General features: G+C 31.2%; 3 protein-coding genes, 2 long non-coding RNA genes and 2 pseudogenes across 6 annotated transcripts in view; 3 read left to right on the top strand and 4 right to left on the bottom strand.

Annotated features, from left to right (window-relative positions):
- LOC126554696 (uncharacterized) overlaps nucleotides 1-3,412 on the top strand; it is a 3,988-nt gene extending 576 nt beyond the window's left edge. Inside the window, exons 2-5 of one of the 2 annotated variants that reach the window (XR_007606713.1) lie at nucleotides 398-560; nucleotides 614-806; nucleotides 859-944; nucleotides 2,658-3,412. This is a non-coding gene — a long non-coding RNA (uncharacterized LOC126554696). The remainder of the gene's footprint in view (nucleotides 1-397; nucleotides 561-613; nucleotides 807-858; nucleotides 945-2,657) is intronic. The other variant, XR_007606712.1, reaches the window with a different exon arrangement.
- Nucleotides 3,413-3,420: 8 nt separating this feature from the next.
- On the top strand, nucleotides 3,421-4,567 carry LOC126554701 (uncharacterized; annotated as a pseudogene).
- A 10,827-nt stretch (nucleotides 4,568-15,394) lies between these two features.
- LOC126554695 (uncharacterized) lies at nucleotides 15,395-15,800 on the bottom strand. Its single transcript, XR_007606711.1, has 3 exons — nucleotides 15,712-15,800; nucleotides 15,555-15,635; nucleotides 15,395-15,478 (listed from the first exon to the last, which is right to left on the bottom strand). It is a non-coding gene; the product is annotated as an uncharacterized LOC126554695 (long non-coding RNA).
- A 17,151-nt stretch (nucleotides 15,801-32,951) lies between these two features.
- On the bottom strand, nucleotides 32,952-36,491 carry LOC126554700 (uncharacterized). The gene has a single exon (XM_050209747.1). The coding sequence runs from the start codon at nucleotides 36,489-36,491 to the stop codon at nucleotides 32,952-32,954; it is 3,540 nt and encodes a 1,179-aa protein (XP_050065704.1).
- A 2,416-nt stretch (nucleotides 36,492-38,907) lies between these two features.
- LOC126554699 (uncharacterized) lies at nucleotides 38,908-42,118 on the bottom strand. The gene is made up of 2 exons (XM_050209746.1): nucleotides 40,257-42,118; nucleotides 38,908-40,132 (listed from the first exon to the last, which is right to left on the bottom strand). Exons 1-2 carry the CDS (start codon nucleotides 42,116-42,118, stop codon nucleotides 38,908-38,910), a joined length of 3,087 nt encoding a protein of 1,028 aa, XP_050065703.1.
- Nucleotides 42,119-57,228: 15,110 nt separating this feature from the next.
- Nucleotides 57,229-62,562, top strand: LOC126554698 (uncharacterized; annotated as a pseudogene).
- A 4,152-nt stretch (nucleotides 62,563-66,714) lies between these two features.
- On the bottom strand, nucleotides 66,715-69,012 carry LOC126554697 (uncharacterized). The gene is made up of 7 exons (XM_050209744.1): nucleotides 68,498-69,012; nucleotides 68,328-68,438; nucleotides 67,960-68,270; nucleotides 67,594-67,903; nucleotides 67,431-67,535; nucleotides 66,889-67,363; nucleotides 66,715-66,826 (listed from the first exon to the last, which is right to left on the bottom strand). Exons 1-7 carry the CDS (start codon nucleotides 68,982-68,984, stop codon nucleotides 66,715-66,717), a joined length of 1,911 nt encoding a protein of 636 aa, XP_050065701.1. The 5' UTR covers nucleotides 68,985-69,012.
- Nucleotides 69,013-72,089: the final 3,077 nt, after the last annotated feature.

Raw genomic sequence — 72,089 nt, 5'->3', positions numbered from 1 at the left:
TGTATGTATCAAAATACTTAGAAAAAAATCTGCTTTGGAATATGAAATTAAAATTCTATGTTATCATTCAAAAAAGTAAAAAACTTAAAAAAATATTTTTCAAGACAAAATGTCTAACTTTGAAACTGAGGCTCTTGAGATGTTATTATAAAAATTTTTAAACATTTCTGTAAATTTTAAAGCATTTGTCAATGACCAACACTCTAATTTTTTGTTAGTTTTAGTAAAAATGTTTAGGACATAATATGTCTATGATACTTACAATTTTTTGAAAAAATAAAAGTTATTTCTTAGGTATTAGTTGGTTCCGATGTGACTATCAGGATGAATTTCATAAACCTTCATTATCCACCTGCTATGTAGATTTTATTTTACATTACTGTTTAAATATTTCTAGGTGCAATATTGACAATAATGAATCAAGGGAGACGAAAAACATTGAAAAAACAAAGTGTTACTGAACCTCAAGTTATTACTACCTACAACAATCACTCTTAAAGACTTACAATTTAAAATACGGAAGTTGTGTAGTGTTGCAATATTACAATAACGTATTATTGGTAGGTTATGATAAACAACAGTATCTAAACTTTCTACTATATTTTTATAAAAGTCATTTTATATTTTAGTCTACATCCTGGGCCTGAACAACACATGAATAAATATACAAAGTAAATATACATAACAACTGCTATTTGTTACCAACAACTTGAGGTCATTCTTATCAAACTTCTGATTGGTATTCATCAACACGAATCAGGCATTAAATAAACCTATTGTGTCTGAATCATATACAGTTTAAATTAGTAAGTATAGATATTATAATAGTTAATGTGTATTAATTTTATTTCATTTCAGTTATAAGCATTTATATTATTGTTTCCACACATCATAATGGCCTTCTGAAAATGTATATCAGCTAACAGTACATCATTGATTTAGCAGTAGGTATCCTCTACAGAAAAAGCATGACTGGTGTGGTAAAAAAAAATTAAAGGGTCCAGTGCAACAACTTGGTATATCCACTTTTGGAAATTTTTCAGGAGAAGAAATAAACGTTTAAATTCTTTAATATTTATCATATACTTTATGTTTATATAGAAAACATGTAACAGTCTATATTTTTATTGATATTATGTATTCAAATTACAATTATAATAACACAAACAATGTTAGGATCTATAAATACGATAAATGTATGGACTTACCAGGTTTCTTGCTCATAAATTTGATTTTTATAATTTTTAGTCAAATTAGTTTCGGTGCTAAAACCTTGTATGTCCGGATAATAAGGACATACCAGGTTCTTGCACTGAATATAATAACCTGGTAAGTTCATTTTTGCTTATATCTCTGTATCTAATAATCGGACATACCAGTTTGTTACACCGAAATGTGTAGCTTTATATCCTCATTAGAAAACCGCAATAAAAATTTTTTGAGAAAGTGGACATACCAGGTTGTTGCACTGAACCCTTCATTATACTATGTGTTTTAAAATTATGTCTAGTGATTTGCCTACCTATGTAAATGAGTGGTTGGGATTAACTTATTTTACAAGTTACTGTAACAAGACTAGTTTGAAAAAGCTAATAAAATTAATTAAATCTGGTACCTTTTTGTGGTTATTTCTTAATTTACTCTGTATATATATTTTTTCATTAATTCCTAGAAACAATCTTAATAGCATTTTGAAAAAAACCGTGTAATTTTCTTTTTACATATTATAATACTACACTTGGTACCTATGTGTTGTGCAGAACATTTTCTTAGGTTGCAAGCATTATCTTATAAAGTTATCTAAAATCTGTGATAATAATCTTATTAGATAGGTGCGTTACCTATTGTTTTAAATACATTATTACATACAGATAACTTCTTTTATATATATTGTTTGAATATTTCATAATTTTTTAAGTGTTTTTATTTTACACCCACACACATCAGACATTTTTTATAATCGATTACTCATTAAGTAAAACACAAAATGCCGTCCCACTTTAAATCAGACTGCGGACTGTCAGTTATGCATGAATTAAAGTAAAAGCATAACTGGTGTGGTTACAAGTTGTGTTTTTGTATAATGTCTGGTATTTTACATACCTATGTGAAAAAATGTTTGGATTAACTTACTGTAACAAGACTAGCTTGATTAAGCTAATGAATTAATTCAATTCTGTACCTTTTAATGAAAAGTATTTTAAACATTGTTTAAGTTATTTTTTTGTGGTTGTTTTTTAACTTACTATGTATGTTTTTTTTTTTTTTACTAACTTAGAAATAATCAACTATCATTAATTATAGCATTTTGATAAGATTGCTATTTTGTTTTACAGGTACCTACTGTTGTGTAGAATATTTTCTTAGCATCCGAGAGATATCTCATAAAGTAGTCTAAAACCTGTGATATTATTATTATTAGATAGGTAGATTATTGTTTCAAATAACATCTTCTTATAGTTACTGTTTAAATATTTCATAATTTCTTAAGTGTTCTTATTCCACACATAGGTACCAGACATTTGTTAACAATAAAACTTGTTCACCTACCTAAACTCTATATTTAGTATTTCTGTATATTGTTTAATTTCATCATTTTTGACAAAATAAACAGAAGAAATCAATATTATTATAATTAATAAGTCTGTATTCTTTAGGGATGCAATTGATGGCTATCCAGCGACAACACCGAGAACACGACACCCATTCTACATATTCATCATCCAGTGGACAACGGTGCCTATCTGAGTGCCAGTTACAGTATAAGCATATGTTTGTCATGTCTTCAGAATTCTCTAATAGATAGGTCTTTAAATATTCTCTATAAGTGTTAGGATCGAACTCTAAACTGAACTTGGAATTGTCCATAAATTTAAATGCGTAATATATAATATAAACTCCACAATTAAATGCATCATTTTGTTTTGGAACATTTTCAAACGGGCATGGAATCTGTGTTAACGATGGACATTCATGTGTGCCGTCACCGTAGATGACATCTGATTTCAAAATTTTAAATACTTTATTGAAACGATCTTTTGATGCTCGACTCTCTGTATCATATGGACTAATCGGGTCCATGATATAACACTCTTTGGTGTTGAAATTTATAAAGACTATAATCCAATGTCTACCAATTAACCATGGCAGGATAACCATACTGTTCTGATTGAAAGTAATTTTGTTATGCACTTCCCCAACTACTCTTTTTCCCAATAGCCATGCAACATCATTGCATGATAAAATGTGTGTGTTTTCTAAGCGCAGATTAAAAGCGTATGACAACAAACAAATATCTATAACAAAGTTACACAACCAATTTTCTTCAGACAATGTATCAAAATCTGGGAAATACAGGTCGTCCAAGATGTTACAATTTTTATAAATAGATAATAAGTAACTATATTTTACAACTAGATAATGTTATTTTTTGGCAACTTAATTGGTTTATAGTACGTCAAATCTTTAGGGAGCATATTGTCGTATAAATCTATAGATTTCACTGGTAGTCGAAACGGAGATTTATGACTGCCAGGTGTCGAAACGGATTTCATTAAACAATCATCCGACAATGGCTTACTTAAATCACAGACAACTACGTCATTAATAGGCTCATCAACAGTGAACCTAGTCTCATTGTCACATTCTATGACCACAATGTTATTTTTATCTGCTGTAATGGTCGAAGACTTTGGGATTTTTAACGACAGTGCTTTGAAAGGACGGTACTTGATGGGTTGGAGGTGTTTATGTGTTTTTTTTTTTTTTTCCCCAACTCTCTGTTTCATTTAAATGATTAAGGCTAGACAATTCTGAAATTTTTCTTTTTCCATTTTCTTTAGTAGTACTCTGTTTAGACTTAGTGTCAAAATCAAGCGCACGAGTGCACTTCCCTTTTCTAATATTGTACTTCATTTGTTTGTGTACATTCGTCACACGCTGTCTCATAAGTTTTAAAAACCGGCCGCACTTAAACCTGCGGTCGCCTTCTAGTATGTCTTGTTTGACTGTTTTAAACCAAGATTCAACGGTAGCATTACTCTGGCGGATTTCAATGCCATTGCTGAGTTTATTATTCATAATAGGTGTCCACAGTGCTAAGAAAGGTACACACTTAACTATAAACTGGTGTAAATATGATTCATCATAATATTCATTAATGCTTAAATTTTCAAAATTTTCAGCACAATTTGAGACTTCAGATTTAACTTGTTCTTTGATTGACTGAAATCTACACAACATCATGGAATCACTCGTGTTGGATTCGCATAGAAATTTATTTATTTCCTTCGAGTGATCCTCACCTTCGTTGTTCGATTCAGTTGGCAATTGGTATATTTTATCATAACACTTGGCTCTCATTGTACTAATGGCATTTTTCGTGTGTCCTGTACCATAAGGTGACAACAGTATTACTGAAAATATTTTGAACCATTGTTCGACATCTGTCAAACTGGTTGTGTTAAAAAGTATGCATATCCAATCAATGACATCATTTCTTTTCGTTTTTTCTACAGTTATACGATGGTTTTTCTCAGATTGAAAATATGTGTAGACATGGTTTACTATAATTTTTGTGTGTGATTTGCACATATATTTATGATGGTGACATTAGATTCGTCGTGGTTTTCAACCAATACTCTGTAACACCAGTTAAGGTAGTCGAATATGGAAGTAAAACCATTCCATCCTATACACAAGGCATTCATTTGGGCATAACTGAAATCTGTCACGATATTTGTGAATACTGGCCAAGTCAGTTTGTGTTTCAAAACGAATGCTTTAAAAGCGTTCAGCCATTGTGAAATCGCAACAATGTCGTGGGCTGAACTAATCATTTCAACAACAGGGCACGTGACACTTGAGTCTCTAGGTAATGGGACATTAACAACTAGAACATAGTACAGAACTCTTTTGCTGTTCTTGTCAATTTTCCTGACCACTGTACCAGTTGCATCCAAATACCCAGTTACTGGTTTTTGTTTTTTAATCAGATTTTTTAGTATGTCCAACTGCTCGTTACTATAACAGTGAACGGACGGTATGCCGACATGCTTTACAAAGTTGTTTTCTTTGTCATTACACATCAATACTAGGTCATGAAAATCATCTTTATCATAATCATCGGCACTTAAGGCCTCTGATCTGATTTTTCTGACGACGTCATCCGATTTAATGCCTTGCAAATTACCACAATTCAACTGAGTGGGTGATGCCATGTCAACAGCGTCCGACCTGAAGGAAAACGCTTTTGTCTTTTTTAGCGCTTCTTTGTGCAAGTCTCGCTGAATCCCTTTTACGTGGTTCGTGAGACCATTGTCTTCTGGATTGTGATGGTAATTTAAACCAGAACTATATACTTCCGCCAGAAACACTTGGTTTTGAAGCTGGACTTTAATTCTAAAAAGTTTGCACCCCTCGTGGCTACAATACATGTACACATTGCAATGGTTTTCAAAATATCTAACCCTTTTTGCATTAACAACGCATGTATTGTTCACAGTTCTAATGAGCTTTCTGAACATAATAGGATATTTATTCTTATCCAAACGTTTTTCACCGCTAATATGTGTATATAACATATGAGACCACTCTACACGTGAAAATGTGAAAGTTCCTTCAAAAAACTCACATTCACAGCTATTGTATTCTTTTGGAAAACAGTTTATTGTTTTCAAAGGCAGCACAACACCACACTTGACCGGGGTTTTCTTAAAATAGGCATTTTTAGGGGACTTGGCACAAGTCCAGCATTTTTTCTGCATTCCAATTTATTCGGTGTAACAAAATCAGATTCAACCCTTATGCTTTCTGGTAGAATTGGAGTACTACAAGGTATGAGTGGATTTCCTATCATCCAACTGCAATTACTTTGGGGCGATACACTTGTGTATTCAAGAGAAACGTGGTCTTTATGCACTAGTTCAGGCTCTGTGTGATCAGAATATGAAGTGCAATTTTCAATACTAGAATTTTCATTAAAATAAACACTATTTGAATTCATAATGTCTGTGTCATCTGATGGATTACACAAAGACATGTCAAAGTGTTTTTTACATTTCCTATACAATTTAATACGGTTAACATGATTTGCAGCTACTTTAATGTGTTTACATATGGCATTTAGAATTGCGACATTGTAATTTAAGAAATCACTAGACGTATAGTTACAACTTTCAATACATTTTATTATTGTATTATTCATTTCTGACACATTACATAAATCAGTATTGTTCATACTTGTAATACGTTTACGAAGAGATGAAGTGTTTCTATTGATAGCATTTGTAATTGATTTTTTTAAACCATTATCATTTTCTTTATTAAAGATGATATTGCAAATATTAGTTACACAACTGTCAGAAACTGAGACATTTCCAAATTTAAATTGGATATTGATTCTTAATATAGTGAGCTACCTCATCCAATTTTTTGTTTAAACTCATTTTAACCTTATAAATAATTTTTTCTGTGTCTGAATTACAAATTCGTTCACACTTTTATCTGCCTAAGTAAGACCTCTTCGACTTTTTGCTGTCTGAGTTTACCCTCTTCGACTATTTCGTGTCTGAATTAACAACAATTCGTAGGCACTTTTTGTTGTCTGAGTTTACCCTCTTCGACTATTTCGTGTCTGAATTAACAACAATTCGTAGGCACTTTTTGTTGTCTGAGTTTACCCTCTTCGACTATTTCGTGTCGGAATTAACAACAATTCGTCGGCACTTTAAGCTGTCTGAGTTTACCCTCTTCGACAACTAAAATTATAACTAAAACTATACTTAAAACTTTTTTTTTTGTTAACTACAACTACAACTACCACTAAAACTACTTTTTTTGGGTTTTATTTTTCTACTTTTTTTGGGGTTATTTTTTTTTTTTTTAACTACAGCTAAAACTAAACTACTATTTATTTATTTTTTAAACTACAGCTAAAACTAGAACTAACACTAATACTAACTACAACTATTACGAGAGTTGATGTGATGCTGCTGTAAATAAGGCAATATGCTGCTGTGCGAAAATGGTTCGGAAAAAGCAGGATGACAACACCTGAAAAGTTTAAAATAGATAGGTTTTATTTTAAAATTACAAAAATATATTATATTCAAAAATTATACACTCCTATTTTAATTCGCCATTGAACTTGTGAATACTGTGACAATAGTAGACATAGTTATTACAATTAAAATAATTTAAGCATACACATATTAAATAAAGTTATGATTACAATTCGATACAATAATGTCAAATATATTAAGTGTAGATCAATTATGCCACTATGATAATTAATTCATATTTTCAAACAAACCTAAACTAAGTTAATTTCATAATTTATTTATTCTAAAAAAATAACCTTGTCCGTACTGACAAGTAACACTTTTTCAAACATATAAATAAAGTATATAAATGTATTTATTTATTAAACATGTAAACAAGTAACATTTTATTCAACTTAGGTAACAACACATGGAAATGTGTTGCCTTGAACAATAAAAATTTGGTTCATAATTATAATCTTATGTATTAAATCTAAAATGTGAAAAGGATACAACAGTATTGTGTTCAATAACAGATTCAACGATAATTTCTTGTCATAGATCATAATGCTTTAACAGTAAATGTAGACAGCTGGAATGGATAAATGATTTATTCTTGTCATCAAATTAATATTGTACATATGCATTGAAATCCGCTATTCATGCTGAAACTCAATTAAAAAATATACAATTCTATAAGCTATAAAGGAATATACTTACTGATACATACATCATTGTATAATTATAAGGATAATGGTTTATAAAAAAAAAAGACATTTAAACACTTTACAACACTACAATGAATTACATGGGGATAACCTAAAACTATTCAGGATATATGTTGTTTTTGAGGAAAAACGATTTAAGATCTCCCATATTTCCAGTGGTTAGGCCTCTTAAGGGCGCCAAATTTTTTTTTGCAATGGGGTGCAAAATGTCTAATACGTCACTATACATAGTTGAATAGTTCTTAAGCATTACATTTTTATATTTATATTCCAAATAAATGTATTAATATTCATTATAACTTAGACAATACATTAGGTAATATTTCACAATAAATATGGTTCTATATACTGTGATGTAAACATACCATGGAAAAATCATAATACAATAATTAGTGACTACTCAGGTGACTACTCATCACTGTGTGGATAGGGAAACAGAATATGACATAGGTATTACATACTTAAATAATGAGTAAAAGACTTACATCTCTATAACTATTCAGTACAGTAGACAGAAGTTTATACATACCTGTTTCCGTAAAAATTGATGTTTTAAATACTTCAAGAAAAATTACATGTTTAAACGTTAGACGTGAGTTAGATTATAATATTGTATAGTCTTTAAAGGAATTTTGAATTTATAACCTAACTTTCCATTATTATTGATTTACAATATTATGTCAGTATGTCGGTATAATTATTGTGGTAATAACGCCAATAGAAATTATTTATAAATATACTTTTAAAACAATACAATTTACAACAATTACTGTGTAACATAGGGCGACATCTACTTGACGGTTTCGGTGCAATAGTATGACACCCCTGAACTTTTATGAAATGCAACACAACGTACAAGGCTTCTTATCACTAGTCGTCCGAGTAAATAGTCCCCTAGCTATGGTCCCCCAACTTCACACACGTGGTAATTTAGTATAAATAATAATTTTATATGGTAAACATACTTCCTTTTCATGATTAATCACATATCGTTTAAACAATAACACGGCATCTATAATTGAGAAGGTGTAACAGCGGGCTTTCTTCCAGCCAGTTTATAAAAATCAAAAAAAACAAAAGTTAACCAATACATTAAAACTTAAGTATTATGAACAGCAACAATTTTCAGCATTACATTTAAAACGTAATCAAAAAATATTAGAAATAAAAAAAGCATTGATAAAACGATTTGATAATTGACAATTGACATAACCGATAAATAAAAAATATCTTTTTTTTTTTGATTAGATAAGGAAAAATTGATGTGTTATTTTAAACCCGCACGTTAACAAGGCAATGCTATTGTTAGTTTATGATCGTGATAAACATGACATAACCAGTGACCGACGCCGTGCGGTGTTGTTTATAACTTAATAATATTCGTGTTTGTTGGACAATTGAAGAGTGCGATTAGATAATACATATCATCATTAAGAGAACGTCGCACCCGCATGTGTTGTCTCCATCTTACACACGTACAACATAGCACATTTTCGTTCGCAAGTTTCACTAGGGTATGGTCAGTTTTGATATTAGAGTGTATGACCTATTATCAAAACTTTAGGTAACATTATTATCTGTGTTCTCTCGTTGGTTTTTTACGATATTTTAATTTTTAAGTGAGTTATGAGCATTTTCAAATACTAATATTTACATATTCAAAACTCACTTGAAAATTAAAATATCGTAAGAAACCAACAAGAGAACACAGATAATGTTGTTATCTAAAAGTTTGATAATAAGTTAATTCACTCTAATATCAAAACTGACCATACGCTATTGAAAACTTGACAACGAAAATTATTGGGTATGTTGTACGTGTGTAAGACGGAGACACACATGCAGGTGCGAGGTCCTCTTAAGAGGATGTCACCGCACTATTTGTTTTCTTTCGGGCCCACGCGCAACATGGACAAAACACAATTACGCCAGAAATCATTTTTTCTATGTATTTAAGTAATCTTCACCTATTACAAGTAAAATCACCTATTACAAAATAGATAGAGAATAATATTTTTAGGTAATGACATATCAATTTGTCTAAATATTGTCTCTAAATTTAAATTTACAAAATAATTTTTGTTTATTTTGAAAGTGAATACAAAGTCAAAAACAATAAAATATATAATCGATATGTCATTCCCAAAAATATTGTTCTCACTATTTTGTAAGGAAAAACGATTAGGCACAAGTAACATTAACGAATATAAATAACAGGTAAGATGATCATCCGTAACGAAACCACTATAAAATCATTAATTATAAATATTATAATATTAATTATTATACATACCGTATTTATTTTATTTTATTACTCAATTCAAAACATTAGTCTCATCAATAACAGTAGGTACATGAATAAATTAAAATTTTAAATAATTAACCACCTATTAAGTTTTAAAAAACAATGATGAAATTATACTAAAATATGAGATTTAAATAAAATAAATCAAAGAATCGAAGGCAAATTAAAATTATACAATAAGTTATAATTAATATTGATGACGAGATGATTCACTAAAAAGAACATAATTGTAATCCTCTTCTAAATTATTAATTTTTTCCTAAGGGGGCCGGGAAAATGCAAAAAAAAATCAAAAAACCAATTATTGATGTTTCTGAGTATAACGGGTGTCGCACATATTCTGAAAATAGTCGCACAAATTCACACTAATGGCGCACTAATTTTTGTTAAAAAAAAAATCCAGAAAAGTCAAATTTTCGCCCTCGAGGGGGGGCTGGGGAAATGGCCAAAACGGTAAAACGTTATTTTGGGGGTTAAGGGTAGCTCGAAAAATTTCGATTTTTGTCACACAAATTCACACTAATGGCGCACTAATTTTTGGTAAAAAAAAAATCCAGAAAAGTCGATTAATTACACTTAGGGGGGGCCAGCGAACATTTCACCAGCCCCCCCCAAAGTTTTTTTGAATTTGTCCGAAATTTTTAATCGCACAAATTCTGAAAATATTAGCACAAATTCTCACTAATTTCACACTAATTAATGGTGAAGAAAAAACAACGGTTTTGTAACTTGGGGGCGCTGGTGAAATGTACGTGCATTCAAGCTATCAACTGTTACCGACAGGCGACAATTGAGAGCTGTAAACAGTATAAATTTGATTGTCTCATAAGTTGTGACTTTTTTCTGAGTGCTTTTTACGTTTATAGATCCAAATTATTATAAGGTAAAAGTTTTATATTTAGTCATGGGTCCTAGACTAAAACTTAGCGGATCAGGATACCGAAAGAAAGCCGCAGCAAAGGCTATAAAATATGCTTCTTTAATGAAAAAAACATCCAAAATTAATACTTTTTTTTCACAAGCTTCGCAGAAGATGCAGTCCAATGCTATCATAAGTTAGTACTTACAACTTATTACTTAGTAGGTACTTTGTGAAACTAGTAATTAATAACTATAAATATTTTTTAATACCAAACTGGCTGCCAAATATTTTTAATTAATTTGTGATTTTATTTGTCTAATATTCTTGCATACAAGTATGCAACACATTAATCAATTCATTTTCAAAAGTTACTCTTTTATATATTATGTAAATTGCATTTATATTATATATATATATAAATGTTTTTAGGCTATCCAAATTCTAAATAACTAAATGAATTATTAATTATAATTATCTAATATTAGTACAAATTATTATTAAACACATAATAATAAATTATACTTATAACTTATATGTACACTCAATGTATTCATTAAATTATTACTAAATACTTATACATATTTTATATCCACTATACCAATCAGGTAAAGTATTTGAGTAAGTGTATTAAATGTTTTTTAGTATTTTGAATACTTTTTAAATAATTTTTGAATTAAGTATTTTAGTTACAGAATTTGATATATTATGAATTTGTATTTGAAAATCAAATATTTTTATGCAAATTCTTTTCAAAATTCTTTATTTGTTTGTTGTTACACATTTATTTTGAAAGATTAATATTTTATTTATAATATTTTTTCACTCATAACTGGTACAAAAATGTGTTAATAATACCTTTCTTGTTGAATTTAACATTAAAATTTTAAATTAGTAAATATAAATTAATTTATTAGTAAAAATTAATTGAAAAGTATTTAATACAATTAATATTACAAGTTATTCATTATTCACATAATTATTATACTTATAATTTAACCTGTGAGCTGAATATTATGTAAATTAAAATTTTCTAAATATAACTATAATATGTAACTACTAATTATAGCTATAACAATTAACAATATACATATTAAATTAATATACTAATATATATATTAACAATATGAATACTATTTTTCTCAAATGATGAAAAAAATAAAATGGTTGAATCTGTTGATATGAATGAAATAAATACTGAAAATACAATTATTGAATCTAATGATATTGATACTGTTGATTTAAATGAAAAACATTGCTCTGTCGATTATGTTGATTTGAATAAAAGAAATAAAATTATTGAAACTAATGATATGGATACTGTTAGTTTAAATGAGAAACATTGCTCTGTTGGTTCTGTTCATAGATAAAAGATTAAATAGATTGGAAACTCGGGCATATTTCGTGTTTTGCAGTACTAGCGCTCGGTGTCATTCTCAGTAACTAATTTGAAATTGTACCGCGGTCGGCGGCATATCGACCTTACCTGATCGCTGTATTCAATTATTATGTATTTTTTTTTTTTTTTTATAATAATGATAAAACTAAGGAAGCTCATTTTCTATAATTATTGAAATAAAAAATGAAAAATGTGGTTCAATTGATATTTTATTAGTTAAACAATAACAAGTTTTCTATAAACTTAACATACCTAATTAATATATAAAAAAAACAAAATATAATATACCATTGTCCAATACGTTTTACAACTGAATACATGTATATAAAAACATTTTATTTTAAATATAAAAAAGAACATATCACATAATATACATAAATATACAGTAGATTATGATAATACAGTAGTTAATGATAATAATATAAGATAAAATAAAAATGTATACAAAATACAAATAGTGAAAATAAAAACAATATCATAAAATAAATATAGTACCCCTTAATAATATGATATATTACAACAGTTAACAATATTATTCATCAATTTAAAAATTATTTATTATACCCTTGTTTCCTAGTTCTATGTAAAACATAGTAGTCCCTAGCTATTTTTTTTGTGGGATTGTTTTCAACCCGCGTATCAACTCCACTGAGAACTCTATTTATGTTTTTACACCATGTATATATAAAGAAATTAATAATTTTAGTTTTTAAATTTGTTTTTAAATCATGATTTCTACAATTAAAACTAAAATCTACATTGGTATCTATTAAAAAGTCCAATTTCACAAAAACTAAAGGCTTATAACATATATTTGAAATTGTTGTTGTTAAAATATACATTATTTGTTCAACAATTTTATTGAAACTTGAACTTGGCTTAAATAAATTATTATTTGAGTAGCATCGTGCATTTATTAATTGATTATCATTTGCATTATCAACACAGTCATCTTTACACAAAACACAATATTGTACAGACTTCAATATTGTCCGAATAATATATCCAGACACGTATCCAATAGTCATTTCACCAATAGATGTTGTTTCAAATGATGAAAAATCAAAAAAAAAAGAACTGAGACCAAAATCCATAGGTTTGTTTTGAATGCCAGGCTCAGTTACCCCAGTTATAAATTGTTTTAAATTATCTAATGTTCTTTCTGTATCATTTGCTTCACAATTGCCCAAAGATTTAAGAGATGTAAAATTATTAATTAACAGTGTTTTGAAAGAAGTCAAAAAGTGCATCGCATTTGGCATATTATACCTTACGCCATGACTTCTTATAGAACCGAATAAGCATTCTAGAGAATCTTGGTTAATATTTCTTAAAATTAAAAACTTAAGGTTATCTGCTTTTAATTTCAACCACAAATATTCAAACGACTTTAAAGTTATTACCCAATTTTTGATGCATACAGGCTGTTTAGTTTTTTGACCTGTTTTTTTGTTCACAAATACCATTGACTCAAATACTTTTATAGCTTCATGCCAAAAATCTATATGAGGTGAATTTTCTTTTATTGCACATTTTAAAGGTTTGCAATCTTTAGCATTTACTGTTGATCCATTAACAGAATCGAATACCTTATCCATAAATAGGCATAAGTTGCTAGTACCTTTAGCTGTAGAGCGTGTATTTTGAGGTACTGTAAAAAAAAATATGAAATAATTTATTAATAATAAATATAATTTGATACTTTTGCTTAAGTATTTGCATAAGAATTATTATTATTTTATATTTACCATAATCAGACATTAGTTTCATTGTTGCTGCAACCCGTTGGCTAAAAACCTGAGCTGCTATCGATACCCGCATCTTTTTTATCTTTTCCGGTATAACGTGAGCTTCTGTCAATTTAGGTAAAGCCCGTAATTCATGTACTTCGTTAGCTTTATCAAATGTATAAAGAGTTTGAATATCATCCCATGTTGCTTCTTGTTTTTGACCTTTCCAAGTAAATATCAAATTTTTGGTAAGTAAATTGTTACGCACACATTTGAGGAGATGCGGTGGGTCATATATACAAACAATTTCTTCACCGTTAACTAAAAAACCATTGTATATTTTATTTTCAGTGTTATACATTAAGCTATTTCTTTTGGTTTCTTCTTTCAGACTATTGATAGCTGCTTGATTCGTACTTCCCTGATCACATACAACTGCTCTAATTTTTAAGCCTGTAGTCTGTATAGCACTGATCACTTCTTTTATACAAACTGCTAAGTCAGGTGTTTTTGTAGTGCCCTGACAATAATAGTATGCAATCGGTTGTTTGTATTTTTTTCGAATGCCTCTAATCATAAACACTAATACGTGATCAGCTATTTTGGGTGATGCTTGTAGTCCAAAACTATCAAAACCAAATATAAAATCATTTTTCTTGTCATACATTATATTAGTTCCTAAAGCCATTTCATCAAAAAGTAGAGTACAGTTTTTATCCAATTGCTCTAGTTTTTCAGCTTGATATTTTAAATTATTTATTATATGATTGTTAACTCCGGCATGAAATTTAATTTTATGTAATAAGTTGGATAGTGTTTTTTTTGATGGAAGAGCAAATAATGAAGATAAAAATTTGTAACCTTTTGGTGAGATTTTATAAATAGAAAGAGCAGTAATTTTGTCATTTAATGTGTATCTTCTGCCTTCAATTTTTCTTTTTTGTATTTTAATTTGAGTCAAAATAAAATTTAAAGTTGTAGAGTTTACTTTTTCCATTAATTGGTTTCTCAGTGGACTATTATTAAATTGTTTGGCCAATTTCAGTCGACATTTCATGTTTAAATTTTTTTTTGACAGTATATCTTGTTTTCTTTTAAATTTTAAAACTTGACTGTAAAGCTGTTTACAATTTGGGGTAAGATTTTTTCTCTGTTTGTTGGTCATTAATGTAGTTTGTTTATTTTTCAACTTTGTTGGTCTTTTATTCATACAAATTGTGTCTATAACAATAACATTAAAAACACTTAATACAATTATTTGAGTTAAAATAAGGTTAAATACAAAAATAAGTAGTCTTATCAAATGATACAATTTTTATAATAGCAAAATAATTACCTAAATAATTCTGTTCTACGGTGTTTGTATCAGGTGTTTGAACCAACATAGAAATTCCTTGCAAGTCTGTGTCATCTGTACCTATACAACAGTAGTCAATTTTAAAATTAAATTAACTTATCAAACGATACAATTTTTATAATAACAAAATAATTACCTAAATAATTCTGTTCTACGGTGTTTGTATCAGGTGTTTGAACCAACATAGAAATTCCTTGCAAGTCTGTGTCATCTGTATCTATACAACAGTAGTCAATTTTAAAATTAAATTAACTTATCAAACGATACAATTTTAATAATAACAAAATAATTACCTAAATAATTCTGTTCTACGGTGTTTGTATCAGGTGTTTGAACCAACATTAAAATTCCTTGCAAGTCTGTGTCATCTGTATCTATACAACAGTAGTCAATTTTAAAATTAAATTAACTTATCAAACGATACAATTTTGTAATATTCTGTTATGAATAACTTTTTGGGGCTTGTGACATATAAATGCTACAACTAATAGTAAGTTTATTGATGTACTATTATGTAGACAATAGTGGGGCTACTACCGTTACTTCAATTTAAAAAATTGAGAAAAGTGACTAATTTTTGTATGAAAATAAACTTGATTTTTTTCACGAAATATCACTGTCAATTTTAATTGAATATTAATCAATTGAACGATTAAAATGGTATGTTCAACATCCCTATATTATTATTACTTTGATTACAAGTTAGGTACCTATAAGTCTCAGCTTTAATGAATCAAGTTACATCATACTGTCATAAATTAATATTAAATAATTTAAATTTAAATCAGTCTTCCTTGACCTAATTTATAACATAGTTATTTAATTGACTTACAATTAATATTAAAGAAACATTAATTATATTTTAACAAAAAATGTTAATGCTTATACAAACTGAATTATAAAGTTACAACATTCAAATTAAAATAACAATTATTAATCAATCAATTTATTTTGGACTTTTGATGATATTATATTCATAGACCTTTTTGTATTCAATTTCGTTATAATATTATATTATAATACAATTGTTTACCGATATTTGGAATGCAGTTGGTGGAAGACATTAAAAATGAAAAATAAAACTTGTGCGAGTTGTAAATTGTATTTATACCAAGCTCATTTTAATTTTGGTTTTATAGTATTTAATATTTATATATTGTTATGAACCATTGATCTCAAATATAAAACCAATATTCAATAAAATAAAAATATACAAAAACTTACGAGGAAGGTTTAATGTAGGCAATGGAATGCAGCTTTAATTTTTGATTAGTGCCAGGTGAAAAATAGCATCCTTCGAAATGGTTTTTGCATATTTGATAAGTTCTTCTAATAGTTTCTGGCGACATATTTTTAAAGATTGGATTTGCAGTTCTTTTGACCAATATTTTGAGATCATTATAATCTTTTGGAAATATATACTTTCTTTTTGCTGAATCTTTACATCCTACAACCCAACACTTATTCGATAACATGTTTAAATTCAAATGTTCAAAATGTTATATTACGTTTTTAAAAAAGCACAAGTCACTTTGTCACAATTCACAACTTCACAAGACGTCAAGTAATGCGCAAAACACAACATGAAAATGTTACTCGAAAAAAAAATTAACGAAAAATAATTTATGAAATCTGGGGAATCCCCAAAATTCATGGAATAACAATATTGTATATCAGTTGGAAAATCTTTTATCTATGGAATAAAATATTAAAGCGACTACAGCGCGTTTGGTGTCATTCTCAATAACTATTCTTAAGGATTTATTATCATAGGTATAAGTGCGCTGGCCCTGGTTCTGTTGATTTCAATAACAGTCATGTTGACAATATCACTAACAATTTGATACCACCTAGGTAGTTATTTTATATATATTTTTTTTTTTTTTAACTGAATATTTCTATCGTTTTAATTGATTTAAATTATATATATTTTTAAAGTGATGACCCTGCATACTGGTGAGTTTATGATGCAACAAAAAATTATATATCAGTCAATGGAATATCTCAAAATATTGAAACTATTAACTTTATAAAATCAAAAAGAACAAGTAAATATGTTATTCGTGGAGTTCTTAAAGTACATTACCGATATTGTTCATTAAAATTATTTTATATGGTCCTTATTAATGGTGAAAAAGTTAAAAGAAATTACTTGGTGTACTCTGAAAGTACTGGATCAGTATTCTGTGCTCCATGTAAATTATTTGGTTCGACATCTGTGTTTTCAACTATAGGGTTTTCTGATTGGAAGCATGCAGAAAAAAGAATTACTTCACATGAGAATTCTCCAACTCACAAAACTAATGTCTTAACTATGAAAGATAGAGGAAAAGTAGCTCAAAGAATAGATAGTGCTTTAATATTACAAATAGAAGGAGAAAATAACTACTGGAAAAATGTGTTAAGAAGAGTTGTTGCTGTCGTTAAGACACTTTCTTCTAGAGGATTAGCTTTTAGAGGCAAAACTGATAAATTTGGTTGTAATCAAAATGGTAATTTTTTAATGTCCTTGGAGCTAATTGCTTTATTTGACCCATTTCTATCTACACATATAGAGAAATTTGGCAACAAAGGAAAAGGCTTTACATCCTATTTATCATTTAATATATTTGAACAGTTCATAACTGTAATGGCTGATCAGGTTCTTACAGTTATAGTGGAAGAAATTCAAAAAGCAAAATACTTTTTAATAATAGTGGATTCAACACCAGACATATCGCATGTTGATCAACTATCATTTGTGGTGCGGTATGTTAAAAATGACGGAACACCAATTGAACGGTTTATGTGTTTTTTGCCGAATAGTGGACATAAATCAGAAGAACTTACTGATGAAGTTTTAACTACGTTATCTCTTTTTGATCTCGATCCAGCATTTTTACGTGCACAGTCTTATGATAATGCAAGTAATATGGCTGGTGCATATAGTGGCTTACAAGCCAGAATTAAAGAAATAAATCCATTGGTCAATTTTGTTCCCTGTGCTGCTCATTCCTTGAATTTAGTTGGAACGTGTGCAGCCAGTGCCTGTTGTGAAGCTTGCGATTTTTTTGACATTGTTCAAAATATATATAACTTTTTTACAGCTTCCACACATAGATGGTCTGAATTAGAAGGAACCGTGAAAAGTCTTTCAGCAACCCGTTGGTCAGCCCGTGATGATGCTTGTCATTCTTTATCTAAAAATTGGAATAATATAATTGATGCATTACATAAAATTTCAAATAATATAAATGAAAAGCCTTCAACAAAGTCGGAAGCTGTTGGCTTACTTAAAAAAAAATCAATTGATTGAAACAGTATTTATGACAATTTTTTGGACAAACATTTTAGAGCATGTAAATAAAATCAGTAAGAAGCTATAGTCTGTTGACATAGATTTAATTACAGTTGTTGAACTATATAAATTCTTAATTCATTACATTGAATCTTTAAGAAATGAAAATTCTTTTAAAATATTTGAAGACATTGCCATAAAAAAATCTGGAATAAACGATTATGGATCATTATGGACAATGACCATAATAAACGGAAAAGAAAAAGGAAAATACATATTGATGAAAATAATGATAATGAAGTATTATTTTCAATAAGAGACTATTTGATTATAAACACTTATTATGTTATACTTGACAAGCTATCATATGAATTGAAAAGAAGGAAACTTGCTTATGATGAATTAGTGAAAAAATTTCTTTTTTTTTTAAGTTACATGAAATTACTCCAGAAAAAGTAAGGAAGATGCTGAAGTATTGCAGAAAACTTACCCAAATGATTTAGCAACATGTTTTATAAATGAGTGTGTACAATTTCAAGGCCATATAAAAAACACTGAAGTTAAGCTTTCAACAATACAGATGTTACAGTTTATAAGAAAAAATGATATTACTAGTGTTTATCCGTATGTTGAAGTTGCTTTACGTATTTTGTTGTGTACACCATCTACAAATTGTAGTACAGAGCGTTCTTTTTCTACACTAAAAAGAATAAAAAAACTATTTACGGTCTACAATGGCACAAGACCTATGCTCAGCTTTAGCGGTATTAGCAATTGAAGCTGAAATAACAAATTCATTAGATTTTGAAAAAATAATTAATGATTTTGCTACTTCTGAAGCAAGAAAGAAAAAGTTTTGGTTTTTTTTTAAATTTTAATGTATTCTTCAGTTTTAATAGAGGTTTTATTAAACAATAACAACAAAAGTTTTTTAGTTTTTTTTTTTACTGGGGGGGGGGGGCAAAATATGTGTTGCCCTTATCCTAAAATTCCTAAATACGCCACTGGATGTATAGTATAATCATTACATGCAATTTTATTTCTCCATTAGTGTTCCTTTATTTGAGTCTGGATAGGTTTTTCGATAGTCGTATACAACTTGCAGTAAATATTGATTTTGGCTTTCATCTTTGGTAATTTTGTTATTATACTCTTCTATTAGTTTAACCTCTCGCTCAGCAACATCATTGACAACAGGTATATTTTTAATTATAGCTGCAGCCTTTTTGTAGCTCTCATTATTTTGCCAAGATGACGGATCAATATTTATAAAATCTGTATTTATTTTAAAGCGATTAAATAGTTCCATTGATTCCGAACATATAAAATCTTCAATACTTTTGTTTAAAATTGTAGAAACTTGGTTTGGTTTAAGAACATATTTTTTTCTGTATTCGTCTTCAAAGTCCGTACTCAGAGCGGTTATCATTTTTTACTTTGTTTCCACGGGGGCATTCTCGTCAAAAAATGAAAATGCAGCCGCTTCTGGAGATAAATACCATAAATGTCCGCACATTTTTTTTATTGCTATGTCTGAAATACTTTTATCGATCGACTGATATTTTACTAAATCTTTTAAAAATGTTAAATCTTGCAGTGGTGCACTTGAAGTCAGCGGAGCTTTAAACCAAACTTTTACATATAACTTAACAATAAACACGCATATATCAGCAATAGATTTTTCTTCTTGATGTTGTAAATTAAATTGATTTCGAAATATATACATTTTTAAACAGTATATAGCTTTTGCCATCCACCGTGCATGGTGTATGGCTCCAGGTATTTTAAATGAGAGTCCTCGTGGTGGTACTCTTCCAAGAAAAATTATGGTTAGCTCTAACAGTTCCCTATAATCTTCCCTAGGGAGCCTATTGTTTAAATAACTAATAGAAAAGTCTATTATTTCTTCACTAACATTATGCAATAATTTTTCAACATAATTATTTTTGATACCAGGTTCAAAATTTGTAGTATTTACATTTGACCAAAATTGTTGAAATCGTTTAAAAATTAGGACGTCTGGGCCTGACGTAGTTGTACCAAATTTCACATCAAATACACTCCTCAATATAATTTCATAAATATGATGCCGACACGGCACATATAAAATATTACGCTGTAATAACTGCTCTAATAAAATACAGGCACCTTTTATACGACCCGTATTGGAGGCAGTCGTATCACAGCATAATGCTTGAATATTATCTGTAATACACTAATCTTCAAGTGTTTGAAAAATTGCATTAGCCTGGTCAGCTCCTGTCCCGGTATCAAGAGCTGGAACTCCAAGGAACTGTTCTTTACCATTACATGAAGCTACAATTGTAAGTCTATCCATATTATACTTTCCTATTAAACTAGGTAAAAGTTTCCCATCCCAGTGAATAGTTACTGAATCATCGATCGATAATTTATAGTTATTGTGAATATTTTCAGCACGCTTTTTTCGAAAACATAAACGGGACGGCCGAATCGAAGTTCTATTTATAACTAATTCATTTACATCCTTGCTTAATGCTTCTGCAGTAGCAATTAAAATATGAACCGCATCTCTATCGCTAATTTTACACCTATCAAATGCAGCTGCGAGTTTTTCCGTCAGGAAATCTATACTACCTCTTACTTCTTTAATACAGTCTGTTGGTGATTCAAATGGACCAGGTTGATTTATCTCCTCTTCATCTTCACTACTCGTCACATCAGACAATAAACTGGTGTCTATAAATGTATCTAAAATCAATAAATTATAATAAATTAATATTTTCAAAATGTAAATAACTACCCATTTCCATTTCACTATAAGTACGTTTTCTTTTTTCTTCGAATGCTTTTAGTTGTTCTGCAGCCCTTTGTTCCTTTCTGGTAATTTTTAAATCAACTCCAAGCATTGATCCGGGACGGTTTTTTTGTCTTTGAGAAATTAAAAATAATCTATCTTCTTCAATCTTCATAATACGAAGTGCGTCAGCATGTGCAATATCAAATAAACCATTTAATGCCAATATAAACTGTTCATTTTTTTTTAGTTGCGTTTCTGTTTTTCTGTGTTTCAATTTTTGTAAATCTCTCCATTCGTAATAATATTTTTGTAATTTTGTTGCACAGTGTTGTTCTGTTTTTATTGGTATACGTGCTTTTTGTCAGAAAATGCTTACTTCTTTTATAACTAATTTAGAACTTTCATTTATGTTAAGCTTTACCTCACGCATATTATAAAAAAACACAGATAATACTTGTTGAATTGACGGCAATTTACTACTGACAATTTGTGATGATGGATGTCCAATTAAATATATATAGTTAGCATCACGTAAACTACTTTTTGAAACCATGATAACTTTCAAAACACAATTTTCAATACACGTAAAATAATAAAATATTGTTGAAACCAAAGTCTCAACACAACTAAAACGTATTTAAACAAATATACCTACCTAGTATCTACTAGCAGATCAGTTTTCAATATTATATTATCTCAAAAGATAAGATATAAGACAAAAATAAATTTTTATTGAATTTAGTTATTGCATTTTATCTTCTACAATAACCATTATGTACAATATTAATATAATTAATGAAATAAATGATGCATATTGGATGTCAAAATACTCTTTATCTACAAAATTATAAAAATAAACAAATATTTACCTAAAAACGCTATTTGTATGTAAAATAATAATTCAATGAAAATTAGTAAAGGATATAAAGTTTAAAAAATAGTTATTTATACAAATATTATTATATACAATTTAGTGTTAAGTTAATATTTAATAAGTCAGATTTAAGAATATAAAATAATTTGTGAAAATTAAAAACCAAAAACTTAAAGGGCTCTTGTGGCACGACTTAACTTTTTTCGATTGTGTTGAAACTTCCAATATTTAATATTTGTGGCTTACTAAATAAATCTAGGGGATGTAACTTGAGAAATTAAAATTTTTTTTCAGAACTACCAAATAAGGACCGCCCTAATATAGATATACGATATATTATCGATATACGATCGACGCGACGGTGCGGCGGTGCGGGTCCTCTTTCATCATAGCTAGCACACAAGAGTGCCTATCGTTATCGATCGCTAAAAATCAAGTAAAATAAAAATAGAATAATACTAAACAGTAAACAACACCCATATTAACTATACCATAGTTAACAGTTAATAACTTTATGGTAAAAAAAAAACAACACAATGTTGATATCTTTGATATCTTAGAGATGAGAGATAGGACAAAAAAATAATATGAGTATCTATTAGATATTTTACACTAATTTCAGATTATTGTTTTCATTCCCGTATTCGTCTTCATTCTGAAAAGTCCGCAATACGTTATAACGAATTTTTAATTTGTGTGCAAAACGCAAGTGTTGTGTGTAAACAAGTTATAGATAAATTGTTAAATATTTTTTAATTTTTCATTAGAAACATCATTTTGAATTCTCGGCACAGTAAAGGGTAAGTACTTAAATTAAAATATTTTAATTATTATAATATAATATAAGTATCTAGTATATAGTTAACTATGTAAAATAATTAATGAATAATTAGGTAGTGAACATTTCTTTTTTAACCATTGAATACAACGATTAATAATAGTACCAAAATATATTATAGTTATTACTAGGGCGTGGATATTTATGTAATAAAAAAGTCAAAATATATAAATATTTATGTTCTTATTTTTGGAAAAATATGTAGATATTAAAAACGTCAAATATTTTTAAAAAAAAATTTACAAAAAAATCAGCATTTTACATTAATTATATACATTATAATTTCCAGTGGTTGGTAAAAAAGGTGGTTTATGTTTTAATGGCCTGAATACACCAAAATTTAAGTTTTTTTGTAATTATTGTAAGCTAAACTTATGAAAAATCTTGTATTAAATTTTCGACTCTTATTTACTTATGCAAAATTTTTTATGAGTTATACCTACAAAATAATTTGCAGATATTCATGACTTTGATTAATTTTTGTCAATATTTGAACTTCAAATGCTAATAAAAAAAAATTGTGCTTATGTATTCTTATAATTTTTAATCACTATAAGATAACATATGAGGAACTTTGTATAAAATTTTCAAGTATTTTGATAGGGCCACTTAGAAAGTTTCTAACTAAAAGTTTCACTTTCAGAAAAATTGAAAATTTCAGTTATCTATAAATAGCTCAAAAAAAGTCAGAATATTTTTAAAATTAAACCATGTAAAGAAAATGCCAATTTAAATAACTGGTGAAATTTTCAAGTATTTACGACTTATACTTTTTGAATAATAACAAATATTTAAAATCGTTTGAGGATAAATAGTTATCGTTACGCTATTTGTAAAAATTCATAAGTCAAACGTACTTAAAATATTTGCTATAGTGATGCTTCGACTTTTCTCTATAGCTTCTTGAGGAAAATTTATGGAAAACTTAGTTTTGAATTTTTTATTCTTAGATATAAGCACAAAAATTTTTATGATTTTTCAACTTCAAAATTATTTGCAAATTTTCGCGATATTGACATATTTCATAAAAATTTGAACTAAAAACGCTTATAAAAAAAAATTGTGACAAACGATTTTTAATTTTTTTTAGCTACAATAAGAACAACTCATAAGGAACTTTGTATTACATTTTTAAGTTTTTTTGGTTATCCAAAATTTTTTATCAACACATAAAAAAAAAATTCTCATAAAAATCTAAAATTTCAGTGGTCTATAAATAGATAACTCAAAAACAGTCAAATTTTTTTTAAATTTAACAGTATATAGATAACCATAACATAAATATTTGGTGAAAATTTCAAGTATTTGCAGTTATTATTTTTTGAATTACAGCAAAATAAAATTATCAATTTTGTCTAAAACTGGTTTTGCTTAAAATTTCCTGTTTTTCTGTTACCTTTTTAGGGGTTTTCCCGAAGCTTTTGAAAACTATTGGAAATTTTTAGCTTTTGACCCCTTCAAAGTACCATCTAGATTTACTTTCCTATCAGAAACGGGGCTGAGTTTAAAAATAGTAGCACTATTACTGGCGAAAACGTGATGACTAAAGACCGGATTTAGTTGCACTAAAAATATGTCAAAATTACAATGAAAATAATACAATAATTGCAAAATAAAATCATCTAATTACTTCAAAAAAAGTACAAATTTCAAATTTCATTATAAAATGTATTTTAAAATATTACAAAATGTATAATTATTATTTATTTTCTTACAAACATAATAAACATTTACAAATTATAAAAAAAAAAAGGTTTTGAAAATATTTAATAATTAAAATATATTATTTTTTTGAATTAAAATTTATAATTATGTACATTTCTAAATTGTGTTCCTTAAAATTATATCGTCGGTTACTTAAGATATATTTATATAAAGAAAATGATCTTTCAACATCCATTTTTGTTATTATTTTTTTGTTATTTGTGCATATTTAAAACAATTAAAAAAAGATGGTGTTATGTTTGTATCTAAATCAACATTTAAATTAACTGCCATCACCTCAGAATAAATTTTAATTGTTTTAAATCCATCATTTTTGTCTAATACATAAGTCAATTTATCTTTTATTATTTTTCCATGAGGACCGGGAATATTTATTAATATATTTTCAATTTCACTAAATATACCTATTCAAACTATTGAGTAATTGGCTGTTTGATTCTTCTAAATTTGTGGGTTTTGTGGTTAAGTCGGATAAATGTTACTTTAAAAATGCCAAACCACATTTTACTACATTATTATTTACTAATGATTTTAATTAAAATTTAAAATCTTAATTTAAGTACATTTGTATAAATATATAATAGAACATAAGTATAAATTGCAAAATTGACCTGTTTCAGAATGATGATCTAAAAAATATTTTTTTTCTGAAGAAACGTTTTTACCACATACGAAACAATAAATAATTTTACCATCTGTAGAAAAAATTTCTTTAGATTTGTTACATGGAGCAATCCAGGACGATATTTTATTTCTTAAAATTGATTTTATTTTAGGCATAATGGTTATAGTTATATGAAAATATAAGAACAAGCTAGTTCAATTACACGAAAGTAACTGATATTAACAATTTAATGATTATCTTTTTTAATATACAGACTATTTTAAAAATTGTAATCGTAACGGGTAATAAACTATTGTCATCGATATCATAAATGACCTATAAAAGTCCATATCGTCACGTATATCTATACTTATATTACACATTTATACTGAAATAATCTAACCAATAATAACTTTATTATTTTTATATTATAAAATTAGTTAAGAAATATTGATTTGTACATTTAATGACGTAATATATAAAAAATTACAAAAAATTTCAAAAATTGCAGCATAGAATTAAATAGAAAGACTGTAATTAATACAAATCGTGTGCATATTTGATTAGATTTGATTTATCTTAAATGCAAAAAAACGTTGTAATATCAATTAAATCTGGTCTTTAGTGATGACAGAAACAAATCATAAAAATAAAATATATATATTATTGTAAAATTAATATTATATTCATCACTCTGTTCACAATCTAAAATTTGTTCGAATTCAAATACCTATACAGTCGTTAGTAAAGATAGGATGTTGATGGCTTTTACATTTTTTTTCCTTTGATCCTATAAATTGCGATCTTAGCTAAAAATTCGTTTACTTAATTCGGAATATTATACTAATAAATAAAATATAGTACTAATATAATACTATACGAATATTGTCTAGGTAATTTTCTATATTTTTTGGGCATTAACGTATTTTTTTTTTTTTTGTGGTAATTGTTGGTACTTTATTAAGCCATCAACATCTTATTTCTAGTTATTAGTTATACTAATTTTCCGAATGAATTTCTGCAATGGTTTATTACGTACCTATTATAACCTTAAGTTTAGACTTAACTCTTAATTAGTAAGACTAGTAAGTATATTTGTGTACATTTTATTTCTGTAGAACTTAAACAATGCCATGAAAACTGAAAGTGCCATTAGATGAAGTGATTGAGGCGATTAAAAAATGTAAGGATATAATTTTCCAAGATGATAAAATAGCTGGTCCAACACATCCAATCTGGAGCGAAATACAAAACAATTTAAAAGGGGAAATATCAAAGAAATTTCTTTATACAATAGTGAAGTGTGACAGACATGATATCTTAAACAAATTAAATATTAAGCCAAGTGAACATGATTCAGAACAATTAATAGATGATAGTAATGATAGTAATACAGACAACGAGTATAATGGCAACGATGACATTGAGAAGATCGATTTTAAAATAACTTTGAGTAAAGAAGAGTGGAACTCGTTGAAATTTGAAAAAAAATATAAAAAACAAAACTCGCAATACTTAACACGTTTTTACAAAGCACTAAATTCTGGTAGTTGGACTGATATAGTTCACAGTCATTTTTGGGAACAGACAAAAATTGCTTGTTCTGTTACCTATTAAAGGGCTAAAATTTATGAATCTGGGATAAATTATTGTGAATTTTATGGCCAGTGTAAATCATGTCAAAGTGAGCTTAAAGGCATACTCCAAGACAAACTTTCAAATAATATTAGAGCGATTTTCCAGTGTACCTATAGTGGACATTTTCGGCAATGTAATGACAAAACAAAACGTAAAACTACATTAGAAAAAAGACAATATTACATAGAAAAATTGGTAAATGAAAAAATGTCTGCGGATATGTTAAGAAGGACTGAAGGTAGTAATTTGATGAAATTTGATGACAAAGAACCTAGTCATTTGCCAACCGCAACCGCAAACGAATTAAGAATTATAAAATGTAGAGCTCTAAAAGATCAACGAGAAGAGGAAGACCCTATACTGGCAATTTGTAAAATTAAATATTTGCATCCGTATGTAAACATTATTAAAGATATTGGGTATGACAGATTTTATGTTCATTATTGGAGTGCTCTTGAAATCAATGTCTATAGAAAATATGTTAAACACAACACTATTTCAACAATATGCATAGACGCAACTGGAAGTTTAGTTAAAAAACCAACCTTAATATCCAAGAAGAAAACAAAAAATATTCTCTTCTATGAAATCGCTATACACGACAAAACCATTAAAGCACAATATTCGGTAAGCCACATGTTATCTGAGAAGCATGATAATAATTCAATTTACAATTGGTTAATAGAATGGATTCGAGACGGAGCTCCATGTCCAAAACAAGTCGTAACAGATATTTCGTTAGCTTTATTAGCTGCTGTCGTAAGAGCGTTTACACAATATAATAATCTAACAAATTACATAAGTGCTTGTTTCCAATTACTTTTTAATATGCAACAAGATCCACCGACATGTTTTGTTAGATGTGATGTAGCCCATATCATAAAACTTGTGACTACTTGGAAGCCACTCTATTTAGTTGATAAGAGAGTGAAAGATTTCATAGTTTGAACAATAGCTCAGATGATTTTATCTGATGATATAGACGATATAAAACATCTTTTAAAATGTTTCTTTTGGCTAATCTATAGTAAAACTGATGGTCGTTTGATAAATGGTCATAACACCTTTAGTGAAAATGGACGACAATTTTTGCGACAAAGAATTTCGACAGGACTTATAGAACCATATTTAAATGAAGAAAACGAAGACAATATTGAAGAGCTGGATTTTGAAGACATCCATAATTTAAACAACACAAGAAGTCCATTTTATGAAATGTCTCAGAACATCGCTGAACAATGTCAAATTGAAGTAAGTGATCAGGTCGGGGACCATGATAATATGTATTTTATACCTGCTATTGCTCCTTTGGTATTAAATGTATGTACATATATGCCGTTGTGGTCAGGAATTATGTGGAAGGCTTTTAAATACGGAGACATTCCTGCAACTAGTGCTTCAATTGAAAGCCAGTTCAATGACCTAAAAAATCGGGTTCTAAAACATGTCAACATGCCAATGCGAATCGATGATTTTTTAAAATTGCATATTCAATCTATCAATGGCACAATGAAATTGATGAATTCCAAAATAAATGAAATTCCACTTGAAGACACTAATATAAACCAATCTTCTCAAAACGCATTTCCAAAAAATGACAAACCAATAAATGATAAAGCTGATTATAATGAAACAGACATAATAAGAATAAATGACGATTTGAGCAATCTCGATGATATTTTAAATTTGAAAGAGGATTCAAATAAACATATTTATAACCAACCCACTCGTACAATTTCAGAAGTACACACAATACCATTATTGGAAACTGAAGATACATCAGAAGAGAATTGGGGTAATATATTAATTAATCCTAAAAAAAAGAAACCTATATACTTAACACCAAATCGAGAAATTTTACTAAGAAATTTAGATTCAAAAGCTAAAACAAATATTATTGGACTTCTAAAAAATGGAAATCTCTCAGATTTAAATCCATTAAACTAGACGGTGAAAACTTTGTGCTTTCGAATACCTGTGCTTTCAATTCTATAGTCCAAATTTTAGCAGTAGCATATTGTGATAGCAATGAATATGCAACATTTGTACTGAAGAAAAAAAATGAAAGTACATTATGGCACCTAGTTTTTGCATTACTCCGAGATGGTGTTACTATACAAACCTACAAAAAACGAGCTAAAATCTTGAAACAACTTTATCCAGGAGAACCGATGATCAATGGGATAACTTTATTATCAGTTGAACAAGCTGCAGACAGTATGCTTATAAAGTTATTACAAAATGAAGAAAGGGTAGAAATAATTGAAAAATGTTCTTCGTGCAATCATTAAAAAATCGAAAAAAAGCAGTGTATAACTGTTTGTGTGTCGGAAAAAAACCCAACTAAAGACAAATTGAATATTTATTAAATTTTGAAATTAATACCCTCCAACAATCCTTTCGTTGTAAATTTTGTTCTAAAGTACTTGACTTAATTTCCCAAATTTGACTATCATATTTTTTTTAATTTGATAAATTTGAATAATAGCATGGATGCGCAATTTACTGACACAAATTTACAATTAAAAAATATCCCTAAATCTCTCACAGTATCAGATACTGAATACTATTTCAGAGGATCAGTAACAACACCGGATAACCAAAAACAAACGATATCATATGATACGATTGGACATTACCACGCACATACATATAGACACTGTTTTGGCACCGTCGGGTTCCTACGGTGACGAGGATTAAGGAGAAATAAGTTTCAGAACAAAGTTAAGTGGTAATAATGGTATAATAATAATAAGTCGTGACTTAGGTGTAGGTAAAAGGTATATAATATTAGTTGCCCGGCGGAGACGTCTCTCCGCGTCGGCTTACACCAACAAAAAAAATGGAATCAATAATAGTACATAAGACCGTCGGTCATAGAGACGGGATAGAATAATAATGACAACGACGTATAAAATAATAATAACACAAATGATAATAAGACAGCAACGATACCCGACGACGAGACAGTAGAGTCGCGGAGATAGTGGCGGCCGATGACCTTGACCGATAGCCGGTCTATTTGAGTCGGTCCGACGGCGACGGCAACTGCGTGTACACGCGTATGGCTTCGGTTCGCGGCGGCGGCGGCGATCAGACCGTTTACGTATAATATAATATTGTTCACTGCGACCGGCTTCAACCCACGACGAGCTCGGACGCGACATACAACCGTTTAGAGCCTCAGAGCTTAGACGGACACCCAGAAGCGGCACTGTGTGCGGCGTTGCGGTAGCATACAATAAAAACCAATAAAACAATACAATAAGGAGACGAAAACGGCCGCGGACGCTAAAGACGCGACACGAAAGTAGACGGATACAATAAGGAGACGAAAACGGCCGCGGACGCTAAAGATGCGACACCGAAAGTAGACGGCTCCGTTCGCTCGCCCGGCACAGTTAGGACTGGTCACCGGTCGCGGTACGCGCGACGTAATCGCAACGGCGTTACGCTTTTAGGCCTTTGCACATTGACCGGGCCTCCACCCGATATAGCCATAGGTACTGGGTCTTTATGTAAAGGCGCCGAGTTTCGAACATGCTCCCCCATTGGGAGGTGCAGCCTCACAATTGCGAATTTGAACTGGTTCTGGGAGACAAGCTGTGGTGATGTGTTGTGGCACGCCAATTCCTGCTACGTCGTGACGATATTATTCCAAAACAACAAAAAAAATATAACTAACAAAAACAAAATGATTATTAGACATATTAAATAATCACAGATACAGAGGGTACACACTCAGTAAAATACATAAGATTCATGAGACACATAAGGTGCATAAAGTAAATACGGTACAAAAAGTAAACATTATAAGACATAAAAGAAAAATAATAAATAATAATAATAATAATAAAGAAATAATCATAATAATAATAGGGGAGCCGAGGCTAACGGTGATACATGACAGGGCATGGACTGTTAACAATAGTGACAACCGAGGTAACCTAAAAAACAAACGGTACAAAGTCATAGAATTATGATACCTCCTTATGTTTTTGGTTGAATTCTTGTCCCCGGAATCTAAGGGACCGCCATTTGTAGAACCCACAGGGGCGTAGCCATGCAGTATACAACAATGGATTAATACATTTGCAATAGCATTAACATAATATATATATACCATATTATATTGTTGTGGGGCGGGTGTAACACTTTGGTCAACCAAAGCAAGCAGGTCCCTGCGACCTACTGTTCCATAGGTAACTTTACTAATTTGACTACCGGCCTAGTGAGCTCCCCCAACGCGGTGTTCAGTTTTACTACTCGTACTACACCGTCGTTACCAGGCGTCACATCTATAATGCGGCCCAAACGCCAGGTCATGGGTGGATTTGGATCCTTTACTACCACCATATCACCACATTTTAAATTGGGCACATCATTTGTCCACTTGGATCGGACTTGAAGGGAACTCAAATACTCAGTCGACCACCTGCGCCAAAAAGACTGGTGGCACTGGTGCAATAGTTTCCATCTGTTTATTACCCTAGCACAGCTTTCGGGTACTGGCATGTCTGGAACCGCCAACAGCGGTTGACCAATCAGGAAATGTCCCGGTGTCAAATAGTCGACGTCCATCGGAGATGATGACATCGGGGTTAACGGCCGAGAGTTCAATACGGCCTCGATGCGGCAGAGTACAGTGGTCATCTCCTCCCAGCTAAAATTATGGACACCAATGACTCGTATCAAAAGGGTTTTGAATGACCGTACCGCAGCCTCCCACAGGCCACCGAAATGGTGTGCACTCGGTGGGTTAAAATGCCATACGCAAGGAGTATGGGAGGTTAATGCGTGTCGGATAGTCGGATCATTAACCAAGGTGCGGAGGTACTTTGCTGCTCCCACGAAATTCGTGCCACAGTCGGAGAATATGTCAGTAGGGAGGCCCCGACGTGCGGCAAATCGATCGAAAGCTGCCAGGAACGCATTAGTGGACAGCTCGGACACGACTTCCAGATGAACGGCTTTAGTTGCCATACACACGAACACTGCCACGTAAATTTTATATTGTCGGGCCTTACGTAAACGACACTCACGCATGGACAGTGGCCCTGCGTAATCAATGCCCACGCGAGTGAATGGACGACACATCTGGACACGGGAGCTTGGTAAGTCTGCCATCATTGGGTGGGGACTTTGGGCGAGAGTTCTCACGCAGATCGTACATTGACCAATGACACGACGGATCACCGCCCTCACCGATATTATCCAAAATTGTCTTGTGATCAATGACGTAATACTCGAGGTCCGGAGTGACATGTGACCAGGTGCCAATGGCGCGCAAGAAGTGTTGATAAGTGAGAGTCCTTAGCCAACAGAATAGGCTGTTTTTCGGCACTGGTTAGATTAGAACGCGTCAGACGACCTCCGACACGGATAACACCTCGTGCGTCGACGAAGGGCCGCAGACCAGCCAATGACCGTTGTGCAGGGCGGCCGCGCGCTAGATCCTCGTGGAGTTTGGACAACCAACGGACTTGAGACTGTTTAACTAAGACAGTGAGTGAGTCGTCAAGTTCCTTGCGAGTCAAATACTCTGAAGTGTATTTCTGTTTCCGGGCTCGGCCTGCGACGCAAATCAACCAGGCCACAACTCTGACCATGTTGTGGTATGAAGAAAAACGACTAAACCACTCTACCTCAGGCTCGATTTGGACAGACAGCGAAATGACTTTGATTTCCGGTAGCTGCTCCATAGGCACCGCTGCGACCGACATGTCCCAAGCTTCAACAGCCCTTGAGGAAAGCAGGACCCGACCAGTATAATACATGATTAACCAAGTCTGAGGGCATCAACCTCTGGATGCACAATCTGCCGGATTCTCAGCCGACCGGACGTAACCCCACTGGCAGGTTGGTACCAACTGACGGGCTAAATGCACTCGGTTCGAGACAAACACTTTGAAACACGTATGAGGGTTAACTAGCCATGATAGCACTATCTGAGAATCCGACCATGCAAAGATACCGTCGAAGCGGAGTCGGTCCCCAAAAACTGTTAGGAGGCGAGCCAACCAACGGGCCAGAAGCACGGCCGCACATAATTCCAATCTTGGGATCGTGCTAGTCTTCATGGGGGACATTTTGGTTTTGGAACCAAGGAGATGTACGGTGACCAGTCCTGAAGATGACGTTACTCGCAAATACGCTACCGCGGCATATCCTTGTTCCGACGCGTCACAAAATCCACATAAATGCACGTTGGACCTGGTGGTTGTCAATAGAAAACGCGGGATCTCGATTTTGGACAACACTGGAAGGTCGTTGAGCAACAGCTTCCAGGTAACACCTAGGTCATGTGGTAAAGGGTCATCCCATCCCAGTTCAGACTTCCAAATTAACTGCATAATATGTTTTGCATGAAAAATCACAGGAGCAAGGAATCCAATCGGGTCAAAGATCCTGGCGATAATAGATAACACGGATCGTTTGGTGACAACTGTTGTTAACGGATGGACATCAAAACCAAAAACGTCCTTGGTCGGATGCCAGCGCAAACCTAACACCTTGATCATACATCCTTCTTTCTCATCGAAGTTGATGACGTCGGAAATGCGATCAGCTTCCGCAATCTCTGACATTACGCGGGGTGAATTGCTCGACCACTTTTTCAGTTCAAGTGCAGAGCGCCCCAGCACGGCTATCAACTCGGACTGTACCTTCGATAGGAGCTCCTCGGTGTCGGCTCCGAGACAAATGTCGTCAACGTATGTCTGGTATCTCAGCCCGTCCCGGACCTCCGGAAAGTCCTGGCACTCATTATCAGCGATGTCCTTCAGTACGCGCAATGCCAGGAAGGGGGCGCAATTAACTCCGTACGTGACGGTGTTTAGCTCATATTCTTTTAGCTCCTCTACAGGTGAAAACCGCCAGAATATGTGTTGGAAGCGCCTATATTCCGGGCGTATGAGGATTTGCCGGTACATTTTACACACGTCGGCGGTGAAAACAAACTTATGAAGGCGAAAACGGGTCAAGATGTCCAGGATATCCAACTGCAATTTCGGCCCAGTGTGTAAGCATTGGTTTAGAGACAGTTGCGAATTGGCCTTGGCTGAGGCGTCAAATACCACTCGTATCTTGTTAGCCGCATTGAAGACCGGGTGGTGGGGTATGAAGTACGTCCCGGCATCAGCCGCAATATTCATGTGTCCCAACGACTCATATTCTGACATGAACTCCCTGTATGCAGCGTAGAGCACTTCATCGGCCTGGAGCTTCCGTTCCAGGTTCTGGAAACGACGTATGGCGATTTGGCGGGACCCCGGGAATGATTCATCACGATGACCGGGCCTGAACGGCATGGGCACCACAAATCGTCCATTAAGGTCACGATACCGCTCAGCGCTATAGACAGCTTCACATTGACCCTCATCATGGAATGTAGCCGGGGCTGTATCAGGTTCTTCCACTTGCCAAAATCGCTGAACCATGTCCTCAAGTGACACAGCAAGGGTGACAACAGAATGAGACTGATAAGTATCAGGTTCTGTCGTGGAAACGGGACCAATAACGATCCATCCGAATATTGACCCATACGCCGCAGGTAAGGAGGGGTCCAGTAAGACGCGTTTCCCATCCATAACTTGGGAGAATACGTCAGCTCCTAACAATAACTCAACTGGAGCCGGATTATCAAACCGCGGGTCGGCCAAGGCCAAGTGGCAAAACTTCTTCACCATTTCTGGCGGCAGCCGTTGCGAAGGCATTTCAGTTGTTATTCTAGGTAAAACCCACGCCTTTAGCTCTATGGGGTGCTCATCATTGTACCTAGGCGTAATAAGACAGTCAACCCTACCTTTGACTTGTAGAACCGCGACCCCGGACACGCCCGTCAACGGAGCAGTCCACTTATTACGCGTCAACCCCAACCGTTCGACACAGGGAACCGACATGATACTTATCTGCGATCCTGAGTCGATTAAGGCGCGTACCGGCTGCATGCATCCATACCGGTCACGCACGTGAACCACAGCGGTCCCCAGCAATATAGTAGGATGTTTCGATGAGCTAACGTGGCAGGCACTTGTCGAGGGGATGGGTTGTGAGTCCGTATCGATGTCCTTATGGAGTAGAGTATGGTGGCGACCATGGCAACGGGCACATGGCTTGGATACTCTGCATTTTGTCGACCAGTGGGTGGAGTTGAGACAACGGAAGCACAGTCGTTTATCACGTGCAGCTGACACGCGATCACTCACTGACATTTGGGCAAACGCGTTGCACGACGTAGTGACGTGATCTCCCGAACAAAACAAACACTTTGACGGAGCAGTACCCGTTGGTTTTGTGGTTATCATCGCCACCTTTGGCTTCCTGCCAACATGGGTTGACGACGTGGACTTAATATGGTACGGAGCTGACGGGGACACCCCAGAGCCTTTCGAGAAGTTCACGGCCTCTAAAAGGGTCACACGATCTTTGACGTAGCCAACCATATCCAGAATAGATGGAAAGTTGTGTTTGTTGGCTGCTTCGAAACCCTTCCTAGTGGAATATGGCAAACACCGAGAAGCTAAAGAAAACAATACGAATTCACCAAGGTTTGGAATACGCAACGTGTGTAACATCGCAACTTGATCGGAAAATAACGCAAGGAACTCCTTCAACCCGCCCAGGGACTCCTGAGGCTGTATTGGAGCTGACATTAACTTGTCGATAATCAGGGAAGCCAGCTGCCTAGGCTTATCAAACCGCTCGGCCAGCGTAGCCCAAGCGAGTTCGTATGTACCATTGGATACCGAAATAGAACTAATAGCACTTAGCGCGTCGCCACTAAGGCAGCCGAGCAAGTAGTAGAAACGGTCGCTGTCTGTTAATTCTTCATCCAGCACGACTAAATCAGTAAAGCGATCACGGAACGCCGGCCAACCACACACATCGCCACTGAACGATGGCAGCGGTATCTCTGGAAGCCGAGAGCGTCGGGAGGTGCGACCTGACTGGACTGAATGGCGTGATCCCGATAAACTACCATTCCCCTGGTTACTGGGTAGAGGCGAAAATTCTTCGACTATAGCGCGGGCATCAATGTACAACGCACGGATTTCTGTCTCCAACGTCGTAGAATATTCTGAAGCTAATTCTAAATCCAGCAAAGCGTTCAGAACGGCCTCATTATGTTGTACAAATGTATCCCAAAGAAAGTCTAAATCACTAGCTGCCGTTAACAATTTGGGTTTTAAATCTGGCTTATCTTTTACTCGAGACGCTAAGTCGGCTATCGCCTTCATACGATTGACCGTGCTCTCGCGATTTAGTAGGGCAACGGTCCTAGCCCTTTGTAACACCCGAAGCTCGCGCTCCAGCGCATTTTTCTCTGACCCAGGCATTTTAAATTAAATCTCCGAGGATGACAGAAAAAGATTCAATTGGACACTAAATGCAAGATGCACGACACCCTACAACAATATCAATACCAATACAACTTCCTGATATATTATCTATTATGTTATATCCCATAGACCTAACACAATACCGCGTACCTAACGCGTAATACCTGTTGAACACAATACACCACAAATAATATCCAATCACAGCAATTAAATTATATTGACCGTTTGAGCAGCACTGTGGCTTAAGATCACAACAGTGTCACACCCGACCAACAACTGAGTATACCCTTAATAACTTCACCCAGGAACGCTAACAAACTTTAATTGTGTCAAAACCACGCTCTGCTACCAATGTTTTGGCACCGTCGGGTTCCTACGGAACCGGCGGTCAGCCTAGCGATGTCCGGGTGACGAGGATTAAGGAGAAATAAGTTTCAGAACAAAGTTAAGTGGTAATAATGGTATAATAATAATAAGTCGTGACTTAGGTGTAGGTAAAAGGTATATAATATTAGTTGCCCGGCGGAGACGTCTCTCCGCGTCGGCTTACACCAACAAAAAAAATGGAATCAATAATAGTACATAAGACCGTCGGTCATAGAGACGGGATAGAATAATAATGACAACGACGTATAAAATAATAATAACACAAATGATAATAAGAGCAACGATACCCGATGACGAGACAGTAGAGTCGCGGAGATAGTGGCGGCCGATGACCTTGACCGATAGCCGGTCTATTTGAGTCGGTCCGACGGCGACGGCAACTGCGTGTACACGCGTATGGCTTCGGTTCGCGGCGGCGGCGGCGATCAGACCGTTTACGTATAATATAATATTGTTCACTGCGACCGGCTTCAACCCACGACGAGCTCGGACGCGACATACAACCGTTTAGAGCCTCAGAGCTTAGACGGACACCCAGAAGCGGCACTGTGTGCGGCGTTGCGGTAGCATACAATAAAAACCAATAAAACAATACAATAAGGAGACGAAAACGGCCGCGGACGCTAAAGACGCGACACCGAAAGTAGACGGATACAATAAGGAGACGAAAACGGCCGCGGACGCTAAAGATGCGACACCGAAAGTAGACGGCTCCGTTCGCTCGCCCGGCACAGTTAGGACTGGTCACCGGTCGCGGTACGCGCGACGTAATCGCAACGGCGTTACGCTTTTAGGCCTTTGCACATTGACCGGGCCTCCACCCGATATAGCCATAGGTACTGGGTCTTTATGTAAAGGCGCCGAGTTTCGAACAGACACTCAATCGATATATGGCAAATGTATGACGATACTAAAGAAAAGGTATATGCAATAAGGGATAGTAAAAAAGTAAATATACAAATTTTAATGTTTTCTAAATAGTAATCTTTTAAAAAATGTAATATAATATTGACAATTTTGTGTTAAAATAATGACTGTTATAGTTGTATCAATTTAAATTTGTGTAAAATAACTTACGATTTTTGTTTATTGAAAAAAAACATATATTTATTAGTATTTAATTATTATTATTTTTTTTTTTTTTGTGTGAATTTAATTTGAATGTATATTTTATTATTTTAAGTTATGTGTAGTAAGTACTTATATGAGTTTCCATTTATTTCGTTTTAAATAATATTATTATTTTGAATTGTTATTATTTACCACATATATATATATATATATATATACTAAAAAATGCTTTGTTTAATTTATTATACTTATATTACTATTTGTAATTATTATTAAACATATTTTATATTTTGTTCAAACATTATATTATATTTACCTGACCTATTTATTTTATTTTTCATTCTTATTAATTTTAATATGTTTTTATTTAATAATAAAGTTACATTATATTCAAAATATATCGGTTTAATTTCATTATAATATGATCTATTTTTAGGAATGGGTAATTATTGCTGTGTAGAGGTTATATTATTACTTTCGATTTGGTAAAATAATTTAAAATAGTTACAGGTTTATTTTTGGAAAAATTAAAAAAATTAATACAAAATATTATGTTTTCTGTTTTTTTTATAGTATTCTGTTGTAATTTTTCTATCACGAAATGATATTACTAAAACTTCAATAATTCAATTAAAATATAATATATATTATAACAAAATTTAATTTTTTAAATTGCAGTAAATATCTATTAACTCCCGTCCAAGAGTAAAAACAAATTTATATCAGTTTTTAAATTTAAAATTATTTAAATATTACTATTTATATAATAATAGCAGACCCGGCGAACTCCGTTTCGCCACCAGATTCGTTTTATGTAACATTTCGTTTGGTGATTAAAAGATAAAGAAAAAAATTTTTTTTGTTATATATTTGAAAAGGAAAATATTTATTTCATTTCACAACAGTAATAAATTCATTTCAATTACCTACTAAAATGAAGTGTTATTTAATTGTTTCATTGTAGTGCTCTTTGGTAAACCACATTTTTTGTTTTTTGGTCTGACGTTAACACAAACAAAGCGGATGGTTTCCCAACTCGTGAACACGCAACGTATAACTGTCCATGTGAAAAACAATGATTTTCCAAATTTATCCCGCAAACACTAAGCGATTGGCCTTGCGACTTATTAATTGTCATTGCGAACGCAAGGCGAACTGGGAATTGCAATCGTTTGAAGTCAAACGGAAGATCAGTCGGAATCATTGGTATTCGAGGAATACATACATTTTCACCTGCGTACTTTCCGTTAATAATGGTTGCCTCAATTAAATTCGGCATAAGTCTCTTTACCGAAAGTCGAGTACCGTTGCAAAGTCGCGGTGGATTCAAATTACGCAGTATCAAAATAACTGTACCAACTTTCAGTTGCAAGTTATGTGGTGGAAATCCTGGTATCTCCAGAGAGTTCAAAAACTCCGTTGGATAATTTACTACATCATCGGGATTTGTTATTGAATCTACGGATTTGTATGTCACCAAATCGCCAGCAATTTTTGATTGAATGGTGAAATTCAGTGCGTGGACATCATTATTCTTTGCTTCAAGAATTGCTCGTTGACTTAACCAAGCATAATTCTTATAATTCTCACTAATGTTTGGGAAAACATTTTCAATAAGAACTAATTGAGTGTCTACAAATCGGCAAAAGTCGTTGGTAAGAGTAATTAATCCAGATGTCGCATCAACTGGAACTTTTCCATTTCCAAGATCTAACAATTGTTTGGAAAATTGTGCAGCACTTTGATCATTTTGAAGTTGAACTCTCATATTAGTGGTTAGCGATAATGTTTTTACGTTATTCCATAAAGGTGATGACTTTAGGCAAGCATTCAATTCATCTGCAGGCGTTCCACGGGGAACTACTGGCAACGTCTGCCTGAAATCGCCTGCCAACAATATCATCAAGCCGCCAAAGATGTTGTTATTTCTCCGAAGATCCTTCAGTGTGAAGTTAAGTGCTTCAAGTGATTTCTTATGTGCCATTGTGCACTCATCCCAAACAATGAGCTTGCATTGCATTAACAATTTTCTCATTGCACTGGATCGGGAAATATTGCACGTTGGAGTATCAATTGTGTTTAAATTGAGTGGCAACTTAAGCGCAGAATGTGCAGTACGACCGCCATCTAGAAGAGTCGCCGCAATTCCAGATGATGCTAACGCCAAAGCTATGTCACATCTTGATCGAATAGTGGCCAAAATCAATGAAATGACAAATGTTTTTTCCCGTGTCCTCCCCAGGTGCCCAGGAAGAATAGACCACCAGTATTATTGTCCACCGCTTGCATTAATGTTTTGTATACTTGTTTTGCTGTTCATTCAGCAACGGAACATTATTTCTAACGAATTCCTGCAATGTATCAACATTGTATTGCAGCTCTCGATTTAATTCTTGGTTGAATGCATCGTGCATCGATCGATTTGGCGCAATCATTCCTACTTCAATCAGTAGCTTGTTTGCAATAGTCAAGCATTGATCCTCAATCAGAATCAATCCTTCATTGTAGATTTCATCGGTTATTTGGATGTCAGGATTATTCGTTTGAATACGCAGGCGATGCAAGATATCTTCACATATGGCGTCTTTGTATTTGTTCCATAACTGAATTGGTTGTGAAGGAAAACATGTGGTGATGATAATTGCGAACAGCGTTCGTATTTGGTACGCATTTGATGAAACAACTGAATCTGCAAGTGTTAAATCCCAATGAGAATCGTTCTCCAGCAAACCCAATAGTTGACATGCTTCTTGATATGTTTGGCATTGGTGGCCATTCACAGTTTTCAAATGCGCAAATGATTTCGGTCCACGTACATTTACTAACAGCAGTCGCAAATAAAAACATTCATCGTTTCTAGGATGAACAGTGTACATACGACCTAGTGCATCAGTTGAAAACACCTGTGGCCAGTCTGGAACTGGGGTTCCTTGTTTGCGACGTTGGAATTTCTTTGTTGATTGATTCCAAGTGTAATACTTGGGCATTTCAACGTACATCAGCGTCGCTGCGAATGGATCTGCTTCACACATTGCAAAGAAGCTAGTCAATGTTGTCGATGGTGGTCTCTCAGCTCGTTGTGCCGCATTAGCCTCAGTGAAGTAAACTCTTTGGCCATTTTCCAAATGCACTGCTAAATGTACAACTGTGGGATATCTTTCATGAATTTGAAATGACAATAATCGCCACAGTGCTTCATTAGTACTGACGTATCTGCCCATTTGGAAGTTGCTGATTTCGTCATTCACATTTTCCGACGCAATACCAAACACAGCCATGTCGCTGCCTTTTGTGACGTACTTGCACAAATATTTGATTGATTTGGCCGAATGACAACTCTCAACGTTTGCATGTGTTTCGAAAATTCGTGATAGCAGCGGGCAATATGGTACAATGAATTCATTTCCGATCTCAATCTCTTGATTTTGAACTTTAACTTTGATAGTTCGACCGTTATCTTCTTTTGAACGCCGACGATAAACTGGATATCCATCGTTCACTGTGACTGTTTCAGCAACTAACGGTCGCGGATATCGTTTTGTGCACTTTCCATCAGCCATGCAAGGCGATAATGGATTTAATGCACCGCACGGTCCATGCACCATCTGTGTCGTCACAATGTCGTGTAGACGGGGATCAGTGACTGGATCAGGAATTTCAGCTGATATGATGTCATCCACTTCATTTGAATGTAATTTGTTCAGCAACCAAATTAGGATATGAGCATGCGGTAGTCCACGCTTCTGCCATTCCACCGAGTACATATAACAACGTGTGTCACCAAAAACTCGATACTTAGTAAGCACATCCATCATAACCTTGAGTTTTTGCTGAAATACTCTGGCGATTATGTCATGGCGATCTTGCGGTTTTTGACCCGGTTCCAACTCGCGTTCAATTTCCGTCCACTTCGGATTGCATGTGACCGTAATAAAAAAATCCGGAGTTCCATAATTTCGCACGTACGTCATAGCGTCTTGAGCGTATTCGTGCATGTGGCGTGGGCTTCCGATATAAGTTGATGGGAGAATCGTCAGTCGTCCAATATTCTGAACATCACCATCTGAATGAATAGCATCACGCAAGTGTATATAGTCCTCAGATCGTAGCTTTGGCTGATTGAATCTGATGAACGCTAAACGTTCGGTCTCGACTTTGACATACATGTCGACAGCGAATTGCTGGAATAGCCCACCGCACTTCAGAATGACATTCTCCTCATGTGTACGAATCATCATACGATACGCATAGTAATTCATTGCGCTTAGATTTTTATTATTCGTTGATACTCCTGAAAATGCAAAATTAAATGAATTGTTAATGGAAACCAATAAAAGTAATAATGGAAATAATTAGTGTGTGAATATTGTACCTGTAATTGGATCGACCATCTTCAACGTGATGTCGTATCCGTCTTGCCCTTGCCAATAAATGATTGGATATTGTAACGCATCGTACAAACGATGTGTCTCGTTTACACGATGCATGATATTGCTTCTTCGCTGAACGACAATGTCTCGTGATTTAGTTGGATCGCCAACAATAATTGCAGTAACATCATTAACGGTGGGTGCATTGAATCTTCGCACATGTTCACCTGTTGGAGTACAATCCGCTCTTATGACAAATTTGTGCGTATCCGATGGCATTCTTTCCAATGCTGTTTTGAACATATTAACCACAGCATTATTAGCGTGAAAAAATGCTTGCAACTGTTCAATAATTCGTCTCTTTAACTGTTGTGCTCCCTGTATATTGCACCGCACGTTCAGCTGATCCACCATCGACGAAATGAAATATATTTGCAGAAATTGATGCGGTTCATCTGGTGTTGGCACCATTGAACCATGCAAATGATATATTTGACCTTGTATCTGTAATTGCAAATAATCATTAAAATTTGTTCATGAATACATTGTAAATCGTGTGATGGTGTAGTGTGTGGTGTATATGAAGTTGTTATGTGTTGCAATTATGTGTTGGTTATGTGTGTTGTATCTTTTACCTTGCAAGTCGGCATGAAGCCGCCTTCTCGAATGATATTAGCTCCAAAGGAAGTCATGCGAAAGCAGTATTGTATTCAAGGATGTGTTGAAGAAAATGGCTGGAATCGGGATCACTTCCATCAAACAATGTTTTCAGTGGCTGTGGTGGTGTAAGTAATGGATCCAGTTTGACTTTTCCACTTGCGCAGCACAATCCAACCGTTTCTCTTTTGAACTTTACCGCATTGCAATATCGGCATATAGTCGTCATTCGTCCAATATCCAAATTTTCATCATCACTGTAGTTCGCAGTGGGATCATATTGGAATGCCAAGCGATTGTATGATGCCAATGATCTTCGTGTGCTCACGCGATGTCTCAATCGGTCATTTTCTCTTATTATATTTTATCTTTCTTCTCTTAAGTTCCTTGAATAGACTTGTTGCTGGCTTGCATGTCTTGTGCGGCGGCCGATGTTCGCACGTCGTTCTCTAGGCATTTTGGACTATGGACAGAGTGTTGAATTTAACTTCAAATGCACGATCCACATAATTTACACTGAGCTTAAATGAAATTAACTGAGCAGAGAATAATGACTATCTGTCACACACTTTATCACGCACCGTTGCTATTGGTTTGAAGTACATGCTATGTATAATAGATGGCGCTGTATGTGAAAAACGATTTCCCCACTTTTCTGTTGAATTTTTCCTGAATTTTCCAGAATTTTCTTTGCTATAAACCTCACTGAGCCCAAGACCTTTCCAACGAATGCAAAACCGTGGAAATCGGTTCGTGCGTTCTGGAGTTATAGCGTCAGGGAGGAAAACCGGACTTATTTTTATATAATAGATAATTCAAAAAAACCTATAAAAAACACAAAACAATAAAAAAAAACTAACAACCTACTCATAGAAAAAATTCAATTTGGGATTGAGTTATAAAATTTTTACCTCACTTCCTAAAGAATTTGCAAATTTTTGTAATAAATAGAAAATAATTGTAAGCTAATAACGGTGTATCGTGCACAAACAGAATTTAAAAATTCCAAATCAGGGGGCTGCCGTTTCCTTGCCCACACCCCCCTCTCCGACTTTGTTTTAACTTTATCTCCAGAAATAATTGTGCACTAACGACCGGACCTCGTGCACTAACGATGCACAAACGATCTGCACACACAAAATTTAAAAACTCCAAATCGGGGGGACTGCCGTTTCTACGGCCCCCCGAATTTGATTTAGGGATAATCTCCACAATTTTTGTGCACTAACGTCCGGACTTTGTGCACTAACGATGCACAAACGATCTGCACAAACAGAATTTAAAAATTCTAAATTGAGGGGGCCGTAAAAATGGACCCTTTGGTCTTTACTGGCTATTACTGCTATAACAACTACATAATTGCATGCATTAAAATTGTAAAGACACGTTATTACTCTTATGTAGTCTTATTATTATTCATAATAGTTCTATTTTAATCGTATATAGATTTGTTTGTACTGTTCAGTTTGTTCGACTTATTAGTTAATTGTATTTAATAATAATTAGTTAGTAAATTTTAAGTTAATTAACGTAACTTATTACTGCCTATCTGGTAAAAAATGTCAGTTAAAAATTTAAATGTATTTCTCAGATTTGTGCTACAGTAGTCAGTAGGTACTTGATAGAATGAGTGACTCTACGAAAAGACGGCGTTTGCTCGATGAATTTTATGAAATTAGTACAATTATAGTTGAGACAAATTCATCACAGGAATTAGAGTTATTTGATGAAATAATAATTAATACACCAACACCATCATGCAGCATTAGTTCAACCGATTTGATAAATAATTCTATTTCTACTACTACTATCCAATGCCCTGAGTCTGTAGTTGTTGATTTGAATGAGCAAGAGAAACAGTATCATCGTAAGTCAAGGGCGCCAGCAGGGAGGGGCAGGGGGGGACAACTCCCCCCTCTAGCTTTCCTGTTAGTTAAAATAATTATATCCAAATTAAATATCCTAAAATCCTAAAAATCATTATTGGTACAATGGTGTGTTATTATTAATATTCTTTAAAATGTAAATATACTTCGTGATATCCTGTGATTTGAAGTTAGTAACAACTACAATCGATTATTTGTGGTCTGCAGTTATCTAATCGTTGAACTGAATATTGTGTATGTGCACTGAGATAGATAAGAATATACTGGAGCGCGGACTATGATGTAAAAACAGGCCGACGTATTTTTCGTTACCCCCACTCCTGTATGGCAAGAAATTGAACTTCCATACCAATAACATTGAAAGACTACACATTTTAACTTGACATAACTCTGGGATAAATCATCAACATTTTTGTTTTTATGTGTACTTCAAACTTGTATTTACAAAATATAAAAATAAAAACTCAGAACAACATTTTTATTAAAAACAAAATTGCCCACGCTGTAGTATAAATAGTATAATACTCATCACGCGATACCATATTATAATTTATATTATTTAATGAAATTAATATTAAAAATATAATTTTAATAATTTTATTATAATGAATCTTGGAAATAAAGCCCCGTACCAACTAAATACATTTTTTTTTAATTTTATAATGTACCTTTATATCAACTTAATTATGTAACACTTTTTTTGACATATGTATTTATAATATATATTATATAAAATATTCGTTTAATAATTTGTAACTACTTTTATATCATAATAATATTTAATAAAATAATACACCAAATATTTTAAATTATAGGTATAAAATATACATTTGAAGTATCTATAAGAGATTAATCATAATAAAAATAACATAAAATAAAATAGATGTCATTTGTATATAGTTTTAAAAAATGTTTAAGGTGGTAAAAAATTTCATATAATAGAAATAAATAAAAATAATTATCATAATAAAGGCATTGTTTTCTGATGTTGTGGCTAACTATTAGAAATATTAGACTACTATTAGAAAATCTAATACACTTATCTCATGCATAGTATTCACTATTTTTGTTTTGTGTATTTACTAATAACATGTTTTACATTTTATTAATTATATAAGGTAATTGAGACTTTAAGTTAATTTCCATATAAAAATGGTTTTGTCATGTTCGGCCTTTAGATGTACAAAGAGTTGGAACAAGGAAAGTAAATTAAAAACTATTCAATTCCATAGGTGAATAATATATTATCTAATTATTATATTTTTAATTTAATGTAGATAGTCTTGATAAATATATTTTTAATTTTTTAATTTAAAATCATGCTGTTTATTGCAATTAATAGGTTCTATAACTATTGTAATAAAATATAAATTAGTATCCAATTAAAATTTAAAACCCTAATTTTAATATCTAGATTCCCACTCAAAAAACCTGAGTTATTACAAAAATAAATAAAAATGTTCAGAGTTTTTATTTTTATTTTTTGTAAATACAAGTTTGAAGTACACATAAAAACAAAAATTTTGATACCAAAGTTAACGTAATACGACCATTTATCCCAGAGTTGTGTCAAGTTAAAATGTGTAATCTTTCAATGTTATTGGTATGGCAGTTCAATTTCTTGCCATACAGGAGTGGGGGTAACGAAAAATACGTCGGCCCGTTTTTCGTAACATACGAGCATAGGCAAGTCTGCGCTCCAGTATATTCTTATCTATCTCAGTGTGTATGTGACGAACGATTAATCGCAGGAAAAATTTTTTGTAGATCCATTTCATAATTTTTCATGGAATAAACGCATAAATCAGGGAAGAACTGGAATGCAAGTATACCAACATTGAAATTCAAAAACTCCCATGCATTTCCCTCTAATTCAAATATTATTGTATAATTCAAATTTATGTATTTTTAAATTCAAATAAATAAAAATAAATATAATATAATATAAAATATTTCGCTTACGAGCTGTTTTCTGATAAAATGTAAATTGTATAATTTTAATTTATCGAAAACGTTAAAAACATACATTACCATACATAACCTTTAATAAGAATTTAATGTAAAATTGGTAGTTTAGTAATTGTTAAGAATCATAATATTTCATTAAATATTTTTTATATAACATACTTTTATTTTGCTTGCTTTGCTTGGAATAGATAATGTTGGTACCGCAAATTGTTTAATAGTTGAAGAAGTTGATGCTTGTAATGCTTATGATACTGCTAAGTCTGATACTATTTATGATACTACAATTATGGACTCTAATAATGGTAGGTAGTATAATATTTATGTTAATAAGAATTAAGAACAAATCATTTTAAATATATGTCGTATGTATATTTTTTTAGTGAGCGCACCTAATCTTGATATTGGTTGTTATATAGAAGTTCATTCAATTACAGATGATTTAAAGTACAAATTATTAGTATCACCCTTTAAACCTGATAAAAACTATAATTTTAAGAAAGACTTAGATCCTGGTGCTAAACGAGGACCTTTTGTATGGTCACATTTGGATAGATATCCTTGGATGGTATATTCACCAACCATTAAAGGAATTTTATGCAAATATTGTGTTTTATTTTGTCCAACATTGAAGAGTTGGAAATTTGGTTCATTTATTAAAACAGGATTTAAAAAATATTATCAAATACACGATGAAGCAAAAAAACACGTATCGTCCAGATGGCACACTGAAGCTACAACAGCAGCAAAGTTTTTAAGAACACTATTATACTTAAGAAAAAAAATGTTTTTGAACAAATTAACACTGCTGCTCACAAAATTATTAGTGATAATCGAGTAATCCTTAAATCAATCACTCAGACATTAATATTTTGTGGAACCCATGACATTTCGATTAGAGGTAAAGAATCAAATTCTGGAAACTTTCAAGACTTATTAAAATTAAGAATGGAAGCAGGAGATACTGTACTAACCAAATATTTTGAAACATGTTCATCAAATTCTAAATATACATCTCATAGAATACAAAACGAATTGATAAGTATTTGTGGTAATATTATATGTAATAAAATTGTAAAATGTGTAAATGACTCAATGGCATTTTCTCTAATGGCCGACGAATCAGCTGATATCGCTGGTAAAGAGCAATTATCTATAGGAGTGCATTATGTTACTCAAACATATGATATAAAAGAAGAATTTCTAGGGTTTGTAGAGCTTCAAAAACTGAATGCTGAAGCAATTGCATCATCCATAATCCAGTTTACAAATAGAGTTAGTCTAGATATGTCAAAATTAGTAGGATTAGGTTTTGATTGGTGCTCTACAATGAGTGGAAAAGAAAATGGCGTTCAAGCTATAATAAAAAAACAATATCCAATTGCATGTTTTTTCCATTGCGCATCTCATAAATTAAATTTAGTGGTAAATGACCAAAATAGCCTTCCTGAAATCCGCAATTCAATAGGGACAATTAAATTCTTTAGAGAAAGTATTTTAAGGCGTCGATTAATTTCCAATATCCCATTGCTATGTGAGACTAGGTGGTCTGAAAAATATAAATCTATTAGAATATTTGATAGTAATTTCTTTGAAATCAAATCGGCTCTCAGTAAGTTGGCTACTAACTATGATACAAATTCTGCTACTAGAACAAAAGCTTATCAACTTTCGTGTGTAACATCTACTATAGGGTTTATTGTGTGCTTAAAAATTATAACCAAGTATTCGAAAATTTTAGAGCCAATTGTAAACAAAATACAAGCTGTTGATACTAATTTGCATACAGTACATCAACATATACACTCAAATTTACTAGAAATATTAAAGAAGCATAGATCAATGCCAGAAGAAAATTTTAGTCTGATATTTAATGATGTAAGAAACTGTGGAATTAAATTTAACTTGGACATACAAATTCCACGAATGGTGTCAAAACAAACTCATCGTCAAAATATTGTTGCATCTCCTGATACTCCTGATGAGTACTTTCGGATTTCTATATATATACCTTATATTGATTCTTTAATTCAATCCTTAGAAATTCGTTTTAGTCCAATAAATGAAATACCATTTAAATTAGGATTTTTACACCCATCGACTATGTAAAAATGACAAAAATAAATTTTATTGACATTTTAAAAGAAATAGACAACCATTATAAAATAGAAAACTTAGTAGAAGAAGGTCAAACATGGTATGATTATTGGGAGATGATGAAAGAGTCTTCATCAATTAATGAAAAGGAAAATGTTTCTTTTTTTAAAAAAGATTGTGAATTTTACCCAACTCTTAAGAAAAGTATTATTATTTATATGACTATTCCACCAACAACTTGTAGTACAGAAAGAACATTCAGCACATTACGTCGTGTTAAAACCTGGTTACGTTCAACAATGTGTGAGAATCGTTTATCCGGATAATGTATGTTAAGTTTACACAGAAAAAAAATCGAAGAACTTCATTTAGCTGAAAAAGTTGTTGATGAATTTGTGAAAAATAAAATAAAATTGCAATTTGTGTTCAATTAGTTAATAAAAGTGTTTAATTAGTATAAAAGTGTTTGTTTATTAATACAAATTATGGCTGTCCCCCCCCCCTGAATTTTCACCTGCGGGCGCCCTTGTCGTAAGTATATTATATTTTATATTATTATATACACGCCGTATTCAAATATTTATAAAATTTAAATTAATAAATACAAGCTGTAGAATAATAAGTAAAAAAACCGACCATTATCTTTACCAAAAAATAATATAGATAATGTATTACGCACATATAGAAATATTCTAGTTGTTTTAACAATTGTTAAACTGTTGACAGTAGGTAAAATAGTAGACTTACGTATAATTTGTAGTTGAATTAACAACAAAAAGGGTACATTTAAATACATTTGTTGAACAACAAATTATCTTAAAATAGCAATAGTGGTATTGTAATTTTAAAGAAGTAATATTGTTAATCTGAACTTAATAATGTCACTACAACACTATAATTTCTTAAAATAAGTAAGATATGTAATTATTTTAGCAAATTACTGGTTTGATCGTGTAACGATTTTAAATTGTGTTAAATTTATTATTCTTTTTTATTTATTATTCCGGGGCTGGAGCATGACATGTTTTTAGGAGTAATATTTAGGCATTTCATATAGCATTTATATTTGAGCTGTGTTACTGTGTGAGAAGTAAATTAATATTAGTGTGTGTAATTCGTGAAATTCATTATCGCATTGTGCCACCGGCACCAGCGGCTCACCCGCCCGTATATCGATTATCGACCACATTACGTATTTCCGGATCTACGAATTCGTAGATTTCGTAGATTCGGATTATACGATGATAAGTTTAGATATCTACTTTTTTATACTTCGATAGTTCGATAATTTTTTTTTAACAAAATATTTTAAATAATTATAATGATCTAACGTATTAACCATCCGGTTATTGTAATTATTTTTTAATAAAATATAAAAAAAAAATATTAATTTAGTAGGCTCGTTAATAGGTGCATTGGCGCATTGTGAATTTCTAATATAAATTTCTAAATACCTATATATAAACATGAAATATGTACATTATAAAATATATTATAAAATATGTATAAGCATATACAACTGGTAAAACATTTAATGTAATGAAAATTACAGAAATTATTATTTACTAATATTCTACTTTAGTTCATCTATTATTAATTGTTTTAAGAAAAAGTCCAAATAAAATGTGGTGAGCTGAGTCACCATTTTTTCATTCCAAAAAGTATCATCTCTTTTAATTTTTTCGAATAAAAGTCCTATAAAATAATAAATTCATATTAAATTCATATAAATAAATTAATAAATATTTTAAATACCTTTTTGTGTCCAAATACAAAAATAACAATACATTCTACGAGCAATGTGTAGTTGACCCTGCACTTGATAATAGTAATTATCTGTTCTTTTCAAATGTAATTTATTATCTATTATCTTACAGCTTTTAATTTTTTTATTATTTATTCCTTCTTCTGGCGTCATATCTTTAGCACTTGCCGGGCATTTAATTTCTACAAGCGAATCTGATCCAATCAAACCATCAGGCGATGCAGCTAAGAATGGTTGATTTAAATCTACCATCAACCCTGATGCTACAATTTTTTTGATTTTATTTTCCAATTGCTCTATGGCAATCATTTCATGCTCTATTCCGTACTGAGTCGCTGCATTTCCTTTAAACGTTCCAAATAATATTTCATTTACAACGTTTAAACGTGAAGTAGATTCGCGTAATTTGCATAATTTTCCAAATAATGATGCGGTTAACCTGAAGAATCGAAATAAATAAATTTAAAATAATATTGTAGGATTATTCATATATTTGTTATTTATAAATTTAATTATGTTATATTTTAAGTACGATGTGATAATACTAACCGTTTTTTACGTTCTAAATGCCACTCATCACATTGATGTTGTCTCTTCGTCCTATCTTCTAAAGACCAAATTTCATTTTCAGTCAGTTTTAATTTGTTTAAAAATACTGATTTTAATTCAGAATACTCTGTGTCAGTTAAATTTGACAATGGGTCATGGTCATTTATTACATTTCCGTATTCTTCGTCGGGTCCGGTAGATGCATTTTTGGTCGATCGATTTATTGGTGTACTAAAAAGACGGCGACGTCTTCTCCGGCATTCTGATAACTCATACTTTTTTATGTACCGCTTTGAAAACTGGCCAGGACTTTTCGTAGTTATGTGTTTATTAAATATTGAGAGTCGATTTGCTCCCGAGTTATATGCAGTTACTGCAGCATTACATCTTAACTCGTACGAACCTTTCAGAGAAAAATTAACTCGCTTACCACCCACGAACTTAGCTAAGATAGAGTTATATAACTCAGCTGCATTATTATTATGATTGTACATTAGACTCTCAATGTGGTAAACCAATACATTTCTAACTCTACAAATGTCATCCCAAATTCCGAGTCTTTTCAAATCAAGTACGTGATTTTGTTCGTCTATGTAAAAAAAAAAAAAGCAATGCTATAAGAATGGGTTTTAGTATTGGTCTTTTACTATAATAACAAAATATATATATTGTGTATAAGTAGTATATAGATACTATAATAGCTTACATATTTTAATAATCTAAAAAAAGTGTATAAATAAAAATAAAAATAATTAAAACTTGATGTACAGTATAAGTATCGAGTGGAAAAAATTTGTGACTAATGACTTTACATTTTTTTATCGACATTTCAAAAAAAAATACTTAGAAAAATCGAAAATTTCAGCTGTCTATAAATATGTCAAAAAAATCAAGAATATTTTGAAAATTTAACCGTGTGTAAATAACGTAAATATATAAACATTTGGTGAAATTATCGACTAGTTACAATGCACAAATACAAAAAAAAAACACACATCATTGTAGAATCAATACATTTATCACTTCGTTAAAAATCTAAAATATTAATTTATTATACCTTTTTTTTGACCTTGGCAAAAATATTGAGAGCAGTTGTCATGATCTCCAAAAACATGATTCGGTCCATTTATGACGTCCGTTTTCAGTCGTGCCAATCTTTCTTCGTAAGAAATATTTGCTGTTTCATTTTGTCTGAACCTTATAGCTTCAGTAACAGCATATTTAAGTCTCAGCAAATTATTTTGTAATAATTTTCTATAACATCCTGGATTTCATCCTGGAATTTTTTCTTTTATTCGCAATGTCTTTTAACTTATTAATGTAATTTCTTAGTAAATGGTTAGTACATTCAACCTTTTTAATTATAATATCCGATCCATATGGTTTTGCAATACGCAGTCGTTTTAGGACACTACTATCACCGTCACCTGTATTAAATAAATATAATTTAAAAATTTAGTTTATTGTATATGATCAACGTATACTTACATTTATGAATTTTAAACATATTATCATAATTGAAAAAAAAATTAAATGATATTTCAAAATGTTATCAGTACCTAAGTATTTTATTAAAGCTATTATTTTAAAACATTATTTACCAATTAACTGCGAATAAATTAGACCATGCATTGTTAAACTTTGCTTAAATCCATCTACAATTATGTCTGCTTCCATGGCTGTTGATGGAGCATTCCAATTTTTATAGCATAAATGGTTGGTTTCATTTCCATTTTTTTTTGATGCTTGACACACACAACAATATTTATTTCGGACTCCGATGTACAATATTTTTTTTGTTCTTGCTCCAACAATACAAGCCTGCAGTGAATTAAATTTTATTAAATTAAATTAAATATAAATAAAGTTACATTAATTTAAGCTACGATTAATATCCTAAAATATTACTAAAGAACGGACTTAATTGTAATAAGTAATTTTTTTATGATTTTATTTTGCACTTAAAAGTAGGTACCTATATAATATACATTATACATAGTGTTAATCATTTTTTCCGAATTTTATATGAATTAATTAAAAATAAATAAAACATTTTGTTACATAATTTGAATTCTTTTTTACAATTAAGTCTATTGCCTATAATTATTACTCGTGCATTATTTCTAAAACTTACAACTCCCGACAATGCATTGTAATTCGTTTTGTACGAACGCTTGCTCCATGCCCCATCTGCAATCACTGCAATTTTTGGACGACCTTTTGGATCTAAATCACCGTTTTCAATCGCTAACCTTTTTTCTTCTAGTCCTGCTGATTCAATTTCTTTCCAGGCTATGTCATGAACATGCATAAACATTTCCGTATGAAGTTCTTGATATAGCCGGTTTGACATATTTGGCATGTTTAATGTTGCTGAAAATTCTTCAAGTTGGCTGTATCCTTGACCAGAATTTACAGTAGCGCTAACTATTGCCATATTAATGTTTATATTATCGCCTTTGACATTTTCACTATGTATTTGTTCTTGTAAACCACAAACTTTACAAATGAACTGAAATGTACTATAGTATCCCTTTCTATTTTCTTTTACAAATTCTAAATCTTTAAATGAACAATCAAATCCCAAGTGATGTATAGACTGTAGAGATTGAAAAATATGTTTGAGGTCTACAATACGTTTACCCTCTAATTTTTCCCATGGATCACTATTACACAACTCGCCATTTTCATTTTCTTTATTTGGGGTTACAAATTCTGATGTGCTATTTTTGCCATCATTACACAACTCGACATTTTCATATTGTATAAGAGGGGTTATAATCTCAGATGTTAAATTATTTTGAAAATTATCTTCCAGTAAAGTTTCTATACTTGTTGTATTCGAAGAAGTAGATGTTGTTTGATTTATATTTGCCTATAACAATTTATAATTTTAGAAAATATTGAATAAATAATAAAAAGGATTACCTACTCGTGGTGATTGGCGCACACATACAAAATAAAAATTAAATTAAATTTTCAACTCTTAGTTACTGATACAAAAAAATGTTATACATTTTAACTACAAAAAGTCGGCAAGTGGGTACCACTCTGCTGTACATTAGGGGATGGGATGGACCTCGGACTAGGGTAGATTAAATTTGAATGCAATGATAAGTATCATTGTATACGAAAAACGATTCTGAACGGAGATGATTTGTCAGTCTATAATATATTATAATTAAATATTGTCATATATTCTATTTTGAAACAAATATTCCGATTTCATAAAAATTTAAAACTCAAACGCTCAAAACATTTTTCCTATAATGACTCTTAAAATTTTCTCTATATCTTTTTGAAGCAAAACTTATGGAAAACTTAGTGTTGAATTTTTAACGTTAGATATAAATACAAACAATTTTATGAATTTTGAACTACAAAATAATTTGCAAATACTCATGATTTTGACGAATTTTTGTCAAAATTTGAACTTCAAATGCTAATAAAAAAAAATTGTGCCTATGTATTCTTATAATTTTTTAATAACTATAAGAATAACATATGAGGAACTTTGTATAAAATTTACAAGTATTTTGATAGGGCCAAAAAAATTTTATCGACACTTCAAAAAAAATTTTTCATAAAAGTTGAAAATTTCAGTTGTCTATAAATAGCTCAAAAAAACTCAAAATATTTTGAAAATTAAATCATGTAAAGAAAATGCCAATCTAAATAACTGGTAAAATTTTCAAGTATCTACGACTTATACTTTTTGAATTATAACAAATATCAAAAATCGTTTGAGGCTAAACCGTTATTTAACGCGGTTTTGTAAAAATTTAAATTGCAAACACTCATAAAAATTTTTTGTCTGAATCCGGTAGAGTTTTTTTTACAGATATTTAAAGGAAAATGTATTGAGAACCTTGTACCAAAATTTTCAAAACTTAGTTATAAAAGAAAAAAATTTTATGATTTTTCAACTTCAAAATTACTTACAAATTTTCGCGTTTTCGACAGATTTCGTAAAAATTTGAACTATAAACGCTTATAAAAAAAAATTGTGACTAAAGATTTTTAATTTTTTTTAGCTACATTAAAAACAACTCATAAAGAACCTTGTATTAGATTTTCAAAACTTTTTGGTCATCCAAAAAATTTTTATCGACACTTTAAAAAAAATTTCTCAAAAAAATCGAAAATTTCAGTGGTCTATAAATAACTCAAAAAAAGTCAAAATTTTTTAAAAATTTAACTATATACAGATACAACTGACAATAACATTTGGTGAAAATTTCAAGTATTTTCAGTGATTAGTTTTTGAATTACAACCATAAAAAAAAAATCGATTTGGTCAAAAACTGGTTTTGCGTAAAAATTCCCGTTTTTCCGTCATTTTTTTTTTGTTTTTCTCGATTTTTTTGAAAACTGTTGGAAAATGTTTACTTTTTACCTTTATAGTGCACCAAGGTTATTAATTTTGCCATCGGAAACCACCCCCAACGTTTGATAATTAAGCATTATTTCGAAAAATTATGCTGTACATACACAAAAAAAAACACACATCATTATAAATTAATACATTCATCACTTCGTTCAGAATTTAAAACCAATCCAATGACAGTGGTTTGTGCACTTAAAATACAAATAGAATAATTAATAATAATATTTAATTACTCAGGTATAAAATGTCTGTACAAATTTTGAAATATGGTTATTATCTTTGAAAATCGTCAGTATGGTTTATATTATTCTATAGACTATAGTTATTTAATACAATAGATTTATTATATTTGTACTTACTTTTTTAAATCGATGTATGGCACTAATATTTCCTTTATTTTTCTTTCTTTTGGATAAAAGAGTTTTAGTTTTTTTTCCATAATGCCAGTCCTTTTTACTGTCCATAGTATTAATTATTAAATATGACAAAATATGTTTTATACAAAAAAATCTCTCCCTAGGGACTACACAATAGTTTCAAACAACAGCAGACGCTAGACTAATCAAAATTTGAAATTTGAAAATAAAAGTAAGAATATTACTTTTAGTCGCGGTAGAATATTAATAAAGTACCGGCGACGGATCAAAATAGGTACGACATGCAATAATAATTATTATAATATAATATTATTATATTGTGCCCACCGCCAGCACGCGTGTTGTTATCTTATATACTCCAGGAACCAATTATTGGTAATTTATTTTCAATTAGCACAGGACCGCCGACGCGCCGCGCCGATAAATTTCCGCACGCGCAGGCACATGTCAATAATACAGATTTCATCAAATATACGCCATGCTATTCAAATGACAAAAATGCCAAAAAGCTAGAGAAAACTGTGGGACTTGTGCTTGTCGGATTTTAATTTTGAAAATGGATATTGATTAGTCATTGTGTTAATTAGGGTATGGCCGAGGGGATTTTATACATTTAAATTCATCGATAAAATATCGATAATTTAAAAAATAAGAATTTTGGTATTTTATTTATTTAAGTACGCCATTAATTTTAGTAAAAATGATAAATTTCCATGGCCATGCTTTAGTAGAGTTGTTGGAGATTTTAAATTAGTTTTCAAAATTAAAATCCGTCAAACCCAAGTCCTACAGTTTTCTCTAGCTTTTGACCTGTTTTACGTGATTATTTGTACTTGCTCCAGCCCCCTTAATATAACATTAAAAAGTGTTGTTTTAACTATTATCTGTTGTTATCGTGACATAAAATATATCTTTATTTTAGCAGATAATACGTAATTTTGGGTTTTTCTGATACCAGTGAATATCCCGTACAGATATATCTATAAATACTCTATATGATTGTAATCACCGCTCGATGTTCGACTGGCGAGTGCGACCGCTCGTCTAAAATATTAAAATCATTCGTTTAAAATTGTTTTGTCTTTTGTGCATTACTGGAGTCTATCGTGTACTCGTGTTGTTTTAGCCGTTTGCCATTGACGAGTTAATATTATTATAATATTTTACATTTTCTGTGTATTTTACTCAAAAAAATGGACCAGTTTATACCGGGACTTATCGATATGGAGGTACGTAATGTTTAATTATTATATATATTTATTAGTAGATGGTAAATTAAGGTTAGAGCTTGTGTCAGCCCGACTTCTCTATTTATTTGTTCAAACATAACTGCTAAACTGCATAATTCCCAGGTCAAAATTGTGTAGTGAAATAGTACCTAACTATGTATTTTTTTATTAGGGATATCACACGCCTAGTAATTCTTATCCAATTAATGAAGGTGTAGATCAGAGTTTAAGTCTCGAAGATATTTCATATAGCACTCATGGCACTCATGAGGTTAAAAATAATTCTTCAAAAGAATTCAACAACATTTCTACTCCATATTCCCTTCCTCATACAAAATTTGGTTCTTATAAACCAATGGAATGGACAATTCAAGTAAAATAATGACTTATTGTAATATAATAAAAATATATACCTGAAATTATTTGTAGGTAGGTATCTATTTATTTTAAAATTAATGAAGTACATTGTTATAGACTATATTAAATCTATTGCATACAACCAATGATGGTCGGTGTATACTAGCTGATAGTAAAACCAATAATGGATACCTCTCTGATGGTGCTCAAAACTTAATGACACAATTACTAATTAATCATCTATTACAGGATCAAAGCAAGTATGTTTAGTGTCACTTTTTTGTTACCTACCTATTTAATACTTAAATTCTTATTTCTTATCTCTCGTCTCTTTTATTTTTATTGATAATCGTTACTACATCATTAAAGTCCCTGTAATAGTTAGTAGTATAATAACTTATAATATTCAAATATAGTCACTGCTAAATGTTACTTATTATGAATATGTTATCCCCTTTTTCAACTTGCTTCATACTTGTATGTATTTACTAGTGTCAGCACTGAATATTATTAAACTGTATATGCACCTAATATAGGTACTAAATACTAATACATTATTTCAAATTTTATTTCAGAGGTACTGATTTTTTCTTCAGGAAGATATCTGAGTTAATCGTGTAACGTGCCACACTGCCACGTACAAGTAGTAGAATGATGTAGTATCGGATAGGTTGTTGTAAAAAAAATGAACACTCTTGAAATAATTCTAAGTGTTTTTTATTGAAAATTATTCTAAGTCCACATAATTAATAAATTAAACTTGTGAAAAATATTCTAAGTCCAAATGACAAAACTATTGATCTGGGTGACGTGAAGGTGCTCGCTCTAACTCTGGTGGATCACTTCTGAAATGTGCCTAACCTGGGCCCCCTTATATATCATCCAGGGACTTCCGCGGTACCCTCAGATCCCTGATGGTCTCCTGCACGAGCATCCGCTTCTTCCCACGCATTGCGTCATCCGCGCGATACCGTGCGCAATTATATGACTACTAGCTGACCCCGTGCACTTTGTTGCCCGTTAAAAATGCAAATTCTATATATATAGATTCGAATTTTGATTAATTTGTTATTTACTATTCGGTTTAACGGTGTTCAAAACTTAGACATTTTCATTGACTGTTTTGATTCTCAAAAATCTTGTGAAAGCACCACTTTAATATGCGAATTTTGTAAAATGCTTTCTTATTACACACTAAATTTGTGATACGATTTTACGAATGTACCGTGTAAATTGTAAGCATCGATCTATCATTGTTCAGGCTCTACGTTTATCAGTCAGTGAGTTACTCAAGTCATAATATTATAGTCATTCTACTTACCGTTGCCGTGAGACTCTCTTATGATTATGAGAGCAGTATATTATCATGTAGGCAATCCACACGTGGTAGATTGCGGACCCCGCGAGATGTGTATAAGAATTTTATAATTTCTAACACTTAAGTTTCAAAGTTATGTCATTTTTTTTTTTTACTACAGTGGGTAAAATACAATAATGTGCCATCTCGTGGTTTTTGTATTGTTGCCTGTTGGTAAAACAATAAAACTTAGTATAACTTGTTATGTTAGTCTATTGCTGTAAAAAAATGTATATTAAATATATATATTATAATCAAGCTGTCCCGACACGGCGTTGCCCGCGTATTAGTTGGTTTTTTTTGCATTTTCGTAGGCCATGTATTAGTGTTATTATGTATGAGAAAATTTAATAAAACATATAAATATGGGTTATCACGGAGATATGAAAATATTATATTAAAATTGCATTTAAATACCTATGTACTATGTGATACACTATACTATATTGTGTAGCACTATTTTCAAAATAATTAATATAAGAATGATCTATGTTTATAATGTTACTAACTAATATTTAAATATACCAACTCTATATGACTCAAACTTTGTTCAATTCATTATTTAATATTCGGGGGATTATGTTCTAGATTTATCTTAAGTTTTCTGTTGCCCGGAATAAAAATTCTGATTCGCTGAACTGCTGAAGTATATTATCATTTATCAGGTAGGCAATCTATCTGCGGTAGATCGCGGACCTAGTGCTGTTTGTATGTAAGTGTATGATTTAACTCTAATAAATATCAAAGTTATACCAAGTTTGACATAGTACGGTGGATTATATTAATCAATTAATACATAATCCTAACCCAACCTTAACGCACTAAAATCCGATGAGAGCGTCCAGCTCGCCGATGATGCGTCTGGCAAAAAAATAATCAAGGTTATTGTAGTCACAACGTGCATTCACGCGATTGGCAAGTTTAATTTAATTAAATTTAACTATTGCTGTGAATTTTAAATTTACTGTGGCCATTGACTTATTTCGCTAATTCTTATTTTTGTTGTTATGGTTTTAACAAAATATAACATCAGGTCTATAACTATTATATTCAATCATAATCAATAGCGACCTTAATATAGTTTATTTTCTTGCTGAACAACTGCAGTGACAGTTGTTGTTTTTTTACACCCAGATTCTGAACTTTTCTGGTGTATTTTCCTAAAATTGTATTACATAAGCACATTTTCCTGCGACCAATAAGAGGAATTATATTATATTATATTATATTATATTCATATTACCTATTAAATGGTTACCAAATGTTATCAAAATCCGTAATTCATTATATTAATTTTATATATTACCATAGCAACCACAAATAAATAAATATTATTCTCAAATCTTATAACCCCCATAGCAACCATTTATAAACAAAAATTTCTATCGTAAATCTCAATATTCCTGTTTGAGCACATATTATTAATAATACATATTGAAAAAAAACTATTCTATATTTTAAGTTGGACCATATTATAAATGGTTACCAAATTTTATCAAAATCCGTTCAGTAGTTTCGGAGTTTATCGCGAACATACATCGTGACACGAAATTTTTATATATATAGATAATATTCTACCGGGTGGTAATTGTATATCTATATATTCTACCGGGTGGCAAGCGTACGTGCGATGATCTGCCTTTGATGTAAATATGGTGCCGGCGTTCTCACGTCGCTCCGCCGTTGATGACCATTAAAGTTTATACTTAAGGTTTATATTTACATTTATGTACTTGGTGATCTGCTCACTTTAAGTAGCATCTGCTTACATTATTTGTAGCCTCATCGTATTTATAGAAATATTTGTTATACCCCCAATGTTAGGTTATCATTAGCTATGGTATATAGTAATTTATTTATAAGTATCAAAGCACGTTGCAATCGTTCAAGTATTTCCAAAAGAGCAAAAAGTAAATTAATAATATATACTTAATGAATCTAATTACTTTAATATAATATAGGTAGTATGTATTGATTTATATAAAATAAAATATGTTATTATTTATAGAGTGTATATTTTATACCTTCGAAAACCGAAGGCCAACATCAAGCTCATGCAAAAGGCAAATTAATAGAGCGTTGGAAAAATGTAGCACGCAAATTAAGATCAGCTGGGGCGATTTCTTGTGAAAGAAAAAAATACTTGCAAATCTAGCAACAACCTCTTCACTGCCAATTTTGTCAGGTAAATTTAATAATTCTAAAGATAGTATTCAAAATGATAATATAATAAATTCAAAATTCTTTTATTCCCTTTCATTATTATAGAAGAAATGAAATCTGCAACAGACTGGCTCCAGACTGATGGACTCAATTTTTCTAATCTGAGTACCATAAAAGAAAAATGGCTTATTACTTATGATGTAAGAAAATATGATATTTTTGAATCAAAAGATCAATCTATATCAGATATTTTTTTGAAATGGCCAATATTTCAGAGTGCTAAGGGTTATGAGCTAGTATGTACTTTTATTATTTAAATTTGTTAATTTAAATATGATAAGTACAAATGTAATTTAATCATTTCATTAGGTTCTCGAAGACTTCAAAATTGGAAACCCTGCAACTCATGCACTTACTGATAGGAACACATTCATAAATTCATGGGAACATTTTTTTAAACATTTGCTTATTATAAGAAGATCATCAATAAAAGATAAATATGCCCTAACACTTTTAACACAGTTAGATTGTACATACTTGAACGGAGGCGAGTCAAATGGTTTTAATTTTAAAATGAGTAAAATATACCAATGAATATTTTATTTCATAAAATACCTGTTTACCTATTTTATAAAATATTAAAAGTATAATAACTAGTAACATTTTTTTCAGATTTAAGATCCTCAAATGTGATAAGTTTATTGTTAATACCGTATCTAATTCCTACAAAAACACAAATTAAAAATAATAATGATAATGTCACAACCAAATTTTGGAAGCCATCGTTGATAGAATCGGCTTCAGCATTTGCCATACATGTTCCGGTAAGATAATATTTAAAATGGTTATACAATTTAGTACCTATTGTTGTAATGCCATGCCTAACCTTCTATATTTGCAAGTAATAGTTTCTTACCCACCTATATAATACCTATATTATACTTTTCTAATATGCTTATTAATTAATCCTGATATTTATTCTTTAATATTTAATTGTATTGTATAATTTTACATTAGTTAAAGTAAAACTATAATACTTCAAAGATTATTCTTCTGGTATATAAAATGTATTGTAAGTGTACTTTTTTCATTTTTTAATATATGTTATTGTTCCAATTTTTCAGAATATGATTAAGTTTCATGAAGACTTATGCCAAAAAGAATTAAAATACTTGCATCGCGGAGCTACAATACAACCATTTATTGCATTTGTTTGCCAAGATTTGCAATCAATATCATCTTGCTATGTTCGAGTGAATCAGAGATTTTGGTGCTTCGAGGATCCCTTAATTGTCCTAGAGGTGTGCTTTAAAACATTTTTTGTATTCAACTGCAACTATCCAAAAGAGTGTTACGATTCTTGGTTAGTTGTTCAACAATTACTATTTCAACTGCATACCCCACATGACAAGTCTACATCAATTACAAAAACGATATCTGGACAGTTTTAATAATTTAATTTTTTAATTTTTTGTATTTAATAACTCTGATTTTTAAAAAGGTAATGATTTAATATAACTAAAGTAATAACTTGATTGATTGAAACATTTAATAATTTGTTATTTATATTTTATAAGGTTTAAAGACCAAAATTTATTTGTTATTTGAAAGTAAAGTGTTAAACATTTTTAAAATGTATATTTGCTTTGTATGTTCTTCATCATTTGCCACTATTGATCAACTTATTTTACATTTAAGACATTACCATAATTTAGGCACCCAATCTGTATTTCACTGTAAACAATTAGAGTGTGTCAGTCACTTTCAAGGATCAAAACAATTTAGACAACACCTAAATAGGGTACATTTTGTACCAAATATAAACCCTGGATTGTTAAACAATATTAATATCCCTAATAAAAATGTAAACACAATTTCATCGGTAGTATTGAATTTGAAGGAATACCAAGTATCATCTAAAGAAGTAGAGATTACAGAGGAAGTTGGTTTAAATGATGATTTTGAAAATATGGTCAGAAGTAGTGCTTTAAAGTTTATAACTAGTTTGAATACTAAATCTAATGTGACATCTTCTTTAATGCGAGAGATAGTAGAAAAGACAACTGAATTATTTTCATCTGGAATAATTTCACACATAAAATCTAAAATTGAACCTTATTTGACAAATTGTGATAACTCTCAACTAATTGAAATTCAAAATATGTTCAATATTTTAGAAGATTTTTTTTATAAACTTAAAACTGAGTATCAACGAATTAAGTTTTACAAAAGAGACTAAAATTGTGTCTGGTGTCGAGCGACAGGTTATGGTACCGGTCCAAAGGCATTTATTTTCTATAAAGGAGAATCTTAAATATTTTTTTGAATTGCCTGGTGTGTTTAATATGGCTTATCAATACACCGTTTCATCTTCGAACAATTCAAATTTGTCATCATTTTTAAATGGGTCTACATGGAAAAATATAATGAAAAATTTCCCTGACAAAATTGTTATTCCTATTTATTTATATTATGATGATGCTGAAATGGGTAATCCTCTCGGTTTTCATTCTGGTGTACATAAAATAGGATATGTATACTATACAATACCTGCTCTGCCCCCTGAATATTTGTCATCTCTGGAAAATATTTTTTCTGCATATTTATTTCATTCATCTGATAGAGGAGCACACAAATTTGACAATAAAACCATGTTTTCTGCCCTTATAAATGTTCTCATCGATTTACAAGAGAATGGCATTACAATAGTAGTCAATTCTATTAGCATAAAAATATATTTTATTCTTGGTCTCATCTTAGGTGATAATTTAGGACTGAATTCAATGTTAGACTTTGTACAAAGTTTTTCTGCAAATTATTATTGCCGTATATGCCGTTCACATGATCTTCAAACAATGTTAAAAGAGTCAGTTGAATCAATAAGAAATAAAAATAATTATGAGTCAGATATCATGACAGCTAATGTTTCTGAAACTGGTATAAATGAGTGTTGTGCTTTCAATAAAATTCCTAACTATCATGTAACAGTGAATAGTGTATGTGATTTTATGCATGACGTGTCAGAAGGTGTGGAAAGATATGACATGGCTGTTATAATTAACTGCTTGATAAATCATGAATATTTTTCACTAGAAGATTTAAACCAAAGGATATTATTATTTGAATATGGAAAGACTGAGAGTAAAAACACTCCACCTCCAATTAGTCAAAACCACTTAAAAAATAATTCTATTATTATGTCTGCATCAGAAATGTTGTGTCTTGTAAGATATTTTGGAATCTTTGTTGGGGAGTTGATTCCTTCCGTTTGAATGAATGTTTCTTCATCTCGATTTACATCATAGTGATGAAGACATGATACATCATGTAACGTTCCTTATTATTATTATTTTTTTTTTTTAACCCAAAAGAGACTAACCTAACTCAACCCATCTGAAACTTTATAACTGTTCAAAAATTCGTGCTCTTCTCTAATTATAATATTATAGACACTTTTATATAATACTTTTTTTGATAGGGAGATGTTCTTTTTGTAAGTACCTACCTACCATCTATGAGCTTTCCATGTACCATAGGGTTAGGTTAGGTTTAACAGAATATATATATATAATATATATATATATATATAGGTACCTACTATTTTTAACGAAATTATAACATTTATGTATGTTTTAATCTACAATAATGATACTTATATGTTCGTGTTATGCATATGGTGTAGTCATGTATAGTTAAATATCATACGAGACATTTATCATCTAATGAAGCTGAGAATTACTAATTTTAATAATGTGTGATGAAAATTGTCCATGTTTTTGTCGAAATTATTAAATATTTATAACTTTTTGTATTGAAGTATGCAAGAATGATGATTTAATACGTGGATTTTTTAGTAAAAATTATTATATAAAAAAATATTTATTTAAGAAGAAAAAATGGTTTTAAATAGTCTCTGGGTATTTTTTGTCGTATACGCCGATTACTCAAACGTATACCAAAATAAAGTTAAACACAAAATAACGCAAAAGAAGAACTTAATTTAAACACGACGTCCGGTGGTGCTCGAGTCACACGATCACCACCACTGACCCCTTTGCTGTCTTAGCCATCTCACGTATATATTACACTTACAATCGAATTACTATCGATTGTTCTACATTTTTCTATTACTACGTTAAATTTACAATTATAGATACTATGATTATTGTGTAATTGTTATTTTAACCCGATTAGTAAATTATTAAACAAATTTATTTACATTTCTTATTATTATATCTTGCTTTCTATGCTAACTGTAATATAAAGTTTACTGGCACCGAATTGCACAATTGTTATTTTAACCTATTTCTGTGAATAATTAACTATTGCTTAACTTATTGAATTTTACTGTTTTACTTATTATCTATAGTTTTTCTTAACTTATTTCTTACGTACTAACATCTCTTATAAAATATTCATACATATAATACAACATTTTGTAAAATTCATACGTTACCTATGCCAAGCAAGTTAACCTATAAATTATTGGTAATAGTTAACTAATTATGGTTTATGGTGTGTATACTGTAAAATTAAAAAATGATAATAATTACTCTGAATAAGTTTTCATTAAATATATGATGAAGAATACACTAGTTTCAATGAAACTATGGGGGTTTATGTATGTATTGCATGGTCTTTAGGACATTTCGACTTATGTAATAAATATAATATGTATTATTTATAAGTGTATTCATTGAAATTTATGATAGTATTACATGATTTTATCTAAATTATGATATTTTTGTGTAGTTTTAAGTATATTATGATATTTTTAGTTTTTACATGATTTTATAAGAAATTTAGCAAAATGTGTTGATGTTTATATGAAAGTATTTATTTATTTTTGTCAATTTGGTATTATGTGAAGATGATTATGATGATGATGGTATTAATCGGTTGTGTGTGTGTGTGTGTGTGTGTGTGTATGATCGTTCAATATGCTAAACATTTAACGCTGATGAATTCTAGAATTTCTATTTTTAATAAGGAATGATAAAAATTACCTATATTTTTACGTATTTTTCTACTTACCTATGTATATAAATGATGATTTTTTTCTTTATTATTAATTCAGATTTCAGAGATAAAATATAAAGAATAACACATGTGAGAAAAGGAAACAATGTAACAAAAATACTAAAAAGATTCGAATTAGGATAAGTGACTTTATTACAAAAAACAATTTAATATCTATAGAGATATTTTACAAAATAATCAACTAATTAATATTAATAGAGACATTTCACCTTATTTTAAAAATGAGTTTTATTTCTATCTAATCTTACTATACTTACAAAAAATATTTAAAAAAATAATCTTTACAAAAATATATATAATATATAATATATGGAAATAATTTATAGAAAAAATATTTACAAAAATTCAATAAGTATAAAAATGTATGTTAGCGATCGAATCGTATTATGTATTGTATTATTGGGCGTTATCGCGATAATAACTTTATCTTATATATATTATATCTTATGTGTGATATTTTCGTGTCACTACCTAGTCAGTCGCGCATCGAAAGTTATACCGCGCACAGCGAGCGATTCTACAATTAATAAATTCATACAGTCCATTTATCCAAATATTTTTATTTAAAACCTTACTGCTACCGAATTAACAATGTATACAGGCATAATCTTTACAAAAATATATACAGGAGTATTTACAAAAAACCAACTATCTAGTTCTGCTTCGAGTTCCTCCCTATAAAATTCAAAATTATTAATTAAAAAATAATTAAAATATATATATATTTATATACTCACTCTATAGAATAGTGTCCATGAGCTAGGATGTGTACTTTGTCTTCAAGTATAACCCTTTTATCATCAAAACTGTTATAAGTTAATTTATCGGATTTGATGGTCTTTAATTTGTGATTGAATGAACGGATATAGACGTTTGACGTTGTTACTTCCAAACTGGTATCACCAAACAAACATCGTTTATGATCTTGAAAAGTCATGTGGTTTCTAACAACATGTCCACGGATTCCTTTTGCTTTGATTTTCTCCTTATCTTCTAAAATGTAAGCATAGGACTTTGCACGGAGAGCACAAAACTCTCTCATAATACGTCCATCGGTTTCATCAGAAAATAGCCCAGGAATCTTCTTTCTCTCAGCAATGTAACACGGGTGGTCACGGGGTAGATTTGCAGTATCCATTCGATTCAACAAGTTGGGATTGTTCAACAGATCATTGTAAAAATCATCAGTTTGAATATAGTATACCAATGAATCTAAAATAATAAATTAAATTAATACCAATGAAACTAAAATAATAAATTAATAAAAGTACTAATTTACCTGTATCTGTATACATGAGCTCAATTTTATCATCATAATGTTTCTGCATTACGTTATAGTGATAGTCATACATTAAATACTTGGAAATTTCCAGCACTGCAAAACCTGATAAAAAATTTAAAATATTATATAACAATAAAAAATTAAAATAAATGTAAATTACCTATATAAATAGGTTTACAAAAATCAATGATTTTGTTTTCTAATGCAACTGCATTTAGAGTTTCATTGTATGTGGTACAGTGTTTGAATGTTGACTGATTTATCAGTTTTTGTAAACGACGATCACTAGACACCAGTTCCATCTTTATTCTTTTCCGCATAGACTCCATGGTTTTCCCAAAAACCGCATTATTTAAAAGTTTGAAAAAGTCTTTCTCAAAGTCATTTGCTGCTTTTTTTCGCATCTCTGTGTTTAGTGCTATGTATGGAGCCAGCCATGGTGATTGATTAAACTGAACTACTCTATGAACCTATAATAAAAAATAATTATATTATAAATGTAAAATAAAAACATTTATACATTTACTTTTTCAACTATGAGTCCATTGGCTATAGCTTGCTGAAGGTTTCGGTAATGAATAATATAGTTTTTTTTCGACTGAAGTGTTGCCATGAGTTTTTTAACTTTTGAACCAGCTGGGATACCGTTTTGAGGAAGGAAAGGTAAGTCGTTGTGTTTATCATGGAGTTCTTTCGGATAAGTAATGTTAACTTCATATATCCGTCCGATGGGTGATGTATCGTTCAAATCATTCAGCCCTTCTAGTTTAGGTTCAACCCACTTAAAACCACCATAGGGCATGTGTTGTGACATTGCCCAACCGTACAGATTATTACCTAAAAAAATAAATTAATATTAAAAAATAATTAAAATATATGTATATGTATACTTACAATCTTGATAAATTAACCATGATTTGGACTTTGTTGGATCATAATCTAGGGTCTTTTCATTATTAGCTTTAGCATACCTCATACTTGCTTGTGTCAAACCGCCTCGAATTCCTATAATAAATTTATATATATTATATATGTAAATTTTTATATATAATTATTATAATTACCCTTTTCAATCATCAGCAGCATATCATACTCAGTGAGTAACTCTAATTTGACTCTGGTATATTTTAACATACAATCAAAGGAGAATCCTGGTGCTGTATAGTAAAAAGATGGGTCCAAACAGTATGTGGTTAAACATAGGTCTCTGAAGTTCTCAAACACGTCAGCCAACAATAAAACATCAATTTTCAGATATAGATCACTGTATTCACCCAAAGTCTTGCAACCAAAGTGACTCCAAACAGTTTTTGCATGTTCATAATCTTCTTCTTGTATATGTGATTCTGTTAGTGTAATGTAGAAATCTGCTTTCTCTGGTAAATGGGTTTGCTCCAGCTTGTTCCAACCATCCGTATACTCATAAGGGTAAACACCTTTACGAGTAACGAGTGGCAAGTCTGCGGCATTAAAATGTTTAGCTGTTTCTCTAAACTTTTCGAACCCTGGTGTTAATAAATTTTCCGAGAGTGTTGATAAACTTGAAGCCATAAATCTTAATGTGTCGATGAACCGTATTGAAAAGTTATTGGAAACGTGTTTTGAAAATGAGATGAATTTTTCTTCACTGTTTGGTATAACAGAAATTTTTTTCACATCGAGACCGAGTTCAGTTACAATAAAATGTGCATCATAATTCGATAAATTGTGAAAAAACATGGTACAAAATTTGGTGTTTGAAGCTTGAGGTTGCAGGTATTACACAATGTTTGTCGAAATTTACCCGATAAGTGACAGTGATCAGCAACTTTATGGTTTCCCACAGAGAAACCGTTTTTACATAAATGACATGTCTTACATAAATTTATTATGTGCTTGTTGTTGTTCTGCAGTAAAGGTTATTGGTATGTTGGTTTGTAGTAATTTTTCAATGTTTTCTGCTATTTCAACGATACTCTTCACAAAATGTTCACCCACATTCTGATTATCTTCATCGCCACGAAAAATTATAGGTGAAGTTGGAATATTAAATTGTTCAAGCAGTTCTGCGGGAACGTCGTTATTTGCTTTAACCATAAAACCATAACTCATAGCCTCGTGTTTTTGAATAGCTTTTGTATTGTTCCCACATTTTTCATCGGATTTTCTTAGTAGTGCTTCAAAATCAGCATATATAACTATCGGATGTCGTTGAGTTTTTTTCCATGAGTCGAATTCTAACATCGATCCAGGAGCAGGCATTCGAGGTAAAATTGGTTTATGTGTTCCGCATATTAACTTGTGTTCTTCAAATCGTATGCGCTCATTTAATTCGTATTTATTAATATTTAGAGGTTCGAACGATGTAAAGCATCGTTTACAAAATACAGCACGTCCATTATGTCGGGTTTTTTGTGATCGCACAAGTCGGGAAAAATTAGAGATGTAGGTAAAATGAGAATTTTCATCATCGGTTATTAGTAACAAGTCGAAATGATCTGTTTTTTCTTCATCTACCACCTTCAGTGGAAACACTTCATATTTTGGAAATTTTTGCGGTGGTTGGAAATGTTTTTCAAGTCCGTAAACATTGACAGTTACATTAGGATTATTTTTTTCAAAATGTTAACCTGATGTAATTTTGTTGGGAACGTGAGATCAGAAAAATTATATTTTTCTTCGTGCGTTGTATAATTTTCAGCCACTTGATTTTTGTTATTTCCCGAAACGTGTTTTGCTAATATAGCCCACTTGAAACACTGTTGGTCTGAGTTTTGCGGGTTGATTACAGCTTTTTTCTTTTCGATGAAGTCCGGTAACGGAGTATAAGAGGAAGCGCTCATAGGCGTATATTTATATACGCCTAATAATAATCCGTCAATACACTTTAGCGTATAACTACTTCCCTTGCTAAAATATTCGTCTTGCTCAGCCATTAATTTTATAATGCCTTCTTCAACAATTTCCCGTACACCAGTTTCGGAAAAAATTGGTCTGGCTGAGGTCTTAAATGAACGGTTCTCTGTTGAATTATCAACATTCGGAATATTGTACGTAGCTTCCAGCTTTAAATTAAACTTGATCGGATGTTTAGACGCTTGTGATTTTAGTAACTTATATATATATATATAACAGCAAAAACAAATATTATATAGACCTCAGTTATAGTAATAATACACAACGTTCTTTTGTATAACATGAAATAATAGTAACAGTAATATAGGCTGGTGTTCGTAATGGTTTATTAAGATATTAGATAAATAGTATGTCTATTTATGTTTTTATTGGTATTAATATATATTAAATGTGTATATGTTTTTCATAAAAAATAAGATATTCATGTTTTATATTATTATTATGTATAATATGATCAAATATATTTATTAAAATATCTGTTTATACTTAAAAATATAATAAATTAAAATTATTTATGTATGTTTTAATAGCGTTATGATAATAATCGTATGGAAATATTATCAATTAATATATTACTACATGAAAATTTATCAAAATTATTGAACAATTTTATGAACATTTTCAACATATATATATATATATATATATATCATCTTAACGGGATTAACTATAATTATGGGATTTATCAGGATTTTATCTAAATTATTATATGTTTTCCATGATTTTATACAACTTTGTATATTTTATTAATTGTTCAATTTTTTATAAAATAAAATAAGAACCTATGTTATATATATATAAAGTTATGAATAATATATTTACCGTCATAATCGTAAATTTGTTCAGCTGGTTTAAAAATATCTTGAATTTCTCGCTTGGTTATGGTTGGTTGTTGTTGTTGGATTATAATATTTGAACCTGAAAATAGTATTATTATTATTAATTTGATTATGAATATTTTATCTAATAAATTTGTAAATTTTTATTGTGAAAAAAAAAACTTACGATGTTTTCTTTTTTATGTCTGATGAGGTTATCTCTTCGCGTGAATATTTCTGAGCAAATACTGCATACGATTTTAGTGGGTGATTCGTGTGACTTGGCATGTCTATGTAGATTTTTGATCAATGTAAAGGCTTTATCGCATACACAACACGAAAACATGATTATGTTTAAAACCGAAGAGCACTAGTCGAACTCGCGAAACAAGACTGTACCCTTACGAATATATGGGTATGAATTATAAAAAAATTGTACTTTAAATAACAGTATGAAATAGTTAGGAACTTAGGAACTCTGAATTAACACGATTTGACACTTGAAGGGTAGTACATGGACTGATTTCATTTTGCTTCATGCACTACTTTTTTATTCGCCGACAATACTCGAATATGACTCTGCAGGTCTGTACAGGTTTGTATTTGGAACGGACTTGGTGACAGGGATACCACATCCCTCATTATGGGTTTGTTATGGACAATGTATGTTTGAAAAGGTTTAATGTATGTGAAGCTGTTATGTATGTGCGTATGTGTGTGTGTGTGTGTGTGTGTGTGTGTGTGTGTGTGTGTGTGTGTGTGAAACATTCCTATGCGTAACGTATGATTTAGCTAGGTACTTATTCGTAAATGAATAAAATAGGTATCGATATGTTAACTATATATAATATGTTTGATTGTTGTGTATGTGTGATGTAAGATTACTTATGTAATATGTGTGTGTACTGCGTTTAGTATGTATGTGATGGTAATATGTTATGTG

The sequence above is a fragment of the Aphis gossypii genome, unplaced genomic scaffold, assembly GCF_020184175.1.
Source record: "Aphis gossypii isolate Hap1 unplaced genomic scaffold, ASM2018417v2 Contig00580, whole genome shotgun sequence".
NCBI classification, from domain to species: Eukaryota; Metazoa; Arthropoda; class Insecta; order Hemiptera; family Aphididae; genus Aphis; species Aphis gossypii.
Note: the sequence above shows the minus strand (reverse complement) of the source record. Positions and strands in the feature narration are given on the sequence as shown.

What these genes read in the sequence shown, in the direction of transcription:
- LOC126554700 (XM_050209747.1), bottom strand. Translation starts at nt 36,491, where the DNA reads ATGCCTGGGTCAGAGAAAAATGCGCTGGAGCGCGAGCTTCGGGTGTTA.
- LOC126554699 (XM_050209746.1), bottom strand. Translation starts at nt 42,118, where the DNA reads ATGTATGTCAAAGTCGAGACCGAACGTTTAGCGTTCATCAGATTCAAT. An exon ending in CTGAATGAACAGCAAAACAA is followed by an intron (nt 40,133 to 40,256) that starts GTATACAAAACA and finishes TATTCGATCAAG; the next exon opens with ATGTGACATAGCTTTGGCGT.
- LOC126554697 (XM_050209744.1), bottom strand. Translation starts at nt 68,984, where the DNA reads ATGGCTTCAAGTTTATCAACACTCTCGGAAAATTTATTAACACCAGGG. An exon ending in TTGTAAACCTATTTATATAG is followed by an intron (nt 67,536 to 67,593) that starts GTAATTTACATT and finishes ATTTTTTATCAG; the next exon opens with GTTTTGCAGTGCTGGAAATT. An exon ending in CATGGACACTATTCTATAGA is followed by an intron (nt 66,827 to 66,888) that starts GTGAGTATATAA and finishes TGAATTTTATAG; the next exon opens with GGAGGAACTCGAAGCAGAAC.